This window comes from Nicotiana attenuata, chromosome 3 (assembly GCF_001879085.1).
Source record: "Nicotiana attenuata strain UT chromosome 3, NIATTr2, whole genome shotgun sequence".
NCBI classification, from domain to species: domain Eukaryota; kingdom Viridiplantae; phylum Streptophyta; class Magnoliopsida; order Solanales; family Solanaceae; genus Nicotiana; species Nicotiana attenuata.
The window spans coordinates 65,907,682-65,979,770 of record NC_031991.1 but is presented as its reverse complement, the minus strand read 5'-3'; the positions used below and the strand labels follow the sequence as shown (position 1 = coordinate 65,979,770).

The window sequence follows — 72,089 nt, the reverse complement described above, 5'->3', positions numbered from 1 at the left end:
GATGTAAAAACAGCCTTCTTAAATGGTGATCTAGAGGAAGAAATTTACATGAACCAACCTAAAGGGTTTGTGGTTCCGGGAAAAGAAAAGAAGGTGTGTCGACTTGTTAAGTCCCTTTATGGACCAAAACAAGCACCCAAGCAATGGCATGCGAAATTTGACCAAACCATGTTGTCAAATGGCTTTAAGATTAATGAATGTGATAAATGTGTTTACATTAAGAACGTTCCAAATCATATAGTCATTGTTTGCTTATATGTTGATGATATGCTAATAATGAGCAAAGACATTGCCGACATTCAAGCTACTAAGCGTATGCTTGCTAGTAAGTTTGATATGAAAGACTTAGGAGTTGCCGATGTAATTCTAGGAATTAAAATCCAGAGGACTCCTCAGGGTCTAGCTTTGTCTCAATCACATTACGTGAAAATGGTACTTGAAAAATTCAAACACTTGGAATTTAGAAGTGTAAGAACTCCAATTGACTTAAACCATCATCTTATAAAGAATAAAGGTGAAAGCACGTCTCAATTGGAGTATCTTCGTGTGTTCGGAAGCTTAATGTACATCATGAACTGTACACGACCCGATATAGCTTGTGCAATAAGTAAACTTAGTCGATTCACAAGTAATCCCAACAAACATCACTGGGTGGCAATGAAACGAGTTCTGGGATATTTGGAATATACCCAAGACTACGCTTTGCACTACAATAAATATCCTACGGTTATCGAAGGATATAGTGATGCAAATTGGATAACCGGCTCAACAGAAACAAAGTCCACAAGTGGATATGTTTTTATTGTTGGTGGAGGAGCAGTATCTTGGAAGTCTTCCAAATAGACGTGCATTGCTCGCTCTACAATGGAATCAGAGTTTATAGCTTTGGGTAAAGCTGGTGAAGAAGCTGAATGGCTTCGAAATTTCTTAGAAGACATTCCGTTCTAGCCAAAACCTTCGGCTCCTATTTGCATACATTGCGATAGTGAGGCTGCAATAGGACGGGCAGGGAGCGTTATGTATAACGGAAAGTCTCGTCATATACGACGAAGACATAACACCGTTAGACAACTATTTTCTAGTGGAATTATCACTATTGATTATGTAAGATCAAAGGATAATGTGGCGGATCCGCTTACAAAAGGCTTAACTAGAGAGGGAGTTGAGAAATCATCTAAGGGAATAGGACTATGGCCGAGGACAAGTCAACATGGCGGTAACTCTACCTAGAATTTTGGATATTCCGAGATCTAGGTTCAAGGAGCTCAAACAAAGTTGTGATTGACCGGTTCAACATTATCAAAGTAAAATCTTTGGTCCATTCTCGCGATGAAGACAATGTTCAGTAACAAGGATAGAACTTTACTCGTTCTTTAATGATTACCTAAGTTTGATGTGGTATTGATCAAATAGTGTCAATCTAAAGGATTACACATTTAGGAATCACCTATGTAAGTGTGAAGTGGAAGCCGCTTCAATGAGAATTCTGTAAGGCCAATTCTCTACGCACTTATGAAACCAGGTGGTGTTCATGGCTGAAACGAACACAACAATGAGAACCAAGAGACGGTTAAGGGTTGGTTGTGTGACATATGGTTGTCTAGGTATACACTAAAGTTCGACGGTTCAAAGATATCAAATCTACCGATTGACCGAGTATATCCGACATATGTTCACTACGGAAAGTTCAAAGTGAAACCTACTTATCCAGATGTAATTAATCCTTACTTGCAAATCACACAGCTTTCATCTATGATCATTCTTGTTACAGTCATTCCCATTCATGTGGGGGATTGTTGGACTTTAAGCATTGGGCTTTAAAGACTTTAAGCATTGGGCTTTAAAAGTCTAAGAGTGTGAATTGAAAATGGTGGGAAATAAAATGGAGGGAAATGAAAAATTTGAATGAAGTGAGCTTTTGTCTTGAACTTTGTCCCTCATTGGTGAGGGACAACTACATTTGTGTGTATATATATAGGATCACTTCTTAGAGCTCTTAAAAGGAGTTGAAGAGAATGAACCCTCGCGTCGTCGTCGTCGTCGCTCGCTCGGCTCGGCTTCGGCTTCGGCTTCGGCTTCGGCTTTGGATTTGGAAAATGATCGATCCATAAGATTATTTTTTGGACAAAATTTATTTAATTAATTATTTAATAATTAATTAAAAGCCAGTCAGTTAATTAAAGAAATTAACTGAAATCTGAAATCCAAAAACGCTGAACGTTAATTTTTTTCTTCTGAACAGACACTTTTCCTGAACAGACATCACACCTCTTCCGATAATTGCCTATAAATTCTGAGGCATGGCTGCATTTTCGACACACTGAAAAATTACAGAACTTCCTTTCTTTCTGAAAATCCTGCATTCTATTTCGCAGAATCTCTTCTAAATTCGTAAGTGTAATTTTGCTCCGTTCTTTGAGTTCGTTGGTATCCTGCAATTTGTATTGCCACTGTTGCAAGAAGATTATTCCGTTTCATCCTGGGAGGATTTAATCCATTACCTTGGCAACGTGTGAGGGGGTTAAAATTCCTTAAGGACGCACAAGCAAATTGTGGACTCGGAATATCTTTTATACTTTATTGTTTTCCCAGTTTTTTCTTCTAACAGTCTTTCTGATTTTGTGTTTTAATACAGTAGCGATTACATCCACAAACTAGGACCAAACTGCCCTTAATGAGAATAGCGGAAAAACCTGGCAACATTTTACATTGATCCGTCATAGGGTGCTACGTCCCATGCATCGCATCAGTGCATTTCCCCCATTGTCGACTCTCTGAACTTTGAAATCTTTGACAAACTTTTGTGCTAGCACGTCGCACACTGCAAAGCACAATGCGTCGCATTAGCAAGTTTTCTTGTGACGCCCAAAACTCCAAGTTTCTGAACTTCTTAAATATCCGACGAAAATATGCACTAATGCGTTGCACCGTGCTACACCTCATGCGTCACACTAATGAATTTTTCTCTGGCACTCGCTTTTTCTTCCAACTTCCGTATGCAGAGTCGGTCACGAATCCCTGACATGATCTCGGATGATTATTTAAGCATTTACTCAGACTTCAAAGTTTCGTATTTTATTTTAACTCGGATTCAAGTCCTGAACACACAAACCATGTCATAAGTATAAAACCTTTACATTTAAGCTCAAACACGATCGAAATACAGTCAATAATAGGTGAAAGAAAGACGAAAATCCATGTTTCTAACCTACCATCAATATAAGTCTTGTACACGCATTTGAAAGGGTTATGAATGAAGTGTTGCCTTTATCTTTCTTCGGATTTATCTTTCTTCTTGTTTATCTTTAATATTTGTTGCTATCTTTGTTGATTGTGTATCAACTACTGCTAGAAACCCAATTGCTCATAATAATTCCCAAACTTTGTTGCAGTCTCCGTTGTCTCCAAGCCCAACATTTATGTGCCACTAAGCTTTATGCTTACCAATAGTTTATTGTTATCGTATGTGATGTTATGAAAGAGAATTGAGGATGGCCAATTGAAGTAGACTTTTAGAAACTTTCATGAAGATCATTTTTGCAATGCCTTTATATTTTGTTGGGAATTAGGACTTGCACAAGATACATACGACACGCTTAGATATGTAATTTTGTATGATTGTTGAGTCATGATACTAATATTTTGTAACATAATTTTGGTGAACAATTTGAATATTTGGGGGGTCTCCATGCCCAAGTCTTATATTATATTGAATTTAGCATTTGAATTAAACTTGGGGATGATTGGATTTAAGTAGTTTGTATTTGAGATTGAAAGTTAAATTTTGTATTTAGTGTGACTCTTGAACGGTGTTGTATGAAAAATATTCTTTTTCTAGGTTTTTGATATCATCAATATGGTAATTATTTTAATACGTGCTGCCTAATTTTTTTTAAATTGTGTACTTGTATGTTTAAAGGATTTTATGAGAGTTTATTATGGTGAAATATCGTATTTTGAACCTTGTTCGCATGGGTCTATTTTCACCAATAAATTATAATAATTTTGTAAATTGGCATTATAAATTATTCTTAGAATAGTCGAAGTTTATTTTACAAAAAAATTACTTTGAAAAACAAAATACTCCCTCCGTTCACTTTTACTTGGCACGTTTTGACTTTTCACGCCCATTAAGAAATAATAAACGAAGAGCATAATTTACTATGATACACATATTAATTGATGCATATTTTATTGAATTTGAGAAAATGATTTGAAATGAGAAATAAATACTGTGGGTATAACAAGATTTTTTTTTTGTCTTCTCATGATATGCGTAAAGTGACAAGTAAAAATGAAAATCTATTTTTAGTATACATGCCAAATAAAAGTGAACGGAGGGAGTACTTAACTTTCTAAGTGTTAGATACATATTTTTAGGTGGCATCCTCTCTAGGGGGTTGCTACAGTTTATGTTTAAAACATTCCTCTTTTGGATCCTCTAACATGCTTATTGATACGCAGCGCCTTCCTGAGATTCCTTGGAAGGGCGACGTACGGCTAGGCAACTGATGTCAGTACAGTTGTTGTCCGCCAACTGAGGTCCCCTCCGTACGCTAGACGAGATTGTCAGTGCCGTACGGGAAAACCAATATCAAGAACAATTGAGAGAACAGAAATGAGAATTCAGAATGAAAGAAAGCTTGATTGCACTAATGAAAGCTATTACAGAAAAGCAACGCGGTGTCGAGGGGGAGAGACACCGGTACAGAGAATTGCTTGCTTGCTAGAAAGTTTTGATTGCTTGATCCCCCCTAATAGTACTTAAAAATAATAATCCAAAGTTACAGGAGTAGACCTAATTAAGCTAGAGAAACATAATGGAAGTGCATGAAATAAAATTACTCTATATTTACAATGAAAATGACTTAGTCTTCTATAAGGCAGCAGCAGGTCCGTTGTTAGCAGCAGTGTCTTTGGCATCACGGTCTGCGCGCGCGGCGCTGTTGGCTTCTGCCTGCGGCTTGGCGCTCGCGAGGGATATCGGTGGGGCGACAGAGGCACCTGCGCGCTTGTCACTTGGCGCGGCCGAGACCACGGGGCCGTCCGTGGCGCTAGGCATTGGGAGGTTCGCTAGGACGCCACGGGGCGCGCCCAAGGGGTCATGGGGCATGGCTGGAAAGCCGCCCATGACATTATTTATGAATTTATAGCATTCATGAGGGCTGAATTTCCAATGAAAGATCTTGGTTCCTTTCATTATTTTTTGCTAAGCAGGCCAAGTTCATACTGTTTTAATTCCTCAAAAGGCATCAACGTAACTCTTTTACCCTTAATTAAAACTACCAATACAGTAATTGTTCGTACCATTAACATATCATTTCCTCGAACTTAGTCCTACATAGTCCATCACGGAAGATTGAAGAGTTCCTCGAACCAGTACCACATAGCTCACCACCAAGACTAACTAGCCAACCCATCACCAATTTGACTGTCTTATCTATACATCTGTAATGTGTCACTCACGTTGTCCGATTATTTTTATGGTCATCAAAATCCACCATCAGAGTGACAAGCATCCTATTATATGCTCTCCACCTCGTCAAGTGATTCAATCAACTTGTTCCATAGCATTCGCCATCTTCACACTCATTCTGTTTGTCAACTTTCTACTCTGATACTAATTTGTTGAATGGACACTCATAGCTATCATTTTTCGCCTTGCTCTCACGTTTTTTTCCCTTCAAAAAGTTAAGGTGATGTTCGGCTAATTATTGCATATATTTAACCATTATTCCCTCATGTTCTAGTATTTTTAATCGTCTTTTGAGTATTAATTATATAATTATTTTATGCTTAATTTTATATTTTAACTGTGTAAGTATAAAGCGGTGTAAAAATGAAGAGATTTGGAGCAAAATTGAATAAAATGCGGAAGAAAAAGAAAAGAGATAAACTAATAAGAGGAAGAAGACAAAGGTGTCACGACCCAAATTCTCCCTCCGTGAATTTGTCGTGACGGCACCTAGTCTCTACGACTAGGTAAGCTTAACATTTGCGGAAATGAAATGAAAAAAAAACTTAAAAGTTAACAACTAACAGTAACATTAAATTCAAATAAGCATTTGGATGCTGCTCGGCATATACGATAATCACTCTCGAAATGTACACAACTCTCCCAAGACCCGAAACACCGTAAGTCACAAGCTTCTAAGATCTGTGTCAACTGTCCTATACATCTGTACTAGAATAAATAAAAGGGGAACAACATCAGAAGGGATAGAAGGGGACACTGATGGGCTTAAGGTCTCTTAGTCTTATGTTTTGATGATCTAACAAACTTTCTGTATAGAACCAGACAAAGGACCTGATGCATACCTGATACAATCATTCAGCAATGGACTCAAGATAATCTAGGCAGTGTGCCTTTTGATTCACAAGAACCAGTTTAAGGACCTGATCCCTTGGTGCTTCTCTGACAGATGTACAAGTCAACTCTACAGCTGGAAAGCAACTGCAAAAAGTGATTGCCTGCAACTGTGCACGCTACAGTGCAACAGTCATTTCCCATTGGGAAGAAGTGTATACCAACCAAGAATAGACATCACCCTCGGGATGTCTTTTGAAGTATAAGAACATGATGTAAGGTAACAAATATTCACTTGTGCATTTAGTGATATTCTCTCAAGCATTGAAGATCTGATCCAGCATTGAAGTCACAAGTGTGTCAAGAACAAGAAGACAACTCCACTACGGTCCAGTTCCACTAAGAGTCTATGTGTTTCCTTAGTTGAGTTGTAATCTTGTTTTTCTGTTCTTCATTGTAACTCCTATCTTGCTTTCTTAGAAGCTTTGTTTTAGGAAGCTCAAAATCATAAACTATCTGAGTTTGTGTTGTGACTAGAGTTAGTCATAGGTTGAAGTCTTTGTAACTAGACAGTAACAAAGTGGCTTGTGATAAGTGTATTACATGTTAGAGTGATTGAAGTCTTTGTAATAGATTCATTACAAAGTGGCTTGTAATAGTTTAGTTACAAGTTAGTGAAGTTGAAATCCTACCAGTGTAAGTCGTAGTTTTTGTCCCCTTGAGTTGGGATTTTTCACGTAAAAATCCTGTGTCTCATTTACATACTGTTTCAGTAGTTAGCACTGAGGGAACTAATACTGGACCAGGTCTCTATTCAGTTGGTGGACTCATACAAACTATTAGACACCGAGGTCTGCGGACGCGGCAGATGTACCTTGAAGTCTCCGAAATGGCAGCAACTGTTCAACTAAAAACGAGGCTAGTAGGAGGTACCTGGATCTGCACACAAAAAAATATATGCAGAAAAGTGCATGAGTACACCACAACGGTACCCAGTAAGTGCCAAGCCTAACCTCGATCGAGTAGTGACGAGATCAGGTCAGTGCCCTACTGGTATAGATATAATAAAAACAAGACAAAATGAAATATCACAATAAAATAAAGACTGAAATTTAACAAGAATGAAATCATAGAAAGGGAACAGCTCAGTGCACAGAGATAACAACAGGGGATCTCCGAGATACCGTCTCGTTGTCCCAAATATAAATAAACAGGGGGATCTCCCGGAATACCGTTCCGTAGTCCAAAGTAAATATGCAAGGCAGGGGGATCTCTCAGAATACCGTTCCGTAGTCCCAAAGTAAATATGCAGGGGGAGATCTCCCGGAATACCGTTCCGTAGTCCCAAAGTAAATATGCAGCTCAAACAACAGAAATAACAGTTACAGCAAGAAAACCCATAGTTTGGACTAAGTTCAAGTCAAGGGAAAAGCAGGAAATTCACTAAACATGCTGCACAGAGTTCAGATAAACAATTAAGGCAAGTAGTCATGCTATTCTAAGCTAACAAGATACTACACATGCTGATATAACTCTAACAAGAAGAAGACAGATTATTACTCAGTAGAAATCGGGTTTTCACAACGATTAGCACGTGTACGTACTCGTCACTTCACGTATACGACGCTCACATATCAAAACAGTACCAAATCCTAAGTGGAGTTCCCCCACACAAGGTTATGCAAGTCACTTACCTCGAACCAAGCTCAAATAAATCCGTAACAATGCTCTTTCCACGAATATCCAACTCCGAATGGACCAAATCTAGCCAAATCAATTTCCTATCATAAATATAATTACAAAAAACTAATTTAGCTAATGAAATCAAAGCTAAAGCAAGAAATTAGAAAATCGCCCTAAAAAGTCTCTGCCGGCCACGTCTCGGAATCGGGTAAAAGTCCCAAAATACGAACACCCATTCACTCACGAGTCTAACCATACAAGAATTACTCGAATCCGACCTCAAATCGCCTTCCAAAACTCGAAATTTTAGTTTATAAAGTTTCTACCATTTTCCCCCAAATTTCCAACTCAAATCCCTAATTAGAAGATGAAAATAGCAATAGATTCACGAAATATAGCCCAATCCGAGTTAGAATCACTTACCCCAACAATATTCTTAAAGAAACCTCAAAAAATTGCCTCACACCGAGCTCTCAAAGTCCCAAAATCGAAATGGGAATCAAACCCTCGAATTTCTCTTTTCTGCCAAGTTATTCCGCATCTGCGGACCTGCCATCGCACCAGCGTCACCGCACCTGCGGAATTCCCATCGCAGGTGCAGATTCCACTTAAAAAATTAGCGTCTACTTCTGTGATCAAAGGGTCGCACCTGCGTTTGCACACCTGCGGGCGCTGGTCCGCTTCTGCGGTCCTTCACCACTGCTGCGAACACTCTAACGCATCTGCGGGCATCGCAGATGCGGAATTCACCTTGCACCTGCGACCCCTGGCAACTCCTCCACTTTCCGCTTCTATGGTTGACTCTCTGGACGTGCGATCTTGCACCTGCGGTCTCCCCACCGCAGGTGCGAAAACACCAGAACTCAGATAGCTTCAGCAATTGCATAAGTCCAAAACTCAATCCGTTAAGCATCTGAAACACACCCGAGGCCTCCGGGAACCTTACCCAAACATACCAACAAGTCCTAAAACACAATGCAAACTTAGTCGAGCCCTCAAATCACATCAAATAATGCTAAAAACACGAATCACCCTCCGATTCAAACTTAATAAACTTGAAAATTCAAATTTCTACAACCGATGCCGAAACCTGTCAAACCACATCTAATTGACCTCAAATTTTTCTTACAGGTCATATTCAATATTACGGACCTATTATAACTTCCGGAATCGGATTCTGACTCCAATATCAAAAATTCCACTACCGGTTAAAATCTCCAAAAATTCGACTTTTGCCATTTCAAGCCTAAATTAGCTACAGACCTCCAAAATATAATCCGGACACGCCCCTAAGTCCAAAATCACCCAACGAAGCTAACGGAATCGACAGAACTCCATTCCGGGGTCGTCTTTACTACGGTTCAAATCCTAAGACTTAAGCCTCCGTTTAGGGACTAAGTGTCCCAAAACACTCCAAAAACCAAAATGAAACCTCCCGGCAAGTCACATAAGCAGAAAAAGATACGGGGGAAGCAGAAAATAGGAGATCGGGGCTATAACTCTCAAAACGACCAGCCGGATCGTTACAAAAGGGGGGATACCCTTTGGTGTCCCCCTCCCCCCCCCCCCCCCAAATGGAGACAAAAATATACAAGGTCAGTAGGAAACAAGGAAAAGGAATTGAGTTAGGAAGCCAAACTGCATGAACGCTTAAGTTGAGCATGAAAACCCACTGGATTCAGCGCCAGGGCTAGCGCCCCGCTTTACCTTGGGCGTTAGGTGACAGGAAGTCTCCTATTTTGTGCGGGACAAGGTTATTTCGGCCCTACACACCCGTAACTCGTATAAAAAGAAGTCTAAACCTATTTTGGAGGGGAGAGGACGTTTTCGAGAGGAGATTTTGACGAAGGGAGAGCACAGAGTCTCCGTGGAGGCGGGGTGTCATCTTTTCTTCCACCAAACTTAGTATTTTTTATGTTTCTTTGTATGAAATGTTGTGTGGCTACCATGTCTATGTGGAGCTAAACTTCACGTTCTAGGGTTGTGGTTCTTTCTTGACTATTGTTATTTGAATATTGATTTTGATTTCTTAATTTATAGTATTGGTTTATTTATTCAATCCGGCGCTTAATTATTTGATTGTTTGGTCACCAATTGAATACTATCTACGAATCTAGAATTGAACTCGAAACTGGAAATTCTAGATTGCACATAGGATTGAATAGAGCAAGTTCTTGAACTCGGGCATCGGGGAATGAATTTGCGGTTAGCATAGGCATATGTTAATTTCCTTGCTTCGTTATTATACGGGAATTACGAATGCATTCTTGTTGATTCTAACTCTAAAAACATATAGGCGTTAGGTTAGCATGAGTATGTGAGTAAGAACTCGATAGCTTCTTATGAGCAATATTAACCCTGTCAACCAATAAACTAGATAAATTAATTAGTCAGTTCAATTGAAGAATACAATAGGATTGTTAGATAGCCCATGACCCTAGACCGTTTTCATCACATTGATAACGTAAAAATCTTCCCTTCCCTTATTTAGAGTTCAATATTTATTTTTATATATTTTAATTAGTTAGAATCAAATATTTTTAGGTCTAATTCTTGTTTAGATAATTAGGATAGTCTAATTTTATTAATAGTTAATCACAAGTTCTCGTGGGTTTGACATCCGACTTCTAGTCACTTTATTACTTGACGACCGCGTATACTTGTGTGTGCGTTTGGCTGCAACATAAGGCAAAAAAAGCTATGGAAATGTTCGGCATATACAGAAAATGCACTTAATGTATGAGATCTCAATGATTAAGATTCAGACCTCTATTAAGTGCAAACAAATAAGGCCTAACTGTTTTATCTATAGATCTGTTATGTGTCACTCACATTGTCCGATTATTTTTATGATCATCAAAATACACCGTTAGTGTGATGTTTAACCAAAAAATAATTTTTAGCGGTAAGAGTAAATAAAAGAATAATTCAAATTTCTAATAACCAATTTTACTTTTTTTTTGGTTAAAACGGATGCATATTTAATTAACACTAAACTACCCGTTAGGGCATACAAAAATATTGTTTGTGGGTGGGTATGTGATACCCCCCTCTAGCATACTGTTACTATCACTATTACAAATCATTATTATCCTTTCAAACAAAGTTCCTGCTATGTCTGCCCAAAACACATATTTGACAAACACCGGAGGAACTAATGTTACAAAAACATCTTCAAAATTTTTTTTCTTGTTCCTTCATTTGCCAGCATGTCAGCAACTTTGTTGGTCTCCCTGTAGCTGTGCTTCACCACCACGTCGCCTAGTCTTTGGATGATTGACCTGCGTTCATGAATAATAGAGTCAAAATAGAGGTTTTCATTAGTTAGCATTCTAATTACCTCCGTTGAGTCAGTGTTTATTTCCAAGGGTGTGAACTGTCTTTCTTCTGCAATTTGTAGTCCTTTAAAAAGAGCTAGTAGTTCTGCTTGGGTGTTGGTGGTGTATTGGATTGATCCCATGAAGCCTGATATCCAGTTTCCACTTGCATTTCTAAATACTCCCCCCAAACCTCGCTTACCCGGATTCTATGTTGCAGCTCCATCAGTATTTAGTTTGAAGGAGTTGTTTCTTGGTGGCTCCCATTTTACCCAGATTTTCCCTATGTTTTTTGGCTCTTTATCCAACATCATTATGGCATATTCAGTAGCCTTTGCTATTGCACATTTTGAGTCTGCCCTATCTTTTTTGTTATTGAAGAGATTATTATTCCTTGTTAGCCAAGTTTGACAGAAACAAAAGGGTAGGAGCTCTTCCCAAGTAATGATGCTGTTGTATGCTTTTTTCTTTAGGGTTGCCCAAGTGGTTGGCCAATCTGTGGTGTTAAAAGCATGGATAAAAGTATTGATTTCCTTATTGCTTTTGGATATGATGTCTTGCCAGAAGGTGTGTGCAATGGGACATTCAAAGAAGATATGTGCTGAGGTTTCGTTTGCCTGGCTGCATTGGTGGCAACTGGGATTCGGTTGTACCCCCACATAATAGAGGTAGGCTCCAGTGGGGAGCCTTTCATGGAAAAGTAACCAGAAAAAGGATTGTATTTTTTTGGCACTTTTAGCTTCCATATCCAAGTAAAATTGTGAGTCATTGTTTCCTGACCTTGATCTAGAATTGAATAGGCTGATTTTGTGGAGTATAGACCATTTGGTGTTGCTCCCCATATCATTTTATCCTCATTGAGTTGATTGGGTGGGATGAAAGTATTGTGGATGGAATTTTGGACATTTTGGGGGATGGTAATGGAGAGAGTAGAGAGGTCCCACACTCCATGGTGATGGACATTAGCAACTGTTTTGGACATATCTTCTCTTGTCAAAGGACCTTGAATTAGTGACCTTATGGCAGGGAGTTATTTATCCAAGGGTCGTTAAAAAAGTTTACTCTGTTTCCTGAGTGAACTACCCACCTTTTTGCTTGCATGCATGTTTCCCATCCTTTCAGGATGCATTGTCATGTGTGGGACTTCGCCTTTTTGGGAGGGTTCCTCCAATTGCAGTGTTTTGCAATAAGAGTTTTTGCCCAAAGGGATGTTGGGTTTTGGTATAGTCTCCAAGCAAGGCATGAGTGCTGGGCTTTATTCTTTAATTCAGCTTTCTGAATTCCCAGTCCCCCCTTATCCTTGTGCTTTGTAACTGTGTCCCAAGATATCAGATGCATTTTATTTTTAGTAGTAGTGGTGCCCCAGATGAAGTTCCTCTGAACTTTATGAATTTCTTTGCTTGTTTTTGCTGGCAGTTTGATGTACTGCATGACATGGTTCGGAATTGAGCTTAGGGATGCTTTTGCCGGAGTGGTCCTTCCGGTCATATTTAGCATGCTTGTTTTCCACCCTGCCATTTTTGAGTGAAGATTGTCAATAATGAATTGGAGATCACTATGAGTGGGTCTTTTATGGAAAATTGGGAATCCCAGGTACTTCCCAAAGTTTGTTGATGTTTTTATGGAGAGAGAGAGTTTGAAATGAGTTCCATTTGGTGAGGTTAGCAGTTATTACTGAAACAAACTTTGGATTTATTGAGATTGATTTTTTGCCCTGATGCTAGATTGAAAGAATTTAGGGTATTCATGATTGTGTTGCAACTTGGAAGATTAGCTTTTGCAAAGAGAGTTAAGTCATCAGCAAAGAAGAGATGTGATATTTTTGGGCCATATCTGCTAATGCTGATTGGGTGCCATTCCCCTTGAGTGACATTGCTGTCAATGGCTATTGAAAGCCTTTCCATGCACATGATAAACAGATATGGGGAGAGTGGGTCACCCTGCCTAATGCCCCTAGTGGGCATGAAGGGGGTGGTTTGCTCTCCATTGACAATTACAAAGATGGTGGATGAGCTGACACATGACATGATGAGATTGATGATTGTGTTTGGGAATTTGAAGCCATGGAGGGTTTGCTTAATGAAAGACCACTCATGTCTGTCAAAAGCCTTCTCCAAGTCAATCTTTAGGATCATGTTACTGGCTTTTCCCTTCATTTTCCCAAAGTGGGAGATGTATTCTTGGACTATGATGGCATTATCAGAAGCTTTCCTATTGGATAGGAAGCTTGCCTGACTAGGCCCAATGATATGGGGGAGAAAAGGCTTGATCCTATTGACAATGATTTTTGTTACTGTCTTGTAGACAGTGTTGCATAAGCCTATGGGTCTGAAGTTCTTGATCATTGTGGCTTGAGGGCATTTTGGGATGAGGCATAGAAGGGTTTCATTCATGACTGGGTCCATAGTTGATGTGGAGAAGCATTTTTTGCAGTAGAGGTTGACGTTCTTGCCCACTATGTCCCAGTATTTTTGGTAAAAGAAGGGGTGAAGACCATCTGGTCCAGGGGCTTTGAAAGGCTTGAAGGAGAAGATGGCATTCTTGATTTCACTATCCCTTAGAGGCATTCCAATTGTTGTTTGTTGAATCTGAGAAAGACATAGCCCTTGGATTTCAGTAAAGTATAGGTCATTCTGAGAGTATGAGAGGGAGGAGGTATAGAGTTCTGTGAAGAACTTTGAAATTTCCTGTTTGATCTCCCCTTCCTCAAACATCCACTGACCGGTGTCATTTCGGAGGGAAAGGATTTTGTTCCTCCTTCTTCTATTTAAGGTGGAGGTATGGAAGAATTTGGTGTTGACATCTCCATCAGAGAGCCACTGGATTCTAGACTTCATCTTCCAAAAATCTTCTTCATTTTTTAAGATTGAGTTAAGCTCCTCAATGAGATTGTTCTCGAGGGTTTGTAAAGTGGTACTTGTGGGATAGAGGAAAGATTTTTGGATTCCTTCTATCCTTGCTAGTAGCCTCTTTTTCTTATGGAAGATGTTTCCAAAGGTATGCCTATTCCAATTGAGAGCATTAACCTTAAATAGAGAGGTGGAAGGGATTAGAGTAGAGTCAGGCTTGAAAGAGTCCCTAACTAGGTTCTGGAACATGGGGTGGCTGCACCACATTGATTCAAACCTGAAAGGTTTATTGGTGGGACTAGGCTTGGCACTGCTTAGATTGACAAGCATAGGGCAGTGATCAGACTGGGTCCTAGGGAGGTGGGTGATGTTTGCTTCAGGGTATTCTTTTAACCAGTGGTTATTAGCCAAACATGTGTCAATTCTTTCCAATATTAGATAGGTTCTGTTTTTGTACCTTTTGTTGGACCAAGTATACTTGCTACCTTTAAACCCTAGGTCTATCAGGTGACAGTTATTAATGCAATTCCAGAAGGAGTTGCTTCTGTGGGTATTTATGGGGTTGCCCCCAAATTTTTCTTCTGCTTTAAGGACTTCATTGAAGTCCCCACCCACAAACCAACTCCCTTTATGAGCTTTTGAGATGTTAACAAGACTATCCCAGAGGCCTCTTCTATCTTCAAGGTGGTTACTGGCATAAATAGCAGAAAAGAAGTAGGGTGGGTTTGAGGGTAATACCTTTACCATGGCATGGATACCCTGAGAGTTGACAGCTACCTCATCAATTTGGAGGGAATTTTCCCTCCACATGATCACTATGCCTCTAGAATGGCCAATGGCAGGGAACTGGATGTGCATATCAAATTGAAGCTCCTCAGTAAGCTTTTTGTGGTCTGCCATTTTGGTCTCCAGGAGAACCAACATCATAGGCTTGTGGAGCTTGACCATTTCAGAGCAGTGCCTCTTAAACTCCGCACTGTTTGCCCCTCTAACATTCCATATGATGAAATTCATTAGAGGGTTCAGTGTTGGAGGGCTGGTGCTCGATGATGTTTTCTCCCTGCCCTGGGGTTGCATCACATCTCTCCCCCTGTGCTGAGACTGTTGGGATCTCATCACTAGGGTTAAGGTTAGAAGGGGTTTGAGAGTACCTTGGCTAATGTGAGATGATAGGTCCATTCCGCAGCGAGCTAGATTCTTTGGGCACAGTAGGATCAGTGTTTCGCTGTGGTCCACGCTGAACTCCACCGCCCTTGCTGTTTCTAGACACAGTGAGTCCACTCTGACTATATTGTCGATTGGTATTGCTCCTTGGTCCATTGATGTGTCGTTGTTCCTCAGTATCTCCAGTGCTATTGAGATTCCTTTGGCGATGTTCCCCAGCGGCGATGGAGGTGGTTGTTATTGTGGTTGTGGATGCTTCTCCTGCTGTGAAGGTAAAGTTTTCTGGGTTGATTCCGGCTGGAATATTTTGAACTGAGATGTTGCATATGGATCCTCTACTGTGAGTTCTGGAAGAAAAGGGATACTGTTGAAGATCTGATGAATCCGATCTCGAATAGGCAAATCTCTGCTGGTGTTCAAGTTGGCTGGATGGGTCTGCTCCATGACTGACTGCCACATTTGAGCTCCAAGCATCCCCAAGCCATTGTTTAGTGCTTCTGTTGTTACCCTTGCCAGATGGGCTGGGTTCTGGATGATTAGGGAGATCTGTTGCTCGCCCAGTTGAAAATCGTAGCTGAGGGCTTATCCATGGAGTGCCAGTTCCAGCCAAGAGGCTGGTAGATGGTCCGGTGGTGGTGGGGTGGAGATTAGGAAGATTGGGGGGTTGGTGTTTGGTTCCATTTTTGGGTTTCTTGTTTTTATCCGTTTTTAGGTTGGTAATAAATGGTGGAGTGTTAGGGAATTCAATCGTTTCTGACGGTAGTGGCTTTTGATTGATAATCATTTTAATTATTTTGGGGTTTGTGTCTGATGCACTGGGGATGTGGTTAATTTGATATCCGGTTGAGTTGATTGGTTCTGTCAAATCACTGGAGATTTCTTGATTATACTGCGTTGGCTCTTGGTCTTTCATGGAGGGTTTTTCTCCAGTTGGTGTTGGTAAGGGAGAAGTAGTGTTGTAGTGGTTATCATTGTGGTCTACCATGGGTTCCATTTCCCCCGATGTGTGTGGTGGCCCAGACTGGCAATTTTGGCTTTTCTCTTGGTATTTGGGCTGTGTTGACTTTGGTTGTGGGGCAGTGTCCATTTGGTTTGGGGTAGTGGTTATGGGGTCCGTCTTTGTTGTCGTTTGAGACCTGGGCTCAGATTGACAATTTGTGTGCATGTGGGCATTCCCTGGGTCCGCCTTCCATTTAACACTTATGTTGGGCCGCTCTCTTGTGGGCTTCCCAGTTTTGTTTTGTTGTCTAGGCTGTGATCCCTTTGTGGAAGTGGGTTTGATCCGGTCCGTTTCCTGTAGTATGTTAGATTTATTGGTGTAACGGAAAGTTTGGGTTTCGAGAAACTTACCGGATGTAGCATCGAACATCTTCACTTTGATGCCCTCCGATTTTGATGATGGATTATCCTTTGTAAAAATGTCCAGTGCTTCCTTTTGCTTTGTATTGAGTTCTTTCTTTCGCCTTCTGGGAAAGGAAACCACCTTCCATTCTTCTTCTTCCTCCTTGTTTGGTGTATGGTCTAAAATACAATTTTGCTTAGTATTTGAGCATTCTGGGTTGTCTGGATTTTGTGGTTGTTGTTGTCTTTGTCTGTGTAGGCATCCTTTCAAGATGTACCCTATCCTCCCACAGTCAGTGCATAGAACGTTTTCTCCTTCATAGAGTACCAACTGTTTATGGTCCCCTATTGTGACTGAGGTAGCAACTGGTATTTCCAAGGGTACCTGAATGCATATCCTTACATATCTTCCTCTGAGGGTGGCTGAGGTGCATGTATCAATTTTTAGAAGCTTTCCTAGTTTTCTGCCCACCTTTTCGAGGATTTCCTTGTCATAGAACTCTGTTGGTAATTGTGGTAATCTTACCCAGATTGCAGTGAAAGATAAGGTTGCTTCCCGTGGGACGAATTTGGGTTCCCATCTTCTTACTGAGAGGAAATTCCCTGATATGAACCAAGGCCCTTTTTGTATAGCTTTCACTAGATTCTCCTCTTTACTAAATTTGACTATGAAAAAATCCCATCCTAGGTCAATCAAGATCAACTGTTCGGATGGGTTCCATAGGTCAACTAGTTTAGATCGGAGAAGGTAGTGAGGCATTTTCTTGCCGAATAGCTTTATGATAACTGAGTAGCGCCATGGTTCATAGAGCCTGTTTTTGTCCTCCTGTGAGAGTACTATAGGTCCTATTGCTTCCTTGCCTTTTCCTTGTATTAAAATGGATTGAGTTTCTGTAGTGAAATAATCCGCTTGTGTAGTGCTTTGTTTGTCCAGCAGCATTTCCTTGTAGGAGTGTTGTTGGTTAGCTTCTTCTTCCATGACAGTGTCGTCCGGTGGTTCCGGTGGTATGTCGGGTGATTTGGGTGGTTTTTCCATTGAATGTTTGTAGTGATGGATGAGAGTTTCTCTCACTAGTTTGGAACTGAGCAACTTTTTAGTTCAATCAATAATTGTATTATTTTATTCTTGATATGCACTAAGTTTAGAAACAAAGAAAAATATTTAAAATTAGTGATTTTACCCATTTACCTTAGAATCACATCAAGGGAGAAACATAAAAGTTTTAAATTAAATAATTTAATATATATATTATTTTTGCAAAGGCTGAAAAATGAAATAATATTACTCCATATAAAATGAAAACTATGGAGTAACAAATTAGATACAATAACGAGGGTAACTTACTTTTCATTGCGAAAACTAAGAATATGATGAAATTATTGAGGGAAAATTTCACATTAGAATAACTGGGCTCCATACTTTTCAATTTTATAGCCCATATTTCAATTTACAACCAACTAGCCCATAAATAATAGGCTAAGATTCAACATCCAACTCCAATAGGTTCTCAAAATTACTATTTAATTTTTAAAAAAGATTCCTCAAGCTTTTAAATTACTTTTCGAATCAGTAATTATGACTCAAATATTAATTTAATAAACCAACTTCATTTGGGTGGTGAAAATTAGATTTTTAACAAGCTTAAATATGTGGGTTTAAATTTCGAATTTGATTTTATGGGAAATTTGGAGTGGGTGTTATTTAGACTTGTTAGAAATAGTATAAGGAGGTTTTATATAAAATTTGAAGTCATTTAATGGAGATTTGGACTGGTTTTGAATAAGAATTGCAACTGAAAATCGTGGAAGAAGTTCGTCTACAGACGCTTGTATAAAGGTGTATAAAAGTGTATAACAATGTATAAGGTGTGTTTCTACACTCATATACAATATTATACAAGATTATACATAATTATACAAAAAACTGACTTCATCTTCTTTCTTGCGTCTTTTCTGAAATTTAATTCAAATCTTGCTCAAATCTACTCCAAATCACTTCAAATTTAAATTTTGTACTCCTTTTGATATTTTCAATCAATTGGAAAATACCCAATCCAAACAACTAACAAATTCAAAAAAACCCATTTTCAAAAGTAAAGCTTTGAATGATCTTCAATGGTGGACTTCTACTCTTCAATTTTCTTTCATTGCATGCAGGTGACACAAGAGGAGAAACAGAAAATATACGGTCCTTTGAAGCATATGTAAAAGATGTGAGAAGAAGAGAGAGAGTGAAAACAATAGTTGTGAGAACAAAGAATTAACTTCATAGCTTTTAGAAGCAATTGTTGTAAAAACATATATTTTGAATTTGCAAGTGCTTTCAAAATATGTACAATGTGAGCTAGGTAGGGTAAAACTTAAAAACATATGCCATTTTTTACTATGGTGTGAAGTCATGTGTATTTTCTTGTAATTCTTTCAATTATTTATTGACAGATATATCAATTTCACTCCGAAATTATGTGTCAAATTTAAATCCTCGAAAATATCATACCTATATTATCCAGCGCCTGTGACCCTTTTCGGACAAACTGAAAGTTGTGTGGCTGTCGCTGTGTGACCAAAACCCAAACCCAAACCTCCCGCTTCGTTCCTCACTTCCCCTAATCAACAGTTCCTTTGCCTTCCTGCAACCGCCTTTGTGTTTTTCCCCAGCATTATCTTCTTCACTCAAAGAACTAACCCTAAAATATATAAAAAGAGTATTTCAGTTCAATCTCTGGCCTGTTAACAACCAGTCGGTGTATGGAATCTGAAAATTATATTGCATTGGGTTTCTCTTCTTAATTTGTGCGACTTGGACTTAGACTGGATGAGCTCCCCATGCCTTTATTAGGTGAACGCTTTGAATTTTCGTTTTCTGTTTCTTTTCAAAGGGTCAATCTCATAACCTATCGCCTTTTAGGTATATATGTACTGAATTAACTATATATTTTTTTAATTCTTTATTGTGCAGATATTGCTACAACACAGCCTTGTTTTCAGAACAATGTCTGTTCAGTTAGTTCTAGAACCTTCTTTAGTACTAGGTTTGTATACAACAAGGAGTATAGGTTGTGGAATTCTTTCTGCATACCACAAAAAGCTCCAAATTCGAAAATTATGCTTTTTCGGGGTGGATTGATGATAAGGGCAGTAGCCACCCTCGAAAAAGGACCCACCAAAAACACACAAAGCAATGAGGAACAAAACAATTTTGGTGGTGTGAGGATGGGCAAATATTCAGGAAGCTCGAATTCTGCTGTTGCCGAGCAGCCAAGTGAGGATGATATGGAGTTGAATGACAGAGAGAAGTTGAGGAGGATGAGGATATCTAAAGCTAATAAAGGGAACACACCTTGGAATAAAGGCAGGAAACACAGTCCAGGTACTTAAAGCATGCCCCGGTGGTTCTTTTGAGTTGTTTGTTATGTGGATAAGGTTTTAATGTTTTCAAGCATGTTTGAACCATTTTGCAGAAACTTTACAACGGATTCGAGAGCGTACCAGACTTGCAATGCAGGATCCTAAGGTGATGTCATGTAAGCATAATTTTATGAATAAAGGAACAACAGATGAGGATCTGATTAAGAAGAGGGCACCCTTAAATAGCTCCAGAAACAGTAGAAGATATAGCACAATGACTTTAAAAAATTTGTGTAACATTTATCAGCATGTGAAGTTATACCGTCTTATGGTCGTTTGGTGAAGGTGTAATGCTAAATGTGGGGAGCCAAAGAAAAGATTATAGAACAGAAGTTGGAACTAAAACTAAGTTGGGTGTGAGCAGGATGTACAGATTACCATTTACGACTAGGGAAAAAGTTCGATCTTGCTTCAGCTGACAGATGTGTTTTGTGGTCATAATGTTAGGCTCAAACCCGTTTAAGAATGCACGGTGTGGGACTAGAGAATCAATACTCCTGATTACATTGTAGGCACATGCTGCCCGGGTATCTTGGAGACGTTTGAGATAATCGCATTTTCTATTTTTCATACTCTCATTATTTAGTGATTTTCTCTGTATGTTACTAATCTCAGTAAACTTCATTATGCATTTGTGGGAAAATAACTTAAGAGTCTCGGATATTGTGTCATCTGAGCATATGTGGTCATCTGGATATGTGTGGCTTAGTCCTGCCCAGCAAAGCTATATATATACCTTTAGGTGGCTTATCTGTATAGGGACATGTAAAAGTGATTTTGGAAGTCCACAATGAGGAGCAGCATAGGAGCTTCCAGCAATGTTGGACTGATACGTGCCATTCCAAATCTATGTCGGATAATCTTTGTGTTCCTTTGTGTGTTTTTGTATGAGTGTTTTGAATCTCCTTATTGTATTTTTTTCCCTTTGTGAATTTGTCAAGTTTGAATTCGGTTGTGAACTAACCATTTTATACTTGAAGAGCTCAATTCGCATAAAATGTTCCGTATCGAGGTAGAGTTCCTCTCTCCTAAATAGGAAAGATGTGGTTAGGTGATGATTCAATAAAAATCTTAAACTTGTATATTAGACAACTTTCTACTCATGCACAACAGGTAGTCTCATCTTCACTAGCTATGTTGATGATCTTGCTGCAACATTTTTGCCTAGGCAGGGTGTAACTTTTTCTTTCCCTTCATTTTGGCATCTGAAATAACCATTGTTTGATTTAGTGAACATCATAAGATATTGGTCATTTTTTTTCAGATTGTGCAAACGATGTAGTGAAATCTGAGATAACCAATTTTTAGTCAGCTACATTATCCATTTAACTTCAGACTTAAGTGTTTTTGTTTGTCAATATCACTAATAAGCTCTGATTTCACAGGTCAAAATGAAGCTAGTTAATCTGGGGCACGCTCAAAGGTGAGTTTGCAAAGTATTTTCGAAATTTTTGTTTTCCCTCTTTTGATAGAATTGTGGAGTCCAATAATCAAGCTGTGGGCGAAAAATGACAAGCCCACGACAAAATTCAGTATAAGCATATGGAATTTGTCTATTCTAATACTGAAATAACATAGCAATGATGGAAAAAAAACAATAGACAGTATTGGACAAACCAGTGCTTCCTGTTTCATGTAACTTGTGCTTCAATATATGAAGCTTAAGCTTCAGTAAAGTCACTGTGCCTAATTAGTGTGAAACAGAGACATTGTGAGGCCTTGCCTTTTGTTGACATGCATGGAATGTGCAAGTTTTAATTCTTGCTTGGGAATTCAGTTGAACCTAGTAACTTCATACTAATTCATATCCTTGTGAAAAAGAAATAAAAATCTTATCCTTAATTAATAAAATTATCACTTTATCTAGAACCTTAAAGTAAAAATGAAGATTTGGTGTTTCAGTTCAAACTACTAAAGAAGATCTTTTTTCTTAATTGCAGTGAGGAAACAAGGATCAAAATTGGTGTTGCTGTAAGGATGGGGTGGGAGAGGCGCCGTGGGAAGTTGATGCTCCAGGAAACTTGCCACTATGAGTGGCAAAATTTAATTGCAGAAGCTTCTAGGGGAGGCCTTCAGGGTGAGGAAGAGTTGCAGTGGGACTCTTATGAGATATTGAACGAACAGCTTGAGCAGGAGTGGATAAAGAGCGTTGAAGAAAGAAAAAATATGCCCAGGCAGAAGGGTAACAAGAGAGCTCCCAAATCTGCTGAACAGAGGAGGAAGATTTCAGAGGCCATTGCAGCCAAATGGGCTGATCCCGTAAGTGCTTATTTTTGTTGGACTAGACTTCTTTGTGTTTGGGAATAACTCCATCTTCTATAGATCTGCTGACATTTTTGTCATATATGCCAAGTATGAAAGTCCATGATCCTAGCTTACTTTTAAAAGTACTGCTTCAGCTTGAAATTGACGTGGTATAATCATATCTACCTTTGACTTAGGTCATAGTATAGTTTCATGGCTGTCAATTTGAACTTCCTCACATTTTTTATAATTTTCCATACCCGAATTTTAACCAAATCTACCTTCTTACAACTAGGAATACCGTACTCGGGTCCGTTCTGCTCTGAATAAATATCATGGCATAGTTGATGGGGTTGAAAGAAAACCAAGGCGAAGGCCTGTTAGTGATGGACAGACCAGAAAAAGAAGCCCTCCGAAAAAGAAAGCTGATGAAGTGGATAAATTAGTAAAGCTGGAGCCCAAGAGCCAGGTTCAACGTGTTCGATTGAGGAGAAAAAACACACCAATGTATAAGGATCCTTTGGCTAGTTCCAAGTTGGAAATGTTAAAGAATATAAGGGCACAGAGAGCAGCTATTGACCAGAAGAAGATTGAAGCCATTTTGAGAGCAAAGTAAGTTATAAAATCTTTGCTCTTAAATGACTTATTAATTTGACTCCTTTAGTCTTATTTGCTTCCTTACTCAGCCTGGTTCCATATGAGGTTTGTTCGACACTTTGTTTTCATGAACCTTAGCAAACCTGATAGAATTGCTTGCTAAATTGTGAATGATATATCCTGTCTTAATGAAGAAGTGTCTATTTTAATGCTTAAGACTAATCTGACCCCAAAAAGTCATTGACTAGAGTTATTAGTTAGTACATGATTAATAAGAGTTGGTCCATATAGTACAATGTTCCATCTAGGGGTGTTCGTCGGTACGGTACGGTACGGTATTTAGACATTTCAGTTCGGTATTTTCGGTATTCGGTTTTGTAAAAGGCTATACCAATACCGTACCTAATTAAATTCGATATGGTTCGGTTTTTCTCCTTTTGGGTTTCGGTTTATTCGGTTCGGTAACTTCGGTTTATTCGGTGTGAATACTAACTAGTGCATAGAGTCGCAGACGGTAATATTCTTAATTAAAGTACTCAAAAGTACAAAACTAAAAACGTTTGTTGACAAAAGTTTTGTCCATTACCAACAAATATCAACCTAGAGAGAGAAAACAATTAGAGAGTCAATTGATGAACTTAGAGAATAAAGGAATGTAAAATTTTAGTTTTCTTATATTTATGTTATAATTAATAAAATGTGTATTTTGTAATATAATATATATTTCGGTATGGTATCGGTATTTCGGTATTTCATTTTAAAATACCAAATACCATAGCTAATACCAATTCTTTTTTAAAACTTAAACCAAATACCATACCGAATACCAAAATATCGAATACCGATACCAAAATTTTTGGTTTCGGTACGGTAATTCGGTATTTACCAAATTATGCACAGCCCTAGTTCCATACTTCCATCTACTTTAATTAGATCTGCAAATGATACTCCTGTTTCCGTTTGGGGGATTTGAGTTTCTTGTCCTGTTTATTTCTAATGAATAATGTCATTATGCTTTGGTCTCTGTATTCATTACAGGACGCGAGGGAAGAATAATTTCCTTCGTCCCAGCTCCTCCATCTCCCCTCTGTCCCTGAAAATGAAAATAGCTTACTGAGAAAAAAGTGCAACTGTTGGATTTGATTGTAATGTATACTCATGTTGGTTAAATGAGAGATTAACGATAAAAAACTTTTGCTAGACTTGTGAGTGTTCGAATAAATATTTTGACTGGTGACCCTCACTTCTTCATAAAAAATAATGAACAAACATGTCAAATTTGTTTCTGATCAGGGAATGCTAAAATGGAAATTGCCTTCTCTTCCAACCTTTTTCACAGTCGTTAACTAAATTAACGAGGAAATGTGGTTAGTGCAACCAACTTTATAACAAAGTGAATGATTTAAATGCTGTTACATCTGCTAGATGGATAGTTAGCATACTGTAAGAGCGTCAGACATTACTGTGGAAGAAGCCATAAGCTTCAGACTGTAAAGAGTTAAATGTCAACACGTCAAAACGCAGGTCTAAATTATTAGAACAATTTCGATCTCTACTCACTGGTGTCTTTGGTATCAATCTGCTGGCTAGTACTTATAAGTTCTTGGTGTGTTGACAACGTTGCAGAGAATTGATAGCTGAGGCTGAGAAGGCTGCAGAGGCCCTGGAAATAGCTGCCCAGAAGAGCCCTGTTGCTCGTGCATCGCTCATTGAAACACGGAAGCTCATTTCTGAAGCAATCCAGTCCATTGAATCTATAGAGAACGAGGTGGCTTTTATAGATGGAAATCTTTCACCTCCTTCAACTGAGCTGGTAAGCCACGCTGCAGATGAGATTGGAGCTCTAGATGATGCTGGTGAAAGAATAAATGGTTGGCATGCTGTTATGCCTCTGGAAAGTGGTATCAATGATTTAGAAAATGGACAACATGCCTTGCAAGGTTTACTGAATGGTAAAAGCAGTGCTCTCTTGTCAAGCTCGGGTGAATATGACATACTGGGTGACAGGGACGAAGTCTATCAATTGATTTCCAGTGAGATATCTCCAGAAAAAGGAGCCAATATCACACAGCCCTCCACCTCCACTGAGAAACTTGATGGAGATGAAGCTAATGAAAGCCCAGGAGATGAAAAGAAACCACTTCCAAACGGATTGATATCTGAGTCAAAGATTGAGGAGGTGCCGAGTCAGCCCCCGATAACCACCACCAAGAAATGGGTACGTGGGAAGCTGGTTGAAGTAGGTGAAGGATCTTAGATTAGAAGAAGGAAAATGTGGAGTATCTGATTTACACACTTGGATTGCATCTCACGGGTGCAATATAGAGTAATAATTTATGGTTGCGACAAATTTTGACGAACACTTGTCTCTGCAAATCGTAGTCAAAGCTTCGCGCTGCTTGATAGTTGCAATAGGCTTTTCGTTCTCTAGTTCATGCTAGATACATATTCTCTTGTAATATTAATATATTTTCCATGACCATTTCTGTAAAGTTTCAGCATAGAACTGGCCGCAGTGTAATTTTAATTTTTATTCCAATTATGATGACATTTGATTCGTTTCTATAAATCTTAAAGCAAAACATGAGCAACTTAGATTACATGACCAACAAGAAGATACAGATAGCTGTTTTGACTATTACATCCGAATGCAGCGATCGAGTACAAAGTGATGGGCATGTCACAGAGCATCTGGATTTTGGGAGTTAAGGCTTTATGGGTTGATCGAGTTGGAGATAACATTCCAGTTCTTGAGTTGAGAGTCGATAGCATTCTCCAATTCTCGCCTCTTCCTTTCTTTCTCTTCCCTGGCTGGATTGATCTCCGCTTCAACTTGTTCCTTCTGCGACATAACATTCTAAATTACTACATGCTTCTCTAATTAAGCTTGCATTTTAGGCCTTAAAATTTCATTTGCAGCAATTGAGGTTAGAAGAGAAATGCGGGCACTTACGTCGACAACGTCAGGGATTGGAAGCTTGGTGCCGTGGACGGCGGAGCGGTTCGCTGCTTTACCGACGAGACGCAGTGTATTATGACGGAAAACGACTGCAGTAGTCCGCCATGTGTGTGGTACTTTCATCACTCCGTTCATTTCTTCTATTAACCCAACTTATTATTCTTCAGAGTAGCTCAACAACTAGCTATGTTCTTTTTAGTAAGAGAAAGTGAGAACAGGGAGAGTGTTCTGGACACTGACATTATGGCTATGCAGCCACGTGGCGTCTTCTTCTGACGTCTCGCTCTTTCTCGAGCTGTCTGTCCAGGTGTCTCTAGTTGATTCTCACACGGTGAACACATTTGAAGAAGTCACAAGTTTAGTTGTAGTACTGGTCCCAATTAGACCTTATTTATTCCGCTACTTAAATACTCCTTCCGTTTTAATTTACGTGAATTTAAATAATTTACGTGAATTTATTTAATAAACACGAAATTAAAAAAAAAAATGTAGAGTTTTGAAATTTGTGGTCCTAAACAATTTAAAAAGAGATCGATAGTATTTGTGTGGTTGGAAAAGATTCTCATTAAGGGTAGATTGTAAGTTTAAGCTAAATTATTTTCAAATTTAGAAATGGTCAATCTTTTTACAACGGATCAAAAAAGAAATAGGTTGACATAAACTGGAACAGAGGGAGTTGTACTTACTAACTACCATTTTTTTTCTTTCACGGCACAATATAAAGTTGTCGTAGGTACAAGCTAATTGTATTCGCTAGTTAAAAATATATAAACTATAATATATATTATATATACAAACGATAAATATATATTTAACTAGTGTTTGGCTATAAATTCCTAAATTTATTTTAGAAAATCTGATTTGTATGAAGTTTGGTTTGAAGATGAAAATTTGTTTGGACATAATTTTTTAAAACATATATATATATATATATATTGAAAAAAACATGAAATGTGACATATACTCGTAAGTTCTAAAACTATTAAAAAAATACCCAACAATACCAAACAAACAAACTTGATAATCTTGTATATGCAGAACCTTCATCTATGTCATTCATTATAATTATCACAAACCATAGTCTTGAACGTAGATAAATTTGGCACAAAATTATCATGTTTATGATGAACTACATAATACACTATTTCTAAAATCATAGCATCATATTTTAATATCAACTGCTAATAACACAATTACTAGCCATTTTAATTTGTCAAATTGCAATAATATTACAAGATCCATCAGTCCAAAAGAAAATGATAGTAATTAGCTGGTGGTTAGTTGGGTCATAATAGATGGTGAGTTTTTTTATAAAATACAAAAGTTTGGGGTAATTCTTGAAATTATTAAAAAAATCCAACAGTAATATTTTGTGCCCAAAAACAGGTCTAGCGCTAGTTTGGGGATTTGGAAATTTTATTTTCAAAATATGTCAAAATATGGATAAATTCTATAAACTAACAAGTTTTGCCAATTTTTTTTTCGAAAAAACCTGACAAAATCTATGATCAAACAGGGCCTAGTGACTGTGGCCTTTTTCACTAGTTGGTCCGACCATGTTATCTTCTGGGATTTTTACCTAGCTATACTGTAATAGAAACCTATTTACTACCTTTATTTAGGTTCCTTATTAATTACTTTATGTACTTATATTTACTAGTTTTATACAAAATCATAAAAAGGAGAAAATAAAAAATACCTTAAATATTGGGTATCAGTTACACTTAATCCCCTACATTTAAGATACTCTTCCTTTTTCCAAGGAAAATTATATATGTTATTGTACTTACCCAAAATCATCACCGTAAGAAACCCACTGAACCCCAAAATCATCACATCTCTTTGTACTTACCCACAGTAAGAAACCCATTGATACCCCTAATCTTTCTAACCCAAAAATCTCGCTTACTCACTCCTCGTCCACTGTTTATCCCCCCAAAATTGCAGATTCTTTCCTCTTCCAAAGCTGTTGATATACGATTTCTATCTTTATTCGTCCAAAATCTCTTTCTTATTTATACAAACAGAAGAAATTCGAAGATTTGCTCTACAATCAAGTTGTGGGTAAACTTCACTCTACATTAAAGTTGGTTTTAGGTTGAATTTCATAATGAAACTGGAGGAAGATGAAGTATCGGTATCGTATTACGATTGTATGATAAAGGTATCATAATTTTATCTGAGTTGTATTTGATACATCAATACCTAAGACAATTCTAATACAATACTAATACTATTAAAATACAACATTGTATTATAATTTAAGTTTAGAGTTGGTTCTAGGTGGATGTTTTAAATTGAAACTTGAAAAATATGAAGATAAAAGTTGTATCATAATTTTGAATTGTATCACAATTTATACCTAAAACAATAAATGATACAATACTAATACAAGTATAATACGATATTGTATCAGTTTAAGTTTAGAGTCGGTTTTAAGTTGTATCATAATTGCATCAGAATTGTGTAAGAATTCTTTCAGGATTGTATCAAATTTGTATGTGAATTATGAGCAGTTGTGAGACCGTGACGAATTTCACAGTTTGTATCACAAATACATGATAGTTACATATTAATTTAGTAGTATTGTATCAGTATTATTTTGGATATTAATGTACCATCTACAAGTTATATACAATTGTGATACAAGTATGATACAATTACATTTTACGTATTGATGTATCTAATACAATTAAATACAACTATGATACATTTATCATACAATTCCTGAATATTTTTTCATTTTCAGTGTTGTCCGGTCTCCCAACAAAAGAACGATGTAATTGATGATTTAATAATATAAAATTATCGAAAATGGTGGGAAGAGAGAAGATGGAGATTTTGGGCGAAGATTCAGGAATTTTGTTGTAAAAAAAAAAGGGAGAAAGAAGAGGAGAGGGGAAAAAAGGAAAGGATATAATTGAATCACTTAATTGAAGGCAGTAATAATGGTTGGGAGCCTTTTAAGGAGCAATCTATACAATTTGTAAGAAAAACCTAGATACATATTAAAAATTACAAAACATAGAGAATATTGGTAAATAAATTTCTAATATAGTATAGCTCGGTAAAAGTCCCTTATCTTTTGGACTGTGACCCTTCAAATAGCCCAGGCCCAACAATTGAATCTGGTTACGAAAGAGAACTGGACTTAACCACTATACCAACCATGTAACTATGCGCAGCCCAAGACTTTTGAGGGGCCAGGCAGATTGATGGCGGGTCAGTTTCTTCTACCGACAAACGACGATTTACTATGATTAATTTTCAGTAGTACTTCCTTCGGCCACACCCTTCCCTCCTAGAAATGCTTTACAAATCACAGTAGCAGTTGTTAACTTGACGGGACCACGCACCAAACAGATCTTATCAGTGTTCTTAGCTCACTGTTAACACTCCCCTCTGGCTCTGTTTACAGTGACAGCGTAGAGTATAAGAAATACTCCACTCTACTCATCAAAATTATCAAATGTGCATTCGAAATCCGTAGCAACATGATGAGAGACAGAGAATCCTCTGACGAAGAAGATGATCGAGAGAACTTGATCCAGCAAAATGACCATCCCAAATCTCCACTTCGCTCCACATTCCAAATCGACGACGTCAAGGACCGATTTGCTTTTAATCGGCGTTTTAATTTTACCTTTAGTAAGAGGTATTTCTTAGCAATTATTCTCCCAGTCTTAGTACTCATTCTTTATTTCATCACCGATATCAAAAACCTCTTCCAAACAACCGTTACAAACATCAAGTATGATGGTTCCATCAATTCTATGCGTGAGTCCGAATTGCGGGCTCTTTATTTGCTTAGACAGCAGCAATTAGGGCTTTTTAAGCTGTGGAACCACACATTAGCTAATGATACTTCTAGTACAGGATTAAGTAGCTTTGTTTCAAAGTCTTCTACTGTAGAAGATCTCAAATCTGACTTGCTTAGTCAGATTTCACTAAATAAACAAATTCAGCAAGCTCTTTTGTCTTCTCATCAATTAGGTAACTTGTTAATTACATCAGATAATTCTACGGACCCTAGTTTCGGTGGTTTAGGTAGGTGTCGGAAGGTGGATCACAACTTGTCACAGAGGAAAACTGTTGAGTGGAAACCGAGATCCGATAAATACTTGTTTGCTATTTGTGTCTCTGGTCAAATGTCAAACCATTTGATTTGTTTGGAAAAGCATATGTTCTTCGCGGCTCTGCTCAACCGCATTTTGGTTATTCCAAGCTCAAAAGTTGACTATGAGTTTAATCGAGTGTTGGATGTTGATCATATAAATAAATGCTTGGGGAGAGAAGTAGTTGTAACCTACGAGGAATTTGCAGAAAGACGAAAGAGCCACGTGCATATAGATAAGATCATTTGTTATTTCTCTCAGCCACAGCCTTGTTTTTTGGACGATGAACGTGTTAAGAAGTTAAAGTCGTTAGGAGTTTCTATGAATAAGCTTGAAGTTGCTTGGGATGAGGATGTTAAGAAGCCAAAGAAAAGGACTGTCCAAGATATAACGGCAAAATTTTCTACTGATGATGATGTTATTGCAATTGGTGATGTGTTCTTTGCTGATCTGGAGAAGGACTGGGTGATGCAGCCTGGTGGCCCCATTTCCCACAAATGCAAGACACTTATTGAGCCAAGTCGTCTTATTATGCTTACAGCCCAGCGTTTCGTCCAAACATTCTTGGGAGATAACTTTATCGCTCTACATTTCCGCAGACATGGTTTTCTGAAATTCTGGTACGTTTCTGTTCGATGCTGCATCTAGTGTTTATTATATGTTTCTTTTGCATCTGGCTTTTGTTGTATCTAATTTGTGTGATGTTCTTCTTCTTAGCAATGCCAAAAAGCCAAGTTGCTTCTATCCTGTTCCTCAAGCTGCAGATTGTATCAACCGTGTGATTGAGAGGGCCAATTCTCCAGTAATATATCTTTCCACAGATGCTGCAGAAAGTGAAACTGGTTTACTTCAGTCACTTGTTGTATTCAATGGGAAGATTGTACCCCTTGTTAAAAGGCCTGCTCGAAACTCAGCTGAAAAATGGGATGCTTTGTTGTACAGACATGGCCTTGAGGGAGATTCTCAGGTGAGTTAGAGTTTAAACCTTAGAGATGCATTTTCCCATATCCATATGCAGAATATTAAGAAATGACAATTATCTGTCACCACCAGTTGGTCACTTCAGTACTGGAACTTCTAGGCACTATCATTCTGGACCCAGCCTCTGGTCTCTAATCATGGTCTATGGAAGAGCAAATCTTGAATTCTTTGAGTCCAACCTGGATCTGTAGTGAAGTAAAATTTTAATTTCAATTCTATTTAGGGAAAGGTAGACTGGTATAGTAGATCTGGTCTAGTTTTATCTTGGATAATTTTGATCATCACATACTTGCATTGGATTCAAGTTTAACTGCTCTAAAATTGAGTTGATTCCAGCTGCAATTCAGTCTTAGCTAATAAGAATCAACTGAAAATAAGCGCAACAAAGCCATAAAGCTATGTGTATCCAAATTAATTTTATGGAATGGACCTAGCGTGATCTAGTTCTTTAGATTCCTTGACAAAGCCATTTGTTAACATGCACATGGCTCAGTAATGGAAAATGGATTGTAATACATAATATAGTTACTTAAATTCCGTGTGTTTCGTTTTAGTCTTATATTTTTATAGTGAAATTCTTGGATGGGATTTCGGCAAGGACAATGAAAACATAAGGCATAAGAAACATGTTTAGGTCGTATTTAGGTCCTCTAGACTGAGAGATCTAATATGTGATTGAAGGGTAGTAAAGCCTTGTTGGTAGCCAGAGTGATGGCTGTTAGAATGCTGTTACCGGTTGTGGCTGTTTTAGCTTATACAGAAAGGAAGAGGTGGCCTTGCTATGCGTTTAGAGGTGTTCGTAGTGTTTGTGGATTGGGAGGGTGGTGCGGTTGTTTGAGTCAGGAGGGGAAGGAGGACATGCAAAGTGGGAAGTTTGAGCCAATTTTCAGATAGATAACATGTGTTGTAAAAGTCTTTTGATGGTAAACAGTTATTTGGTTCTTGGTTGGTTATAGATGTCCTTTAATTCTGCATCGGCTTTGGTTGAATTTTCAACTTCTATTGCATTTAGAGTGAGCGTGTTTAAATGCAAGAACAAATTTAATTTCTTAGACATCAAGGTGATCACAGTATGAAAGTCAAACCGTAACTTCTCGAAGAAAGTCAATCGTCTAACATATGCATATAGCTCATGTTATTATCACCCACAGGGCACTGGCAGTGCATGAGCAGAACTCTTTCGTAAAGTCCGTGTTGCTTTCTCCTTTAGCTTTCTTGCATTCTCTTTTTGAATTTGGTGTTTTTCTTTTTTGCTTTTGGTCTTGCATACTCTTAGTTGTCTATTTCCTTCATTAAGGTGGATGCTATGCTGGACAAGACAATTTGTGCTATGTCTAGTGTGTTTATTGGATCATCAGGGTCTACTTTTACGGATGATATTTTGCGGCTTCGGAAGGACTGGGGATCTGCATCACTTTGTGACGAGTATCTATGCCAGGGTGAACTGCCAAATTTCATCGCAGATGATGAGTGAAACAGATAATGGTTGATCATATTTCTTCTAGTACTCCGCATGAGAGGCTTTTCTAAGCGAGTCACTATGCTTGAATCAATTGCTCTAACAAAGATTACTATGGAGTAAGAATGATATATGTTGTTCTAATGTTTGTTCCATACTTCTTTTCTCGATTCTTTGGCACAGATGGCCTGTTGGGCCGATTCTTTGGTCTGTATTCTATTGTATTATATTTGCTTAGCAGAGAGAGAATGTTTTGTTCTGAGTATCTGTTTTGTCTCTTGCCACTAGTTTTTAGCTTGTAGGCTTGCAAATACACATCTCAATAGTTGAGTATTTTATGACTTCACTTTCTTTTCTGGTAGAACATAAACTACCCTTTTTTCTAGTTTTTTTCTTTTTTTGCCTCTTACGATTTTCTATTTTACATACTGAGGTAATCATAAGTGCGTATATTCAGCGAAACATAAATGGACCATTCAAATATCGATAATGGTTAAAACAAGCGACTAATGTTTGCAAATTTCACTCACCAGTTTTTAATACATTATTTCATCCCTAATAGCTTCTACATCAACTCGAAGGATGGACTTCTGGTTTCAACTTCCACATGCAAAAATTTATTCTTCACTATGTCATACACCAAAGCGTTAAAATTTCTTATTTTATAATGAATAAATTTAGGCAAACATAAATAATACATGAGCGATTTCTGTATAACACATAGGCAATCTATGATTTTAAGAAATTAAGTGGGCGTATGGACATAAGAATTGTAAATTTCCAAAAAAAAGTGAAATGGTATTTGAAAATTAGAGTTGTGTTTGGACATGAATATAATTTTGGATTGTTTTTGAAGTTTTGTGAGTGATCTGAGTGAAAATTTTGAAAAACAGTTATTGAGATCATTAGGATACAAATATTGTATTATTCATAATTGTTTGGAGCAGTTGTACTTATAGCATTACGAGTAGTACCAAGCAGTTAGGTAGTTGGTTGAGTTAGTTAGACTTCCTAAAATTAATTAGTCGGTTAGTTGGGTTTAGGCTCCGTTCGTTTTTCCCTCCTCCGCTTTTGCATTGTATATATACACCTTAGTTGAGTTAATAAGATTGAGACTTTCATTTCCAAACTCATTTTTCCCTCTTCTCTCAAATGCTCTCGTTTTCTGTCTTCTCTTCCAAGTCTCCACTTACGCCATTGGAGCTCCTCTTGAGCTCAATTGTACGTTTGCTTTGTTGATTTTGATAACAGTTTTTTGGAGTTTTTTAAATTTTCGAAAAATTTCAAAATTCGTTTTCAAGTGAAAATTAAAATTTAATGGCCAAACACTGATTTAGAAAAAAAATAAAAAAAAAATTTGAAAAATAAAAAATGAAAGAATTCTTATGTCCAAACGGGCTCTAAAGATCATTGGAAATAACTCTAAAAGTATGCTCATAGTTGGCATCAAGTAACAACGGTGAAGAAGAGCGAACGAAGAAGAGCGAACAACGACAGGTGACACAGCAAAAAATCAACTTTTGGTTTTTGCTAAGTTACCCTTCTTTTGGTGTTAATTGTAATAAAAACCCATTAAGAGATGACGTGTCTTTGTCTTCATGAGTTAGTAAGGTTCACAGGGTCCTCAAACTAATTTTTTTACTTCAATGTCATAAACATCTACTATTACTCTTTGTAGGGGGGCATTTAACCAACTCTGAGTGTTAGTAAATAGTAACAGTCTAACAGACTACTACTTCAGAAAAATTGAATAAAGGTGCATCACTTGTCAAATGTTCTTATATGTACAATATATTTTCAACAGAAAACCATTCATGCTCTTATATGCTTTGACATAATAGTCTGTGTAGCAAATGGTGATTCTAATAATGAAAAATTTGAACAAATTGCCGCGAGTGATTATTTTTATTTTTAAGTAGTTGTTTTTAGGGCGAAATTCAAAAATAGTTAGATTTATAACTGGTCGTTCAAAAATAGCTCAGTTTCAAAAGTAATCGAAATTTAGCCACTTTTCATGTAAAGATAAATCTGAGCGAAAACACTGTTCAAAACCCGATACACCAGTATATTATGCTGGAGTTCCAGCATAAGTATACTTGAACTCCAGCCTATTATACTGGAGTTCCAGGATAATTATGCTGGAACTCCAGCATAATATGATGGAGTTCCAGCATAAGTACACTAGAACTCCAGCATAATATACTGGAGTTCCAGCAAGTATACCAGTCCAGCATAATATACTGGAGTTTGGAGCACCGGTGCTCCAGTCTTATACTGGAGCCAGCAAAATATACCAGTCCAGCATAATATGCTGGAGTTCATACACAGGTGCACCGAACTCCAGTATATTATGCTGGACCGGTCTCTGTTGCAGCAAAATAGTGGCTATTTTTCATTGACTTGGTAAACGCTGGCTATTTTTGAATGACCAGTCCGAAAACTGGCTATACCGTGCTATTTTGACTTGTTTTTAGTTAAAACCTTTAATTGTCGGACTGGGCTTAAAACGGGCGAGTCCAAGGACTTAACACGTCTCGGGTCTTATAGGCCGTAATGGGTCGTCAAAGTAAACCGACCCGCTTTATATATCGGACTATTCGTATTAGCAATTTGCTGGTACTACTATTATTCTCTGCTTGTTTCTCAAGAAAACAAAGAGACTTTTGCTTCTGAAGTAGAAGAAGATGGCACCCGCAGCAGAAATCGAGGATGAGATCAAGGACGAGAAGAACCCTCCGCCTCTTGATGAAGATGATATTGCTCTTCTCAAGACTTATGTACGGACTTTTCTTTCTCCTTATATAAAGCCCAATTTTTCGTATCTTGAAATGTATCTTTTTGTAGTCATAATTATTGTCACTCTGTTGTTACTTATTCGGAACGTCTAGATTACCTGGTGATATATTGATATAATAATGTCTCTGAATTTAGGATTGGGCTTGTATATGAAGCTTCTGAAGGGCTTGGGCCCCTGCACTTCTGAAAAGTTATTGAGCATCAGCAAAATATCTGTAGCTAGAAAGTGATTATTTGGTCCTTGTTTGATGTTTTCAGCATTATACCAGTTCCTTAGTTCCATCAATTGTAGCTAATGTGCCACTTATTCAGCTTGTTTCTGGGAGCTGGGACAGGAAGGAAAGTGGAAAGTGGAAAGTTTATGTATCTGTGCTCTGTTTAAAGGTCTTATGTTGAGTGCAAATAAGTTCAGTTTTGACAGGAAGCTGGGGGTGAACTGTGGCGAATCTAAGTAGAGTCAAGGGGCACCGAACCCCCTTTTTCAAGAAATTACACTGTCCAAATGGGGTAAAAATGATTTTTCTTGGTTATCTGTGAGCCTTTGCATCCCCTTGACATGAAGAAAATTTCAAGTGTAACGGTAAAGCGGGTTCAAAAGTTGCTTTAGATCAGATGTTTTAAATCCCAACTGCGACATCCTAGAACTTTTTCAAATCCCCTTGTATAAATTTTTGATTATCGCAACCGGTAGCAGTTAACTAAGTTGCCTTGGATGAAATGATGCTTTTTAGAACTAGGAGGAACATTTTGACTGTCTCCTACTTTAATTTGTGATTACAGGTCAATTATGAATGCATGTCTTTTAGGACTTCATTGATGTATTCTTGGTATAAGTAGAAAGGAGCTGGCAGTGGTGTATATGATACACATATATTCGTAAAAGTATATATTGGAGCTATCTTTGATTCTATTACTCCATTACCTGAACTAAATTATCTTACATCTTGGAGGGTTATTTACACGAGGATATGGCGTAATCAGGTGATAGGGTTATACAGTTCTTGCGATAAAATGTCATTTGTTTGGATAGACATGTGCATGAAAGCTATTCATGTAAAAAGTGTGTGATCTCATATCTATATATACTTGTGGTATGCCAGTACAAGCAGAGGAGCATACCAAGTCGTATGTATACTGAGTTCGACGAAAGAAAAGTAGACTACTTTTTGTTTCCCTTCTCAATTATAGTTTGGTGCCTTTTCTCTATAGGTTCACCTTTTGGAGAATCCCCTTTATTCATTTTCTAAAAAAAAATACACTAGCTAGTTTCTGTTCATTTTATTAAGATCGCATCTTTTATTAAATTATTAAAATGATTTTTGCAGGGTTTGGGGCCTTATTCAACAAGCATAAAGAAAGCTGAGAAGGAAATCTAGGAAATGGCAAAAAAGATAAATGATTTATGTGGTATGTATTTGTATATCTTAGTTTTGTTCTTTGTTGTTGAAATAATGGTACCTCTAATTGCATAATACTGCTCATTTGCCTCGAATTTGGTCTTCATTGTTTGAGGGCTAGCAAGAAAGAATAGGAAAAAAAGAGAACTTTTCTTATCCCTTATTTCTGTGATTTAATTTTATTCTGTTAAAAGGTGTGATGAGTTTTCCTACTTTTTCTTTTGCACAGTTCCTATAAATGTATGGTGAATTCTAATTTAGAATATCTGCAGGTATTAAGGAATCTGATACTGGGTTAGCTGCACCAAGTCAATGGGATCTAGTTTCTGATAAACAGATGATGCAGGAGGAGCAACCTCTTCAGGTTTGGTTTTCTGGAAATGAAAAGTGCATAAATCTTGTTAGTCAGATACCTTGAAGCTGTAACTAAATCTTTGGAGCAGGTGGCGAGGTGTACAAAGATAATTAACCCCAACACTGAAGATGCAAAATATGTTATAAACGTCAAGCAAATCGCAAAGGTCTTTTATCTTTTTTTTTTTTAAATATTGTATTGGCTGTATTACCTTCATTTCTAACTGTAATTCAATTTGTGTTGGTGTTTGGAGGCAGTTTGTCTAAGAAGCTCTTTGCAAACTGATCGTGAGATATAGAACTCTGCTTAAGCTGTAGTAAGCAGCATATTTTAGTTAGCAGCAAGACATAAATAAGAAGTTTGATGCTTCATGATTGGATATCTATCAGTCATCTTCCTATTCATCAAATTACATTGAATTTATTAACAGGATATTTTCCCTTGATATTGTCTTTAGCCTGAAGGCTTTGTGCTCTGTAGTTTCCTTTTTTTTTTGAGTATGTGATGTATTGCCATGAGAGAAGTGTTGCAGCACTGTTGGTTGGATCTATTTTTGCAATGGATCGTAATTACCTCATTTGAATGTGATCATTTCGTAACTGCAGTTTGTTGTTGGATTGGGTGATAAAGTTTCGCCAACTGATATAGAAGAAGGCATGCGAGTCGGGTATTTCTTCTTCTTCTTCTTCTTCTTCTTCTTCTTCTTCTTCTTCTTCTTTGCCTAGTGTAGATGTTCTTTAGCTCTTAGGTGGAACAAAGAACTTTAGGGGGGATATCTGTTTCTGTGTGTAACAATTTTAAATTAACTCGAGTCTTCTGCTCCTTTAAAAGTTAATTGACTCTTAGCTTGGCCATTTTGTTAATTTTGCAGTGTTGATCGGAATAAATATCAAATTCAGATTCCGTTGCCCCCCAAAATTGATCCAAGTGTCACAATGATGACTGTCGAGGAAAAGCCTGATGTGACATATAATGATGTTGGAGGATGCAAGGAGCAAATTGAAAAGATGCGAGAGGTGATGATGATTGTACATTATTCTGTTGTATTTCAGAGTGGTGTTCCTTTTCTTTTCCCTTTTTCCTCTTTGGTTGACGTTTGACAAATTGGTTTGTGTTCCTTCCCTTGCTTAAATTAACAACAGGTTGTTGAGCTTCCCATGCTTCACCCTGAAAAATTTGTCAAACTTGGAATTGATCCCCCTAAGGGCGTTCTCTGCTATGGTCCTCCTGGTACTGGGAAGACACTGCTTGCCAGAGCAGTTGCCAATCGTACTGATGCATGCTTCATTCGCGTCATTGGTAGTGAACTTGTTCAGAAATATGTTGGTGAGGGGGCTAGAATGGTTCGTGAATTATTCCAGGTTAGATGCACTCTCATCATATTATTTTTTCGATAACTGAGGAATTCCTTGTTGAGTTAGCTGGGCCAATCCAATTGACCCACTGTGCAAAACTCGGGAGAGTAATGGCCTGCCACTCTCCCCTGTTCCCACTTAAATACCAAAAGTCGTGTCTCTGACAGGGTTCAAACTCATCACATACGCCCAATCCACACGACTTGGGCTACATCTTCACCATTGAACCAAATCCTTGGGGAAAGATACACTCTTATTGTCAAACTCTATTAAGCAATGTTTAATGTAGCATTGATTCTTGACTAGTGCTTTGATATTATAGATGGCACGCTCCAAGAAGGCTTGCATAGTATTTTTCGATGAAGTAGATGCCATTGGAGGTGCACGATTTGATGATGGTGTGGGGGGAGACAATGAGGTTCAACGAACCATGCTTGAAATTGTGAACCAGCTTGATGGTTTTGATGCTCGAGGGAATATTAAAGTTCTCATGGCAACCAATAGGTTAGTTTGCCTATATGTTGCAAATTTATATTCTGGTACACTCATCTGCTTTTATTGTTGGTCTGTTTATGTTATTTCAAGTTTTGGTGATTAAAAATTGCAGCTATTGGTCCAATAAGTGTTGCACAGAGACATATATCGCTTTCCTCTGCATGTTTTTAAGTTGACTTCCTCTATGTTTGCTACTGAAAAGGCACATCTGGCTGGAACATCTGAAGTCCCTTGTGGGCTTGTGGCCCTCCTGATGTATTTTTTTCATTGACACTATGTTGTTCCTTCTCTTGTGCTCTTTTGGTTGTCTGAACTATTTCATCTTTTAATATGATGATCTCTATGTTTCACAGCTTGTTATCATTGTGCTCAAGCTCTAACCCCGTCCTTTTGTTTGCAGACCTGATACACTTGATCCAGCTTTATTACGTCCGGGACGATTGGATCGCAAAGTTGAATTTGGTCTGCCTGATCTGGAGAGTAGGACACAGATATTTAAGATCCATACGCGCACAATGAACTGTGAGCGGGATATTCGGTTTGAACTGTTGGCCCGTCTCTGTCCTAACTCTACAGGTAATGTCTCATACATATGAGTAGTATGTTCGACTTCTTGTTTATACAATAATACAGCTGACATTTTGATGATGGGCCTTAACTGTGTCTCTGATTGTAATGTCTGCCTCTCTTATTTTGCTAGCATAAAGACTATTCTATTATAGCGGCTGTTTGTGCTATATCATACTATTGTCATACTAGCTTCATCACCTATTCAAGTCCCAACTTCCTATTTTAGGTTGTCAGAAAATTTACAGGATTAACCATTAGAAGTTTAAAGAAATCAAATTCTCCTAATAATCTACTTAAATCAGGTTGGATATCTCTTCCCTTTTTTTCCAAGGTTGGATATTTTCTGTATAAGACCTAGTTATTAACTAGTATATTAATGTTCTTTTTTACCTCCACTATTATGATGTGTAATGAACTTCAAATTTTTTGAACTCTATAATATAAATTTGGTCCTATAACTTTTCTAATTCTCAATCCTAGTCTTCTGTCATTCTGTGACATGGTTGCCGTCTTTCTTGATAACTGATTCTTATCTCTCTATTTGTTCTATGGCAATTAACTATAATTAACAATAGTTAATTGCCATATTGGGAATTTGAAGGGCTTTAATGTTGTGGGAGAACTTAGATTAATTGCCATGTAGGCACAATGTGGGATGCATATCAGCAGCAATCACATTGCGGATAACATACATCTCCGTGTGCTACTGATGCACTACTTAAAACTGAAGTTGAGGTTGCAGCATCAAAGGGGGAATGTGTGGTAGTCAGTGATTTATTGGTTGAATATAGTGTATTTGATGCAGAAGGGTAATTTTGTCAGGCAAAAAACATCGTTACTAACTTTATGGCTCTATAATTCTAGGGTTATGACACAATGACAAATGGAGGTCTGGATATCAATTTTAATGGAATTAAAAAACAAGAGGGATTGTTGATAGCCCACTTGTGGGATTACACTGGATTTGTTGTTGTTGCAAGAGGGATTGTTGATAACTTAGAGACGAGGGGTTTACTTTAGTTATCACATTGGATAAAGTCTCTTATCAGTAAGCAGGTATACATGTATAGGCAGACGGAGATACACCCTAATATTCTATGGTTCTTTTTGTTCCAGGAGCTGACATTAGAAGCGTGTGCACGGAGGCTGGAATGTATGCTATTCGAGCGAGAAGGAAAACTGTTACGGAGAAAGACTTTTTAGATGCTGTCAATAAGGTCATTAAAGGGTATCAGAAGTTCAGTGCAACACCGAAGTACATGGTCTATAATTGAGCCTCTTTTTGGCTCTTGAAGAAGGAAACATGAGGCAATGAACAAAAAACGCGAGGGGCTTTCATTTGACCATGAAAATTATGAATTTCTGGGTGCTCGTGTTTATGCAGGATTTGCCGCGCTTATGCATTGTAATGGCTGATGATCTGTTGTCGGTACCAAAACTAGAAACTGTATTTCTCTGTTCCTGCTTGCATTCCTAGATTTGTAATGTGCTATATTCTGTTTTGGTTCCCGCTTTTACCCGTTTTAAAGAGGTCCATTCAGTTTTTGTTCTACGCATGCTTACTGGTAGATGTGTGTCACGCCCCGAACCTGGGCATGGACGTAACACGGCACCAGGTGCCTGACTACATGTGATCGAGCGAACCAACTGGCTGGCTGAATCAATATGTGATATCATAACATACTGAATGCGGAAGATGAACTAACACATGATGATATACTGAAAGTCTGGATGATATAAATCAAAGTGCGGAAATACTAATACAATTTTGAAATATATTTGTAGACCACATGGCTTAATATGAAAAGTCTGTGACTCTCTCTAGCTGTTACTCTAGTTTATGAAGCCTCTAATACAACACTGAAAATACTGACTGTCTGAAAATACTGAAGATCGTAAGGTAATGATAATGCCCCGAAAGAACTGGGGATCACCAAATAGCTGGTACGAGAATCCTAGTGTTCTGAATCGTCAACCTGTAAACCATTACCTGCATCGTGAGATGCAGGCCCCGGGCAAAAGGGACGTCAGTACATTTGAATTACACTGGTATGTAAAGCAACTGAAAGAAAGAATTATAAATGCTGAAACTGAAACTGAGCTGATAACTATCAAAACTGAACTGAAATGATAACTGATAATTGATAACTGAACTGAACAAAGGAAGTAAGGATATGAATACTCCCTCTTCTGAATGATGAACAACCTGTTTATCTGAATAAGCTACGGCCTCGGGCCCAATATATATGTGCACAAGCTAGGCCTCAGGCCCAAGTATATGTATACATAACTACGGCCTTAGGCCCAAAAATGCATAAAGCATAAACTATGGCCTCAGGCCCAAACATGCATAAAGCATAAACTACGGTCTCAGGCCCAAGTATGCATAAAGCATATAAACTACGGCCTCAGGCCCAAATACAGGTGTTCAACATTCAGGAACTGAGAATCAAACTGCAATACATGATAGTGAAATACTGAATCACACTGCGTTACATGATACTGGAATACTAGATCACACTGAGTTACATAATACTGGAATACTTAATCACACTGAGTTACACAATACTTGAATACTGAATAGGATTAGACTGAGACATGTATTCTTGAGCTGATTATGAACACTGAAACTTCAACTGTTTATGGCATACTGAGTAATCTATACTAAGACTCGGGGGCGTCAAACCCAAGTCTATAATGAATACGCACTGAGCTCACAACGTTCAGAATGAAAGTGGTGAACAAGTTATGAAGCTAGAGAATAGAAGTTCTACAACTATTCAAGGAACTAGGCTTAACTATATTTCTGAGGCAACTAGTAACGTGGTAAAAGAAACATAGTGTAGGGAGAATCATTAACATTCCCAAACATAGAGAGTTAGCCTCACATACTTTAACTTCCTGCTCTTGAGCGTAATACAACGTTTGTCAATCCTTTCAACTTTAATCTATAGCAATACAAGTCAAAAGGATTCCATAGTAGCAATAATACTCATGTTTTGGTTACTTAGGCATTTTCTCAAACACTTGGTGCCATAAAGCTTCATAGTCCTTGTTAATGGTGTCTCTACACCCAATAACTCATTCTCTTGTTCCTACATAATTCTAAAGTCTCAAATGGTTATAATCAACATTATTCTTTATCACCCATAAGGTAAACAACACCCTTAACCAATAATCAACAATCAACACACCAAACTCATAACCGTTCATGCTTTTCTATCAAACCCATCAATTCATATCTCATGAACTAGGGTCTATAATTATTAAACCAATGTTAGAATCAATTAGAGGGTGAAGACATTACCTTCTTGACGTTCAATCTTCTTGAATTCGAGTTTTAGGGTTCCTTCTCTCAACAATGATGTCCCAATCGAATATCTAATGATATGGAGGGTTACCCATATTAATAAGATGATGGAAAATTGAAATTAACTTATAATCACCATTAGAACTTACCTTGGGTGGTGGAGGGACCCTTAAGGAGTTAGATTTTTTGAGCTTTCCTTTCTAGAACAAGTTTTTATGTTTTGGGGCTGTGGGGGACGAAATAGGGCTTAAAAAATGACTTCCCAAGTTGGCCACCGCGTCCCAGTAGGCCCGACCGCGGTCCCGACCGCGGTAAATAGCTGGAGCACTGCCTCACGACCGCGGTCAAACGCAGCCGAACGCGGTGATTACGCACCGTTCTGTAAAACGGGCATAATTTTTTGCACAGAGTTCCGTTTGGGCTCCACAATATATCGTTGGAAAGATATTTCAAAGGCCTACAACTTGCATGCTTTGGGTTTTCCCAAATTCCTTACACATTTTCACAAAACCCTGCTGGAAGACAGACCTTCTGCAAACTTAGTCGATTTTGTCGAATCTTATGCACCTCACTTTCCATCTTGATTCTAAAACAACTATTTTCACCTATAATCATCCCTCTAGAACTTCATATGTCTAAAATATCAAATTAATACCCATTTAACATGTCCACACCTAGTCCGAATGTACGGGGTGTTACAATGTGAGCATAAATTAACCCGGCAGATTGATTTTTTTTGTTGAGTAGGTTTTTCTGACAACCTTGTAGTGTGACTCAGCGATAATATTGTATTTCAAACTTAAATTTTTTTATATAGAGGATTAAACCTTCCACATATAATGGATGCAAAAGTATAAACAAAACTCCTTATATTTCAAAATCCGAGTGCTTCTTATACTAATAGTGGTAATCCTTGCAAAATTTAAATGATTGATTGCAAACTTTAAAAGGGAATTATCCCTAGCTTAGCATTATTTCGATTAATTGCTTATTGAATTTTAGACGCTTGTTAGTGTGTTCCACACTAACCTGACTTTCAGAACACATTGCTTTACCCTCCAATGTGGGACTTCCCGGCGCGAATCCGGATTAGTCGGGCCCCAATATGGGTACCGGATACCGAGTGAGAAATAAAAAAAAAAGACTTTCAAAACACATCGTATTAACATCAGATAAAATATTATGACATATCATTATCAGCATCATCTTCACCAATCCTAAATCTAAATGAACCGTAGGAAGTTACTCTCCGCCTCCGCTACTATCAGCTCACTGAGGAGGTTCTAGCACTTAAACACCTGTATTTTTAAAACTAAAACACTCAACTCCTTTATACAATGAAAATACAAGTATGAGTTACTATGTATAATTCCCATTACGTAGGAGGATCAAGAATTTTATTTTAAAATACAAAGGGTGTATACACAATCGAATCATATTATATAAGTGTTTCAATGTAGTTTACTTTTTCTATATATGAACAAACTCAGTTTGTACTGGCCGCAAACCGAAATAGAAACACAAGTGGGAGATTGATCGTTCTTGGGAGCCTCAGATCTCGCTCCACCAAGACTATTATTAGCGTGTAGTAGATTGGCCCGAGTGCGTAATTGGCCAGTCGAGAAGAAACTAAATCGGACCTCCACTTAGTTTCACCCAAGCTTCATACTGGTCAGGGATAGATCATCCAGGTTCGGGTCCATAAGCGGTGACAACTGCCCTATGAAGACTCGCTTTCGCTACGGCTCGGGTGGGTTCCCTTAACCAAGCCATTGCGTATGAGTCACCGGCTCATTCTTCAACAGGCACGCGGTCAGAGCCTAAGCTAGTGATGCTTTCGGCTACTGGAGCTGTCTTGATCGGGCGTAATGCTCCCCCTTCGTCATAAGGCGTGCTTTCTCACCACCTAATGATGATCAAATCACGATCATGGGGTTGCCCGGTTATAATTCCATATGCAGAATAGAATAAATAGAGTAGGCAGAGGTCCAGGATTCGAGTCTTGCCGCCACTTATTAACAGTGGAGGTAGGAGATCCAGTTAACGAAAAGGCTAGGCTGCAACTATTCAAGCATCTCAAAGTCCATCTATAACGATTGCTATTTCATATCGGAGCTTCTGCGAAAGGAAGTGGTGATCCCTAGCTTGAGACTCAAACTCCGGAGCCAACAGACATTGTGGGAGAATACTCTTCACCATCATCAGAAAATGTCCGGACCCATATCTGGTAAAAGTGGTGGTCTGGTTATCCCCACACCCCCTTATCATGCGTGTCTGTGCGAGCAGTTTGTGCTAGCGTTCTGGCACTCGCCTTACGGTTCTCAGTCCTCTTTCGCCGAGATGCCTTTAAAAAGATTTTTTCCCGCATCGGGACAAGACTCCAGATGGGATTGCAACTACGTCATATAAAGAAGAATCCCCGAAAACAGAGGAATCCTCGGCTCTTCTCAACTCTCTCACTAAGGGCTTCTATTCCAATAAGCCTACTTATACGTTCTATCTGAGCCTAACTTCCAAAGCCAACTCATTCTCAGGGACGGGATAACAAGAAAGGATGGAAAAAAATAAAGAGTGCTTGCAGTAGGATCTAGCCAACCACTTGCTATTTTTGTAGGAGATGAAATCTCCGGTTTCCATTCCAATCATCATATTGATGATAAATCTCCTCATGCTCTGCCATAAGAACTTGGAGTCCGTATCAAGGTGAAGATAATGTAAGGCTGTGATTCTTGCTCAAAAAACAGACCGAACGCCTTTGAGTTATTGGCTCGTCCAACCCGGCAGCATTCATGAGTCGCTAATTCAATTGTCCTTTGGAGATAGGGTCGAAAAGTACCATGCATGGTTTCCCCCCGTCCTTTCTTTCTATCAGTCTCACCCAGCAAGCCTTAACCTTGATAGGAAGATGGCTTATTCAATAATTCGTGCATAAGGGTAATGAACTTTGGATGAACTAATGCGAATGGGTGTATGCCTCGCTTCTCGGAAACACCCAGTGCTGACCACACTAAGAAACACGAAAGCGCAGGTAACGCCAATAGGCGAAGTGGTTCTTTCTGCTGCGCCCTTGCTTTCCCACCGCTCCGTGGGGGCCTTTTCTTCTTATTTGAGAGATGGCATGTACTAGTACATCGAAGACTTAGAGAGTCGCTGCACTCCAAACAAGGCGTTACGAAGCGCCATCAGCCCAGGTCAGGCGACCCGAAAGGACCAGACATAACTGCCCGCTAAGAAAACGGTAAATAAGACAAGCGATGAAGCTGGCAAGTCAGGGATAATGACGCAAACTTGAGCGCCTGAAGTCAGGAGTGAAGGACGCGAGTTCCTTCAGGGAAAAGGGCATACCTAAAATTTAGGTCATGCAGAAATGCAGAAACTAAACAAAGAAAAGCTTGACGCTAATCCACTAAAGACTGAACCCATCAAGCGAACAAGTCGCTAAGGCTTCCACAGACCGAGGCTTATAGGAAAAGGAAAGATGATTCTATCCAATCATAACCTCGCCAAATCTCTAATCAAGGGTATACCAATATATATTGTACACGATAATTTCTCAACAACTCCAGATTTTGCTCCACTTCCTTTATTGATTCAAAAATCTTCTAGTATTTGGACACTAAGGTTAGCGGGCCAATTTGTTAACAACTGATCAGTCTCCATCAGGAGGAAGAGGCTCAAACCAATGTTTCCAGCTTACATTTGTTGGAGTTTATGTTGATTAGTACAATTTTATGACTTTTAATGTTGAACACTACTATAAACTTTCTCTCTCTAGCTTAGTGCTCCCGGCGCATGATACGCTATCGTGCGCCATCTGTGAATCGCCATGGCTATGAAGAGAGGACGACCTGCAAAACAACCGCTCGTGACTGTAGGTAGCTCTGTTAGCGCAAGTGTGATTGCTGAAACCATTGAAAGAGAAGCTCGCAGCAAGTGGTAACACCGATTGGCAACCTATTCCCAGCTAGGTCAATCGATTTGGGGGTGAAGAGTACTAACCTAGATGTACACAAGAAATTGATCTTAAGCCCACATGCAACACCAAATACCATCCCAAATCAACCAATTATGACTTCAAACCCTGCTGCTCGAGAAATTTCAACCGGGGAGATAAGAGACTCAAGTGTTACACCAATAACTAGGGCTGAGGGAGGAGAGAAACAAGCAAATGACAAGGCTCCAACAAAACCCACAGCGCCATGGATAACTTTTTTTGCTGGTAATCGCTTTGCGGAGAATAGTATGCACCTGACTTACATTGCACCTGAAATTGAGAATGGACTGTTTGTTGTCAATCTGGATAAAACTGAAATTGAATGTGAAACTAAGAAATGGAAGAAAGCTCTTACTGTTTATATAATTGGGGAAATGCCTGGGTACAATCTTATGAGCAAATACATCTCACAATTTTGGAACAATGTGGCTGAACTAGATCCGTTTCTTCATGAAGAGGGGTATTATATTGTGAAATTTCAGAGCCTAGACAATTTGCAGGAAGTGTTGTATGGAGGTCCTAATACCATCAATAGCATGCCAATTATTCTAAAATAATGGACTCCGGATTTTGATTTCAATGTTGAATTCTTGACAGAAATTCCGTTGTGGGTGAAGTTTCCAAAACTTCCGATGAACTGTTGGGGCACAAGTACACTAAGTAAAATGACTAGCACTATTGGTAATCCATTATTTGCAGACCAGTGCAAAGCAAAGCAAACCAGGGTGTCATATTCTAGAATCCTGATAGAAGTAAATGTCACAAAGAAGCTGCCTACTGAAGTAACAATTAAGGATCCCTCTGGTAAACAGTTTCAGCAACAAATTGAATTTGAATGGAGGCCAGCTTTCTGTACTAAGTGTTTACAAATTGGTCATGACTGTAGCAAGCAAAAAAATGAAGCTAGAATGGGCCCACTACAAAGAGCCAAACCTAAGCTGGTACAAGCATGGAAGCCAAAAGCAAACCAGCAGCCAGTGGAAAAAATGCAGAACCAACAACAACCTTTGCATCGGAGTGAAACTAATGAAAGGGGCAAACAGAAACTTGAGATTGCAATGGCTGAGAACACTCAAGCAGGGTGGACTCAGGTACGAGCAAAAGGTTACACTTCAGGTCAGAAACTGCCTGAACATCAATCAAGTAGACAACAGGGAATATCATATGGGCAAGACAGGAAAGCAAAATGCAACTTATGTAGCGATGATAGTGACCAAGAATGGTTTTCAAGCTTTGCCAGCAGAGGGACTAAGGGATGAGAACACTAGACCTCCTGATACAGGAGGTGAACTCATAGTATCTCAATGACTTGGCTATTTTGGAATGTTAGGGGAATCAATAAGAGGTACAAGCAGAAAGAACTTAAGCAGTATCTCAGAGATAATCAAAGTAGATTAGCCGGTTTAGTAGAAACTAGACTCAAAGAAAATAAAGCACAGTCTATAGCTAGCAAGGTGGCTCCTACACGGGATAGACTAACTAACTCTACAGAAGCAGTCAATGGGAGAATATGGATTTTGTGGAGTGCCAAAAGCTATGAAGTTCACCACATAGCAAAGGCAGCCCAACTGATTCATTGTCAGGTGACTAGTAAACTGAATGGTATGGTTTATATGCTCACGGTGGTATATGGGTTCAATACAGTAGATCAAAGGAAAACTTTGTGGTCTCAACTTGAACAGATGGCTCCCAAGATCAAGATGCCCTGGCTTATATGTGGAGATTTCAATGTTGCGCTAACACCTCAGGATAGGCAAGGCAATCCTGTAACTATAGCTGAATTGTGTTAGTTTGATAGTTAAATAGTAGTAAATAACCCTAATCCCATATGTATTAGGAGTAGGACATGTATTATATATATATAGGGCTCATTGTATCATTGTCAATAATTAATCAATAATATTTTCTCCAGTGCTTTCTCACATGGTATAAGAGCTTAGTGAGAAACCTATCACTGTGCATCATTCCAGCGACTTCCGAGAAGAAAGACCTCGTCGCCGTGCAATTTTCCGGCGACTTAGAAGGCCGTCCATAATCACATCATTTTCTGTTGGTGTGTGCAAAAAAACCAACACCACCACAAGACTCCTCAGGCTCCGGCGACCAAACCCCAGTCAACCCCACCGGAAAACACACGTCCACGCACCCTCACGCGCCGGAAAAGGAAGAAATTTTCCGGGGAGATCTGACCCACGTGTCTGCGCGTAAGACCTGTTCCGGCTAGATTTTGGAAAACTTCCAGTTGGACAGTCGGATCGCCTAGTAATTGCGAGTCTATCCATACCTTTTTCTTTTTGTTCCGATCACTTTGAGATTTTCCGACAACTACCCTGACTTTCCGGCGGCTACAGTGATTTTTCAGACGAAACTTCTTTTGGACAGATTACTTAGGAGATTATTCTGAGTCTTTTTTTATTCAAGTTTAAATCAAAATCCGACCATCATATTTTTTCGGCACAGCATTATAATGGCATTCGTATCAGAAGTCTTAGACTCACAATCCGTTGGATCCAATGCATTGAATCCAATCCAGATGGTTTTGTCTACCGGATTATATTGAGTTCCTTTAGTACAAAGCACGTAAACAGACATCTTCATGATTAGCCTCCGTTGTTCCAACAGATAGTAGCGTGACTTGTGTCTCCCAACCTTCAACCTCTGAGTCTTGGGTCATTGATTCAGGTGCATCTGATCATATTTCTGGTAACAAATCTCTTTTCACTAGTATTTCATATTCTCAATCTCTTCCAATAGTCACAATGGCCAATGGGTCTCAAGCCATGGCAACTGCAATAGGTTAAGCAAGTCCACTTCCTTCCTTACCTTTAGACTCAGTTCTTTATGTTCCTGGTAGTCCTTTTAATCTTATAGCCGTTAGTCGCTTAGCCAAATCTGCTGTTTTATTTCTTGATGACCTTATTTTTATATAGGAATGCAGTACAGGGCGGATCATTGGTACCGAACGTGAATCAGATGGACTTTATTACCTTATCCTTGCAGAATCACATGGACTCGCATCTTGTCTTCCTCCAATAACTTGTCCCGTTACTGATTCACCAAATTTATTACATGAATGGTTAGGACATCCCAGTTTGTCAAAACTTCAGAAAATGGTACCTGGCTTATCTCACTCATCCATTCTAGAGTGTGAGTCATGTCAGCTCGGTAAGCATACCCGCTCCCGCGGCGTCTTGATAATCGAGCAGAGTCACCTTTTACTTTAGTCCATTCAGATGATTGGGGTCCTAGTCGGGTCAGTTCTACCTTGGGATTCCACTACTTTGTCAGTTTCATTGATGATTATCCCAGGTGCACTTGGATATTTTTGATGAAAAATCGATGTGAGTTGTTTTCTATTTTCCAGACCTTCCACGCTGAAATTCAAAATCAATTTGGGGTTTCTATTCGCACATTTTGTAGTGATAATGCCCTAGAATATTTGTCTTCCCCATTTCAGCAATTTATGAACTCCCATGGGATTATTCATCAAACATCTTGTCCGTACACATCCCAACAAAATAGGGTAGCTGAAAGAAAGAATAGACATGTTATTGAAACTGCTCGTACCCTACTCATACCATCTCATGTTCCGCTACGTTTTTGGGGGATGCAGTTCTTACATCTTGTTATCTTATTAATCATATGTCATCTTTAGCTATCCAAAATCAAGTTCCATTCTCTGTCCTGTTTCCCCACTTACCTTTGTTCTCTCTTCCACCCCGTGTCTTTGGGAGTACGTGCTTTGTTCATGACCTTACTTCGGGAAAAGACTAGTTAGCTCCTCGTGCTCTTAAGTGCATATTTCTGGGTTACTCGAGAATGCAAAAGGGATATCGATGTTATTCTCATGACCTTCAGCGATTTCTTATGTCTGCCGATGTTACCTTCTTTGAAACCCAATCATACTTCACAGGTCCAGTTAATCACTTAGATATTTCTGAGGTGCTACCAGTTCCTTCTTTTGGAGATTCAGTCCCTATCTCCCATTCATCTTCCTCCATAGCTCCACCACCTACAGTTCCAGTTGCAGCTCCACCACCGAGTCCAGTGCCACTACCTAGTCCAGTTCCACCAACTATAGCTCCAATGCCACCACCTAGTCCAGTTCAACCTTCTACAGCTCCACCATTCCTGACTTATCATCGTCGTGCGCGCCCAGCACCAGGCCCAGCTGATTCACGTCCTGCACCTTACCCTGCTAATACTGCATACTTGTCTCCTCTTAATCAACCGATTGCACTACGAAAAGGTATACGGTCCACACTTAATCCTAATCCTCATTATGCCGTTTTAAGTTACCATCGTCTATCATCATCCCATTGTGCATTTGTGTCATCTTTGTCCTCTGTTTCCATCCCTAAGTCTACAGGTGAAACATTGTGTCATCCCGGATGGCGTCAGGCTATGATTGACGAGATGTCTGCTTTACATACGAGTGGTACTTGGGAGCTTGTTCCTCTTCCTCGGGTAAATCGACTGTTAGTTGTCGTTGGGTATATGCAGACAAAGTTGGTCCAGATGGCCAGGTTGATCGACTTAAGGCTCGTCTTGTTGCCAAAGGGTATACTCAGATATTTGGACTCGATTACAGGGATACTTTCTTTCCCATGGCTAAAATTGCATCAGTCCGCCTTTTTCTATCCATGGATGTTGTTCGCCATTGGCCTCTCTATCAGTTGGACATTAAGAATGCTATTCTTCACGGTGACCTTGAGGATGAGGTTTATATGGAGCAACCACCTGGTTTTATTGCTCAGGGGGAGTCTAGCGGCCTCGTATGTCGGTTGCGCTGGTCCCTCTATGGTCTAAAGCAGTCTCCTCGAGCCTGGTTTGGTAAATTCACCACAATTATTCAGGAGTTTGGCATGATTCGTAGTGAAGCTAATCACTCTGTAGTTTATCGACATTCTGCTTCAAATCTCTGTATTTATCTGGTCGTTTATGTTGACGATATTGTTATTACCAGCAATGATCCGGATGGTATTAGTAAGTTGAAGCAACATCTCTTTCAGCACTTTCAGACTAAGGATCTGGGCAGATTAAAGTATTTTCTGGGTATTGAGGTCGCTCAGTCTAGCTCAGGTATTGTGATCTCACAACGGAAGTATGCCTTAGATATTCTCGAGGAGACAGGAATGACAGGTTGTAGACCTGTTGACACTCCGATGGATCCGAATACTAAACTTCTGCCAGGACAGGGGGAGCCTCTTAGCGATCCTGCAAGATATAGGCGGTTGGTTGGTAAATTAAATTACCTCACAGTGACTAGACCTGACATTTCCTTTCCTGTGAGTATTGTGAGTCAGCTTATGGATTCTCCCTGTGATAGTCATTGGGATGAAGTTGTCCGCATTCTTCGATATATAAAATCAGCTCCAGGCAAAGGCTTATTGTTTGAGGATCGAGGCCATGAGCAGATCGTTGGATACTCAGATGTTGATTGGGCAGGATCACCTTTTGATAGACGTTCTACGTCTAGATATTGTGTCTTAGGAGGAGGAAATTTGGTGTCTTGGAAGAGCAAGAAACAGAATGTAGTTGCTCGGTCTAGTGCAGAAGCAGAATATCGAGCAATGGCTATGGCGACATGTGAGCTAATTTGGATCAAACAGTTGCTCAAGGAGTTGAAATTTGGTGAGATTAGTCAGACGGGACTTGTGTGTGATAATCAAGTTGCTCTTCATATTGCGTCAAATCCAGTGTTCCATGAGAGAACTAAACACATCGAGATTGACTGTCACTTTGTTAGAGAAAATATACTCTCGGGAGATATTGCTACAAAATTTGTGAAGTCGAATGATCAGCTTGCTGATATTTTCACCAAGTCCCTCACTGGTCCTCGTATTAGTTATATATGTAACAAGCTCAGTACATATGATTTATATGCACCAGCTTAAGGGGGAGTGTTAGTTTGATAGTTAAATAGTAGTAAATAACCCTAATCCCATATGTATTAGGAGTAGGACATGTATTATATATATAGGGCTCATTGTATCATTGTCAATAATTAATCAATAATATTTTCTCCCGTGCTTTCTCATAAATTAAAGGACTTCTCAGAATGCTAAAATAATCTACTGCTAACTGAAATACCTTGGAAGGGAAATTATTACACATGGACCAACAACCAAAGAGGGGATGACAGAGTATGGAGCAGACTTGATAGGGCGATTGCAAATGATGAGTGGATGATGCAAATGGGCACTTGAGTGTAACCTATGGAGAACCATTCATTTCAGACCATAATCCTATGCTTATACCTCTGAGAGAGCCAAGGAACAACATTAAAGTTCCCTTTAGGTCCATCAACATCTAGGCAGATCATGAACAGTTTAATCAAATTGTAGCACAGGGATGGGCCAAAACTATGGCAGTTGGAAAGATGAGGAATGTGTGGCTTAAACTGAAACAACTGAAGCCAGTCTTTAAGCAACTAAACTCAACAGAGTTTAATGGAGTTTCAGGGAAAATTACACAAGCCAGAGAAAATTTGAAAGAGCTTCAAGAAGCAATGCAGAACTATTACTCTGATACTCCAGCTGATCAGGAGTAAGAATGCCTATAGCAATTAGAGAAGTGGTCATTGATAGAGGAAAGTGCACTGCAACAAAAGTCTAGGGCCACTTGGATTAGACTGGGTGATTCAAACAACAAATATTTCACAGCCATAATGAAGGAAAAGAAAACTCAGAAGCAGATTCTTGAGATCAACTCCTTAACAGGTGGTAAACTACAAGAACCAAAAGCAATCAAAGCTGAATTTGTTGACTTTTATAAATCTTTGATGGGAACAACAACATCTAGCTTACCAGCTGTCAATAGATTGGTCATGAGGAATGGTCCTTGCTTATCACATATGCAACAGAAAGATTTGTGTGCCAATGTTACAGAGGCTGAAATCTATGAATGACTGAATGCAATTGGCGATTGTAAAGCCCCAGGGATAGATGGGTTCAATGCTTTGTTTTTCAAGAGATCATGGCCCATTATCAAGAATGGTATCTATGAAGCAGTGAAGGAATTCTTTGATACAGGGACCCTATATAAGGCCATAAATTGTACCACTCTCACCTTGCTACCAAAAGTTACCAATCCAGACAAAGTAAAGGACTATCGACCCATAGCATGTTGCACAATATTGTACAAGTTGATTGCCAAAGTCATAACTGGAAGAATGCAAAAGGTTATGAATCGTATCATCTCTGACTCACAAGCAGGCTTCATTCCCTGGAGAAGAATAGCAGGCAACATAATATTAGCTCATGAGCTGGTTAAGTCATACAACAGGAAGCATATTTCTCCTAGATGCATGATAAAGGTGGATATACAGAAAGCTTATGATTCTGTAGAATGGATATATTTAGAGGTTCTTGAGGGACTGGCTTTCCCTGAGAAGTTTATAAAATGGATAATGGCTTGTGTGACAACAGTTAATTACTCTATCTTGTTAAATGGAGAATCAACAGAGCCTTTTAATGCAGCTAAGGGCTTGAGGCAAGGAGACCCAATGTCACAATTCTTATTTGCTATTGCGATGGAGTATCTGAGTCGACTACTCAAAGGTTTGAAGCAAGATAAACAATTCAAATACCATCCTCGATGTAGCAAGCTTGGTATCACTCACTTGTGTTTTGCAGATGACCTACTACTATTTGCCAGAGGTGACCTAGAATCAGTGCAGAGGCTCCATCACTGTTTCTGGACATTCTCATCTGCCTCAGGATTACATGCTAATTTGTCAAAGAGTGCAGTCTATTGTGGGGCATGGATCCTATGCAAAACGCAGCTGTCATACAAGCTCTTGGTTACACTGAGGGACAATTACCTTTTAAGTACTAGGGGTTCCACTAGACACTAAAAAGCTATCCATTCTTTAGTGGCAACCCCTCATTACTAAATGGTAGCAAAAATAACATCTTGGACAACAAAAAATTTTCCTATGCTGGCAGAGCTCAGTTGGTCCAAACAGTGTTGTTCGGAATACAATCTTATTGGGCTCAGTTGTTTAACTTCTAGTTAAGGTTGTCAAATTAATTGAGGCTTACTGCAGAAGCTACCTGTGGTCTGGTGGAAATGCGCTTACAAAAAAATTATTGCTTGCTTGAGAAAAGGTATGTCTCCCTAAATTTGTAGGGGGACTTAACCTTACTAATATGCAGGTGTGGAATAGTGCTGCAATTGCCAAGACCTACTGGGATCTAACTCATAAGCAAGATAAGCTGTGGATCAAATGGATCCATGCTTACTATGTTAAAAAGCAAAGGATTGGTGATATGAACATCCTTCAGAGTGCAAGCTGGATGTTCGGGAAGATCTTTGAAGCTAAACAAATAATCAATCAACTCCACAGACCACTGGATGAGCAAAAGAGTATAATTAAGCACATATATTTACAACTGATACCAGTTCATCCTAAGATGGATTGCAGATGCTTAATGTTCCAGAACAATGCTAGACCTAAAGCCATATTTACTATGTGGCTACAGAACCATGGTAGATTGCTCACAAAAGATAGGCTGAAGAGATGGGGTCTCCAGATGGATGAGACATGTGTGTTGTGCCAGGCTGATAAGGAAACAAAGGATCACTTATTTGCAGAATGTTCATATGCCAACAGATTATGGAACAGGTTATCTCAATGGGCTCAAATCCACTTCATTGCTCTCAACACTTGGGTACAGTATCTCCAGCTCATCATTCATCACTCAAAGGGGAAGACAGCTTCAGCAAAGCTACTTAAAATGATGTATGCTGAATACATACATGTGCTATGGAGAGAAAGAAATACTCGAATATTTGAGGGTACAAGCAGAGAACACGAAGCACTGGCAAGGGAGGTTGTGGGCATGTGCTACTTTAGGGCAGATAAGAGAGTGAAGAGACTGATACAGAATCTATACTTTTTTTTTTAAAAAAAAAAAAAGAAGAAAAGTAGTCATAGTGTTTTGTTTTGTGCTTAGTTAGATAATACATGTATTGGGTTAGAAGGAACATATTGTTTTTTAGGTCTTGATACTCCTTGTAAAGAACAGCTAGCTGGGAATGCTATGCTATGCTTTGTAATGTTTTCCTTGGTGATTAATAATAATTTTAATTACAAAAAAAAAAAAAGGCCCCCGTGGATTGGAACCCGTCCTTATTTTTCTTCAGATCTCATAACCCCGACTACAATATAATTTAATGCAAGTCCTTAAGTGGGGCCATAATAGGCGTGATCAATTGATTTAGAAGTATCAAGTTCACATGTTGAGGAAGCTGTGGACAATTATTGTTAGATTTTGTCAAGCAGGCAAAAGAAAAAAGTCATACTTGCTTGTCCTCCGTTTCTGGAGTGATACTGCTGCAATAAGTAACTCATGTCTTGATCAGCAAATAACAACTATTTACAGCTATTAACTTTGACAGTATGTCCGTGAATAAGCTATCAGATCATAGTTTCTAAAGTGATGATGAAAGTACGAAAACGATATTATTTCTTTAATCCCGCTGTAGAACAATTAGAAGGTAGAAGAAGTTCAAATAGAGGAAAAGAACTGAAAAAAATAAATTATGCACTATGAACAGATTTTAGCATCTCGTATTGGTACAATGCACTCCGAGTCTGCAAAACAACAGTATCAGTTGTTTCTCATAAACGCAAAGAATAGAAAAAAGACACCTCCACGTGTGTTAGAATAGGCATCATGTTGAGTACTCAACGTCGCATGGAAATTATGGTTCATAGTCCTGCGCATCTGCTTCACCCCTTGGACTAGCCTGATCAACACCAAATGTCCTCTTGCTCATGTTTGCTCGTTGCACTAGCCTAACTAATGCTTCAACCACTTCCGACATAGGTGGCCTGAACTCGGGCTCAGGCTGCCACGAAAAAAAGAGGTACATTGAGATAGTGTTAAGTGATTTAACTAGATTAATGAAAACTAAAAGCAGATCTTTGAAGCTCACTCACTTCCAGTTCGAAATATTACCTGGACACAGAGAGCTATTACATCAGCAAAGCGTGATAGAGATTTAACAGGATAGAGCCCCTCGAGTGCTGGATCAACCATCTTAGCCAGGGCATCAATGTCATGCAGCTGAGGTGTTGCCCATCTAACTAGAGATTGTTCAGATCTTGTTCTACCGCTGCATTAAAAGAACAAAACACATGATGAAAAATTTGAAAAGCTCTATATTCATCTTGTTTCTTGAAGAAATTTAGATAATATCATGGGGTGCTAAATAACATTACCCATCAAAAGGTTTTCGTCCGGTAAGAAGTTCTAACATAACCACTCCGAAGCTGTACACGTCACTCTTTATGGTAAACTGCCCAGACATAGCAACCTCGGGCGCGCCATATCCAGATCCTGTATTATGGTTCAGTGCCTGCGAGAAGAGTTCGATATAAGATTTCAGGAAACTGGTTTTATGATGAAAAATCTATAACAGCTAAAAGGATAGATGCCGGAAATAAGATACCTGCTAAAGACTAGCGGATACTTCTCAGCTTATGAGTCAAATCTTATTTCTAACATGGTAAAGAGTATTCCTTCTTTTTTGATATTCGATAGTTCATTGTAAAGAGTATTCCTTCTATAGAATGTTACCGTGGAAAAATTATATTTAAGATCTGAATAGAATTTCTGTTTACTTTTCTCCAAGGACAGATGAATATCCAAAGAGGATGCAAATACAGGCATATAGGCATGTGCATGAGCTATGTTGCAGGGACTCTCCAAAATGCTGTTGTACAGGTCCCGGATCCTCCAAAAATGCACTACTTTTGGAGGATCCGATTCGCACCCGGCAATATTTTCAGAGAGTCCGAGCAACATAATGCATGAGTACCCTTATGCATGTGCATTAGTCAATCAGAATCCACATTCTTACATTAGAAGATATTGCAACATCCAACAAAAAACACTAAGCAAGGAATCCTAAAGCAAGGAGATCAAGCTACCTGATCTACATCAGCAATAAGACTTGCCAATCCACAGTCTGATAGATGAGGATTGAGTTCTGCATCAAGTAAAATATTTGCAGATTTGATATTCTTGTGAACCACAGACGGTGAACAAACTTCATGCAGATACCTGCAAAGGATGCTTATTTTAGCTAGTCAAGAAACTTGAGAAGAAGACAGAAAAATTAGCATATTCAACATGGTGGCTAAATAATGGCTGGCGAGATACATTCTATTTTTTAATGTTCAGATGATGAATCTTCTTCATGCGCGCCTACTGATGTTTAAGATTCTTTTTTCTTTTGTTGATAAATAACATGTTTAAGAAATATGAACTCTAGTGGCCTTCATAATAAGGCACAAAGTCTGATTAAAACCCAGGGATCAATGGGTGCTTTGTACTGGTTTCCACATGCAACTCCCTACAACCCCCCCCCCCCCCCCCCCAAAAGAAAATAACTACGTTTTAATTAACATTTCATAACATGGTCTTTTCTATTTTATCTCCCCCCTCCACCAAAGAAACTTCATAATTGTCGACTACACATACCAGAAGATCTATGATAGAGAAACACTTCAACCAAAGATACAAAGGAAAAATGAAACTTAGCTACAAGCTCCGTGAACATTATAAAATGGCATCAGATATTTTTTGTAGATCATGAAAACTCACTCTAATGCTCTTGCTGTGCCTAGTGCAATCTTGACTCGGCTATTCCATGTTAGTGGCTTGCTTTCCTCATCTGACAGATGCAGGAAATCATGGAGAGCACCATTTTTGTGGAATTCATAAACCAGCAGGTGCTGCCCATGCTCTGAACAATATCCAACCAGCTCAGTTACATTTGGATGATGCAGCCCGGATATCTCAGAAACTATATCGAGAAAATCTTCAGGATTCTGGAGTGCAGAAGAGTTTATTTTCTTGACAGCAAGAACCTGTGGCATTTCAAAATTAGAAAGGAACTTATGAAGATGGTTCAGTTACACAGGCATAGATTTTAGTATCTTCAAAACCAAAGTTTTGGGCAAACATAACTCTTCAACTAAATAATTTTTTTTGTTATCAAACTGCTCTTTTTTTTTCTTTCTATTCATAGGTATTTTTCTTATCAAACATTTATCTGCCATTTCAACTGTCTTGCTTCATTACCAGCACAAAATCGATTCATGATATGACAACCATATTCAATTAAAGACAAACATTTTCTTTTCATAAGGGAGAAAACATACCTTTCCATCATCAAATTGAGCCCGATAAACACGCCCAAAGGATCCCTCACCAATAAGGTTATCAACACTGAAGCTATCAGTAGCCATCTGTAGGTCCGCAATTGAATATTGTCTAGCATTTATTTTAGCTGTATTGACTTTCTTGGGTGGGACAATTGGTTTTGCTGCTATGTCATCTTCATCAAATGACTTGTGACGTTCAATAGGTGGAGGTCTTAGATTTACTACAGGAGGAGCTTCAAATGTTTTCACACTTGGTGCAGAGGAAGCTTGACTAGTTTTCATCTCTGCAGCCAAAGAAGGACAATGAACAGAAAATCCAGACAGCAAAGGAAACACGAGACTGTAAGTGTTACAAACAGGCAAATGCATGACCAGATTCAGATTAATGAGATACGGATGTGAGATGAGGCTTAAAAGGCATAATTATGAACCCACCAACTGACTGATAAAATTGAGGAACGCAAAGAACTAGAATTTGCAAAGAGATGAATTTGGTTGTTGGCACACAATGGTTTAGAATGGGAAAAATGATTTTTCCAACTATGCACATGAATTCATTTGCTGAGAGTTGCATTTGAATCATTAGTTGTTCTATGAAGGCCAACCAGATTTCTGAAGAGTGTTAGTTTCATAGGAAGTCAAACCATCAAGGGGGCTGACTTATAAATCTTGAGAACAAGCATAGGACCAGATCCACTGAAAGAGAACATAAAACTGAAGTTTCTTTGCTAGCGTTTGGCCATAGATCCCAAATTTATTTTGAAAAATCTGATTTGGGTGAAGTTTGGTTTGAAGATGAAAATGTGTTTGGACATACGTTTTCAAAACATATTTCCCAACTTTATTTTGGAAAAACATGTATATAATTCCCAAGTTTTGGGATTTTGGCCCAAAATCAACAATTGGGATGGTTTTGGAATTTGGTATTTGGGACTTTGCCAAAATGTGGGCAAAATTTATGGCCAAACATGAGTTTTGAAAATAAATCCCAAATTTATTTTGGCAAAACTCATGGCCAAACGGGTCCAAATTTTTATCCCGCTGTCAGCTTCAAAAGGTAAAATCAGAATCTAAACATCAGTTTGGATTCTACAATTAAGTTCTTGGAATTTTTCAGTAACTACAAAATTTGTTTTCTCGGAAGATAGGACCTGTCACATCTGTGCAGTTTTACATTTGATGGTAAAGTTTGTTCCTGTGTTGGTGCTTTTCTTCTATATCAACAGCAGTAGCTGGCTGAGTTTTAACAACTATTAGTAATACACCACTTAAAATCTATGAACAGTAAATAGGTAGTGATCAAGCACAAGGTTAAGGTTGATTCCCAAATTCACTACAGAAAGAGTTCTTTTTATGCAGCAGGTACACCTTCTCAAGCAGTTGAAAGAGGGGCTAATGATACTATGATTGATTGTTATGTTTCATGATTAAATAACAATCACAGAGACCATAACAGGGTCTAATAGGAGTACCTTGTACTTCCTGTGAAGCAAGAGGAGCAAATGGCTGATTATCATGCTTTTCGATGTCCGTCGATGACCGTCTCGATCTCTTCTTGATAACAAAGAATGCTACAATTGCCCCAACAACTAGAATGGATATCACTATGCCTGCAATGGCTCCACCCCCTATGCCTGATTTACCACCACCATCACCACTGCCACCACTACCAGAAGGACTATTGTTGCCTCCAGATTTGTGGTGCCGATCGGGCCTGCTTGCAGGGGGTGTGCCAGGTGGAGGAGGGGGTGCAGGTCCTGAGTTCCATGAATTACCATTTGATCTGTTACAAAAGTGATAAAGGCCTGAATAATCCAGAAACTACTTAAAAAATAAATTTAAAGAATAAAACCAATTACTCCAACATTAGATACTTACTTCACGAACCCTTTCAACTGATCAGGAATCCAGCCTGTAAAACGGTTGTTTTCGACATTCCTAAAGCATAAAGGAATAAGCATGACTTTCAACCGATGCTTTCAACTGAAACTCTATAAATAAGATAAAACATCAGAGATAATATCCAAAAGTAAGCACGGACTCAAAACTCACAGATCGTCAAGAGGAAGATTGGCTAGGACATCAATAGTTCCTGTGAACTGGTTGTTCTGCAAATACCTGCATAATTCAACATGTAAACGTCAACCATTGAAGGATTGCAACCAATTATCTACAAGGATGAAGCAGAAAAATATTATCTCACATTTTGTTCATACTAGTCAGTGACTTGAAGCTTTGAGGAAGATTATCTGTCATCGCATTGAATGAGAAATCCCTGAAGCATAAAGATTAATCAATCAAAAACAATGCGACAAAGAATGATTAGCTAGTCATATTGGGTTTCTAACACTTGGTTTAATAATACATCAAAATGTATTCAGCCACATTACTCAGCTCACTCCATACAGCCACATAACTTTACAGATCAGAACAAGGATCAGAAACTATTTTCATGATATTGACTTTCTATCCCTAGACAACAATAACTCAGATGGGGAAAAAAGAGCTTATGTGAATGAGCTAAGAATGGCATGCTTTGCCCACGACACCTCATAAAAGACCACAAAATAGTAATGTTAAAACACTCAAGAAATGGCATGAGAAGAAGATATAGGCCTTACAATGTGTTGAGAGAAGACAGAGAGTCGAATGCGACAGTCACTTGTCCTTGAATTTGATTATGACTGACATTTCTACAGCCAGATGCAAATATTGCAGAAAGTCATGGACAAGCTTAACCTCAGATAGAAAGCTTACTGCAGGAAAATAAATCACACTCAAATTCAAGCATTTTACATACAAGTATCGGAGGGAAGTCATCTGTGAAATTGAATATGGCAGGCCACCATTAAAACCATTGCCAGCAAGATTCCTGCGTTGCAAGGCACGTTTAAGAAAGATAAGTGAAAAAAAAGGTCTGGAATGACGACAATATACTAATAAGACATACAATCTTTGCACATTCGGAGGCAGCTGATAAGGTAACTGGTTTCCCAAATTGTTATTGCTTATGTCACTGCAAAATCCACAAAGAACAAACATGTGTAAGGATTTGATATAAATCGAAGAGACATCTACGAGAACATTATTGAAGGCCATTTATCTTACAAAGTAGTCACAGATGTAAGACTTGCTAGCTGGTAACCCAGTGAACCAGAGAGTTGAAGACCTGATAACTTGCTGAAGGAAAACGAAAAGTAAGTAGCCATCAGAAATCACCAAGCAAACAATTCCAAGAGGTTGTAAAAACATGATGAAGAAGATAAAGAAGGAAAACAGAAACCACTTATCCAAAAAAAAAAAGGCAATAAGGAAGACAGAAACTCACATTTCAGTAACTTTATTATTGCCTGAGCAAGTAATGCCTTTCCAGGACTCTCCACAAGGATCACCACCATTGGCTGTCCATTTTGTTAGCTGACCAGGTGAATTTAGGGCGCCATACATAACTCTCAGAGCAGAAGCTGAAAATCAAAGAGCTACCAGCAAAGTTAGACTGAAATCCATGGCATATTTGTGTGTCAACAGAATTCTTACAATGTTCAAAAGAAATTGTATATTTTGATTAACGAAAGGAAACTGTTGGACAAACTGTTAATGAATGGTGTATCTACAAGACACATCAACAAGCATAGTAGAAAGCAGTATAGGCCTTAATCAAGCCATTAAGAAGTGAAACATTTTGTATTATCATCGGAACAAAAATCTTTTTAAAGTCTCGTTAAGTTCTTGATCAACTTTAACCTCCCTGTTACGTTGCAGCCCACCCCTACTACCCTGTCCCTTCCAAGCAGCAGAAATAAAATCTTCTGGAGTAATGCTTAGCCGAAAAAAGTAAATCAGTCAATCCAGAATGAATGAAGGTAATAATGCAAATATTCAACAATATAACAAACCCACCGACAAGACCACAATGCATACAATAACGAAACACAATAAGAATCCAAGAGAGCTTCCTCTAACTGATTTATGCCTTGATTGACAAGAAACTTTTCGGTTTTACGTATCTAAGACATAAGACAATATATTCAGGTGAAAAAAGTAACGAATTCGCAACGGTTGCTGAGTTCAGTCTTAGCTATTACTTTCCAAATCAAGCAGTCTTCATTAATGATTCATCAGCTGAGTAAGAATATACACAAACAGATAGAGAATAAATAAAAATGATTAAAAGGAATGAGAGCATAGCTGACCGTCATTCGGATCTGTGTCGGCAATGGTATAGCTAGGACCATAGAACAGAATGCTGATGAGTAGCGGCAGCGCCACCACCGGCAGCAGCTGTAACCTCGTCATTACGTCGGCGTTTTCTCCTCCTCCGCCTCCTCCGTCACAGTCCTCAAAGAGTCTCTCTCCACCAGCACTACCAAGGCAACAGTCACACGAAAACCCAGGTTTCAGCTCGGGAACAGAAAGGCTTTGTCAGAACTTTCCTATTTTTATTTCGGCTAATTTCCTTTATAAAATTATTAGGAGTAGTTTATAAATAAATAATTAAAAAAAAGAGTTTCTAGGAATAGGAAAAAAAAAATAGTGAAAAAAGAGATGAGGTGGTTGGGTGGGGAGAGGTCGTAGCCATTCAAGAGAAAGCTGGCAGGCACGATCTGCTAGAAGAATCCAAAGCCACATAACTCTCTGCCTTTTCCTATTATTTTTATTTCATATTTAGAATTTAATTGGAATATATTTCTGTATACAGCTACAGAGCTACAGTCTGAGATTGACATACCCATCAGCTCTTTTGGGTTTAATCTAGCACTCGAATTAAACTATTTCAATTTAATTGCTTTTGAGACTATTAAATAATTTCAAAACACTAATCAATTTTGTATTCCAAACCAGTTTTATTTGATAGAAATGCTACTCGTATATTTCTATATTTGGCATTTATTTAAGGGTACGGCAGTAAATAAAGACATATGATTGCTTCATAAAGTGGGCAGCTATAAGTTTCCATTAAATATTGGAGTGAGTGTCTTTTTGTTTCAAGTATCGGTAAATAAATACACTACTACAGTAGTTTTTTATAGATACATACAGTTGTAGTACAAATACAAAGTGAAAAAGAAAAAAGAAAGAAAGGAAAAACAAAAGGGAGCAAGTCACGGCCAATCCGTTAAAGTGGGATTTGTTTGTATCTCTTGTGAGCTTTCGTCTTTACCAACTAGACATTCATCTACATGCTCTCGCTCGTTTCCAGTTTGTTAGAGTGGATTTTGCAGGTGGTCAATAAATCTTAAATCAGAGTATTAATATCAAATAAATAGATGTATTTGCACATATATTTTTTAATTTAGCTGTAGTTAATTAATGCATATTTTTATATGTTACTCCATATAATTTAGTGTAACCAAACACTTTAGTTTTTAGTTTTACATATTCTAGTATGCAAAAAATGGAGTATATATTTTTTGTCAAGATGAAAGTAGAATATGACAAATAAAGTAGTGGTGTGGAGTAGTATCTTTTTTGTCAAGAGAAACATTCTTTTCTATTTTGTTCAAGAAACGCGTTCATATAGTAGTAATTTATTCAACGTTGAAAAAATCACTCTAATTTGGTGAAATGGCAATTATATTGTACTGATTAGAGTACCAATAGATAACAGCTGATAGATGTGCTTGTTTTAATTTCTAACAAACAAAATCTAATGACTGACTTACTATTTGAATGTGACGTGTATTCATATCTATATAGCGATTTTTCTTGTTGGGAGATAGACTGAATTGCAAGTTTTTCTCAAGTAAGTTTCAAGTTTTAAAGCATTTGAAGTGGGGTTCTCGTTAACTTTTTTATTTTATCATTTTAACAAAGGAAAAATAAATGATCGGAACCCCATGAAAGATGGCCGCTTGGCAGTAAAAGGAGAACATTTTTCACATCAAAATTAGGTAGACGTGATTCCTTTAAGAAATGGTCTCTTTCTTTGCAACCAAAACCTTGCAATTACTCAACTATCCACTTCTTCTTTTTTTCCCTCGTTTCTTTCAAGTTTAATGTTCAATCTCTGCCCAACATGATTTAATACTCCGTCCAATACCAAATATTGGCCGTTTCGGTAAGTTCAATTTGTATAAAAACATATTTAGCAATTGGTTCTTCTTAAAAAAAACATGATATATTTTTTTTTAATTCACTCTTACTCAATTAGTGGCGTTTTAATCATGTCGGATATTTAAACGAGAAATACTCCCTCCGGTCCACAATAATTGACCTTTTGGCCTTTTTATTTTAGTTCAAAATGAGTATCTTTTTACATAATCAATAAGGAGTTAATTTAATTTCTAAATTTGTCCTTATTTACATATCCCAATGTGTCATGTTAACCATATGTAAATTTTAATTAAAATTAATTTAGTTAAAGTGTCTCTTTTTTTTTGTAGGATTTGTAGGAGTTAATAGTTTTTCTTAAGAGTGTGTCATAGGCCAAAAAGTCACTTATTATGGACAACAAAGAATAAAGGGTATCTTAAATACATACTTTTATGATTGGGGCTACTCTCTCCGTTCCCTTTATTACTTATCACTCTTTTGTTATTTGTCACTTGCATGCAACTTAAAGAAAACATTAGTTAAAAAAGATATTTATTCAGATTTATTCTCTGATCTTAATAATTTTTTACTACTTCCTGCTTTCGTATTGTATAGGGTTAAAATTGGACCTACCCGATTTTGTTATTTGATCGAGATCAGGAAATTGCATTGAAGGTCGGCCTCGTAGTGGATCAGACCAGAGCACGAAGACAAGGTATCGAGTTCGAGAATCGAGGTGCCTGTCGAGATCGAGGTCAGCAGCGATCGAGACCAAATATGGCAAACTTCGAGCAAAGCGCAATAATGGAAAATCGAGATATCTGTGACCGGTCGAAGATCACAGCGAAAATACGGAACATATCAAATCAAGGGCAATTGTTTAGGCTAATCATGGGATTTACTTCTGTAATTAGAATTGTACCATAGATAGGATTTCTCTACTATATAAAGAGGGTTCTAATCATTTTGTAGATACCTTACATCCACGCATATCAAAGCAATACAATATTCTCTCTTTAATTTACACTCTCTTGTTCATCAGCTTGCCATATCTTTTACTATTCTTGCATCAACTAGCTCGAGGGCTGAATTACGTTGTAATACTGGTTTGCATTATCTTATTGTCAATTTTCATTACTAATTTTTACATTTATCGATTGGTATTAGGTGAAATCAGGTGTCCTTAAAAATACATTATAAGTTTAATTGTTATCCAGTTTTTAGGGTAAACGATTTGGTGCCAACCGTGGGGCTAAGGATAATAGTCATTGCCTAGTATTAATTCTCGTAACACACGCTACTTTACGCTTGTTCTTGTAAGTGTGTTTGATTTCAGGAATCAACATGTCAAACTCTCAAGTAGCACTCACTCACACCGACAAAGGCCTTGGTTTTCATGGCAAGAACGAAAATATAGTCGTCCCGGAAAATGGACTACCTCCAGTCAACCCCGATGGACCACAGGCCGCAGACCCAGTCGATGCCAACTCCCATATTGCCATTAATGGGAATTTGGGCGTCGACCCTGGAAATAGTGTCCGCAGAGATGACCGAGCAGCCGATCAGAACGCACAGAGCGGTGACGAAGGCGAAATTAGCCTTCGAATGATATTCGAAATGTTGCGGACTCAACAAGCTGCGATAGCGCAACTCCAAAATCAGAATCGAGCACCAAGCAAAATTGAGCTCGAAACATCACAAGAAGTCGTTCAAAGAATCGAACCTATACCGGAGAAATCAAACGCCAATGAATCGGGGACTGACCCCGCCATTATGAAGATGCTCGAGGAGCTAACTAAACGGATCGAATCGGGTGAAAAGAAAATCCAGGTTAATGACAAAAAGGTAGAAATGTACAACTCACGAGTTGACCAAATACGGGGGCACCCCCGATTCTAAAGGGTTAGGATTCGAAGAAGTTCATGCACAAGCATTTCCCTCTAAGTGCGGCTCCGAAGCCCATTCCTAAGAAATTCCGTATGCCAGAAATTCCCAAATACAATGGGAGCACCGACCCTAATGAGCACATTACTTCTTACACATGCGCAATAAAGGGGAATGGCTTAGAAGATGATGAAATTGAATCCGTTCTATTAAAATAATTTGGAGAAACTTTATCGTAGGGTGTCATGATATGGTATCACAACTTACCACCCAACTCTATTGATTCGTTTTCTATGCTCGCAGATTCTTTTGGGAAAGCCCACGCCGGAGCCATTAAAGTTGCAACAAGGAAATCAAATCTCTTCAAGATAAGACAGAAGGATAACGAAATGCTCAGGGAATTCGTATCTTGGTTCCAAACGGAGAGAATAGATTTGCCTTCAGTCACCGACGACTGGGCTGTTCAAGCTTTTATACAAGGTCTCAACACTTGGAGCTCCATAGCTCCACAACAGTTGAAGCAAAATTTGATCGAATACCCAGCTGTCACTTGGGTCGATGTTCGCAATCGGTATCAGTCGAAGATTAGGTTCGAAGATGATCAACTGGGAACTCCAATTGGTTTGATTTATCCCAATAGGCATGTGGACAGATTTAAAGGGGACGTCGATCAGAAACCACGATCGAATAGAGATAGATACCAGCCATACAGTGAAGATCAAAGAAATAACGGGTCCAAACGCAACTCCATACGGAATGATAGAAGGAATGATCGGGGGCAGATGTTACACCCCATGTTTTCATACGTAAAAGTATGCCATAAGAAAATTTATGGAAGCTCGGGAAATGAGATGTTACACCCCGCATTTTCATACGTTAAAGTTTTGTCTTCAGTTAATTGACGTAGACTAGGGGATGAGATTTTCTTGAGATTATAAGCATTTATGCTATTTATAACAAGCAATAAGTAAGTGTCATGAAAGATAAAGGGTAAACGAATCAAAGAAAATGAGTTTCGTTGAAGGTTGTTGATTTGGGATAAAATACGGTCCAAGATATAATACCCCGTATTTATGGACTAGTGTCATACAAGGCATTATATGACTATGATAGTAAGGTGTACAATGTATGTTAAAAGTGAATAGTATTTTAAGTAAGTTGAGATAATTCTTAATTATGTGTGTAACTGGTTAATTATTGGATAATGGGATTACCTAATTAATTAAGGATATATTGGATAAGGATTTAATTTCATTAGGTGGCAGCCCCCCCCCCCTTCAAACTAAGTGACTCTTGCCTTTACTATTGAATTAAGAAGACACTTGGACAATATCCTAATCCATTCCATGCAAACACGTAAAAAGTGGACTTTGTATTAGTCACCCTACACTTTGTCTTGAATATCAAAATTCAATTTGGAGGAGATTTAGAATTTCATAGGAGACTTCATATTACAACAACAACTCATTCATAAGAGATTAGATGATTAGCAGCGTGATTTTGTTGCAAAAATTATACGAGACTACGTAATGTTATAGCAACGGGATCTTGCGATTCTAAGGGAGTACGGTGCAATCTTTCTCAAGAATATCATACGGATTTTCCCCTACTTCGATCCCCCGTCAAGTGTTTTCTTAGAAGATGTGTGTTAGAGGAATTGTCAAGAGAATTGGCTCAGGTATGTTAAGGCTATCCCTTCTTTCTGTTGGCATGATCTATACGACACAAACGAAACGAGCAAATTCATAATTTCCATAAATGACTACATAGAAATACTAGAGATGCTTATGTTCTTGATTCCCCGTGTGTCATATTATTCTATCATTTGTTCACGGGTCTCAAAAAATATGTAAGATTGATAAAGTTTACTTCATGATATTAATCAAAGGTATAATGGTCTTATGACGTTTCGAAAGATTTTATTGATGTACTTCTCATGCATTGCATTCATTTACATTGACCCATGAACAGATGGCGTTATATACGCGTATACATGTATATAGGATATGGGAAAAGGTTACAGCATTATATATGCAACACCACTTGATTAGCTGGTATACATTGATGATTTGCCCACAATGGTCTTTCAGAGGCTTGATGTTGTTATGAACGCATATACCCATGCATAATTTGATATTTATACGCATATGCATGACATTATAATATTAAATGATTCATAGAGCTATTCATACTTATATGTCGAGTCTTTTAATCCATGTTTCTCTCATGACTTTTATTTACTGATTTTCATTCTTTACATACTCGGTACATTATTTGTACTGACATCCCTTTGCCTGGGGACGCTGCATTTCATGCCCGTAGGTTCCAATAGACCGGTCGAGAGTCCTCCAAGTAGGCTATCAGCTCAGCGGAATATGTTGGTGCGCTCCATTTGCTCCGGAGTTGCTTGTTTGGTCAGTATGATTTAGACGTGTATTGTTTGGTATAGCGGGGCCCTGTCCCGACCTTTATGATAAGTATATACTCTTAGAGGCTTGTAGACAGATGCCATGTATACAGATACTTGTATGGCCTTGTCAGCCTATATTTTAAGTATATAATGGATCACATTGGCCTTATAGGCCCGTATGTCAGAGGTATGATATATCAAGTTGGGTCATTCTATGTCGGGTATTCCCTCATGTTTACTCTGGTTATCTCATGACGCCCCTTATGTCCCACTTACCTATGATGATGTAATAAGAAAGATACGTTACGGTGGTACTCGGTTGAGTAAGGTACCAGGTGCCCGTTGCGGCCCATCAGTTTGGGTCGTGACAAAAGTGGTATCAGAGCAGTTTTGTCCTAGGGAGTCTACAAGCCTTGTCGTAGAGTCTTGTTTATGGGTGTGTCGTGCACCACACTTATAAGCAGGAGGCTACAGGGGCATTTAGGACTGTCACTCTTTCTTCATACTCTAGATTGTGTGGTAGAGCTCACTTATAAGAATTGAAACTCCTAACTAGTATTCATAATACGACGATGCCTACATCCAAAAAGACGATTGGTAAGAGATATAGTTGTGGAAGAGTTGAGTCAGAGGAACTTGATTTTTGAATCATTCTTATGATGGATAAATATGAGGTATTCAGCAGATCATGTGTACACTAAGATGTGTAAGCCTCTTGATAAGGAGACTTAAGGCAAGGAATCTATCCACCCTATGGTAAAAAGCAATGAAGGAATCAGAAGGTGCAAGTTTCAACAAGCAAAAGAAGCAAGGTGAAGAAGGGTACGAGGTACCTAGTTAGTAGAGATAAACATTATCTACAATTCAAGCAGAGAAATATAAGCATTTTGAGTTACCTTCAATTCTAACAGAGGTATGTACAATTGGCCACACCCATCTCATTTATGCCCTATGGGAGCTAACAAAAGTAGTATAAGAGAAGGACGGACATCAGGATCCGGCTGGGCTTAGAGTGACCCAAAATGGTGGATGGATTGTTTGCGTCAGTTGACATTTCTGAAGGATAGTGCAAGTATGCTAATAGATCTCCTTGTGAGATACCTAGATGGTGCACTCTAATATAGTACAGCTAGATATGAGTGCTACAAAGACAAGCACTGGAATCCTGGAAAGGATAAATATTACCTTACTTTGGCTCCCGTCCCTAGTAGAGGGAGAATGTTAGGCAACCCGAAGAGCCAGTAGATGGAGCAAGGGGAGCTAAAAGCAAAAAGAGTGTCCTATTGAAATTTTCAGAATAAAGTGATAGACAGAAATGTTAGCAGGGAAATAAGAAGAGAGTTAATGAAGCATTATGAGTAAGATGTGATACATGGATGACAACGATAGAAGGAAAAAAATGACAATATTACAGAGTCTATAGTCAAGTGAAGGAAAAGACGAGAGGTGACATCCTTGAGACAACAAAAGAGTATGGGCCATAAAGTCATATACTCATTTCGAGAAACAAGTTCGTGACTCCAACGCGACTAAAAGAAGGAAAAGTTAGACCCTAGAGTAATGGAAATCAGTATGGGCTGGTGAACAAGATAAACTAAACATGAATTAGGGACTGAGTGATTTGATAATGGTCAGCATCATGAGAATTTCATATTGCGTTCCGGCGATAATAGAATGGACAAAAGAAGAAAATTCATGAGAAATTCAGAGAATGGTCATTCAGGAAGATGCCTCCCTAAAGCAAGCAATGTGAGCAAAGTTAAGCTTAAGGGACTGTATGTGCCAGTTATACTAAGTGTCACTCTCGCGAGTAAGGATCATCGATGATGTGAAAAGACGCATAAGAGGAAGAGGTAAAACATCTATACATAGATCATCATAGCACTAAATCTTAGTACTTCCTTAAAGGGGGGAATATGGAGTGATATGGCATTAAGTCAGGATTAAGTGATTCTAGTAACTGTGGAATGGTGAAGGAAGAATGCGATAAAAATGAGAAATGAATGAAATTGCACTTATTCAAATCCTACAGATATGCTATGATTCTAGAACATTATGCAAACACGACGTTAAGGAAAGGAAGTAAGGGTTCCTGCCCGGGATGTTATTGATAAATAAGGAGCTAGTGCGAAAGTAAGTTAAGACAAAGGAAATAACCCAGTAAAGATTACGTTGAGAATGGGCCAATGAGTAGTTGGTAGTTGATTTCGGAAGAGCCTAGCTATGGCTAGACAGGAGGTTACAAACGAATCAGCAGATCGTGCAAGATAAACATAGTAAAACCCAATATGGTGAATTCAGCCTCGCAGATATGACATCGTGATCCTTGAGAAATATTCAGATAGGAGTAGGGGTAGTTAAAGGTACCGTGTATTATGAAAATAAAAGAGAATGCCACTGGGAAGACAGTTAAAATATCAAGTTCAGAAACAACCCTACAAGCACAGGGGCATAGAGGTAAGTAACTACGGATAATTATAGGCGAGGAAAGACATCAAAAATTCCGTCGAGTATACGATGTAATAACTTCGCAGCTTTACAAGAGTCAGAGGGTACTCCCTAAGTACTACAATAAAAGGCTAGATGAGGAAATAAAGAAGAAGGCTTCAACCTAAGCGTAGTGACTTGAAGAAGAAGTGGTCATGCAAAAACAATCTTACAACAACATTATAAGCGCTCCAAAGAAAGTGACACATACCGTGGCTAATGAACGGGAATTAAAATCAAAAGTAATATTCGAGATCATATGAGTTGCACGAAAACTCCGGCATGCATGAGAACTAAGATAAGCTAAGTATGCACACAACAAGGAGGCAGAAAGACCAGGAAAAGTAATAGCTTACGTTCAAAGAAAGTTGAGAAGGAACGAAAGGAATTATTCGATC

General features: G+C 38.4%; 4 protein-coding genes across 4 annotated transcripts; 3 read left to right on the top strand and 1 right to left on the bottom strand.

Annotated features, from left to right (window-relative positions):
- LOC109223971 lies at positions 19,099-25,471 on the top strand. Its single transcript, XM_019388485.1, has 7 exons — positions 19,099-19,500; positions 19,621-20,031; positions 20,123-20,175; positions 21,455-21,492; positions 22,010-22,328; positions 22,609-22,925; positions 24,537-25,471. Exons 1-7 carry the CDS (start codon positions 19,488-19,490, stop codon positions 25,165-25,167), a joined length of 1,782 nt encoding a protein of 593 aa, XP_019244030.1. The 5' UTR covers positions 19,099-19,487; the 3' UTR covers positions 25,168-25,471.
- On the top strand, positions 29,093-32,770 carry LOC109223970. The gene is made up of 3 exons (XM_019388484.1): positions 29,093-30,604; positions 30,702-30,951; positions 32,263-32,770. Exons 1-3 carry the CDS (start codon positions 29,364-29,366, stop codon positions 32,437-32,439), a joined length of 1,668 nt encoding a protein of 555 aa, XP_019244029.1. The 5' UTR covers positions 29,093-29,363; the 3' UTR covers positions 32,440-32,770.
- Positions 35,031-40,942, top strand: LOC109223969 (26S protease regulatory subunit 7). Its single transcript, XM_019388482.1, has 10 exons — positions 35,031-35,201; positions 36,546-36,627; positions 36,890-36,981; positions 37,061-37,138; positions 37,578-37,639; positions 37,844-37,988; positions 38,115-38,333; positions 38,650-38,831; positions 39,223-39,398; positions 40,509-40,942. Exons 2-10 carry the CDS (start codon positions 36,600-36,602, stop codon positions 40,664-40,666), a joined length of 1,140 nt encoding a protein of 379 aa, XP_019244027.1. The 5' UTR covers positions 35,031-35,201; positions 36,546-36,599; the 3' UTR covers positions 40,667-40,942.
- On the bottom strand, positions 56,144-63,495 carry LOC109223968 (protein STRUBBELIG-RECEPTOR FAMILY 6). Its single transcript, XM_019388481.1, has 16 exons — positions 63,071-63,495; positions 62,206-62,341; positions 61,986-62,057; positions 61,828-61,893; positions 61,678-61,749; positions 61,499-61,570; positions 61,081-61,152; positions 60,930-60,995; positions 60,756-60,815; positions 60,350-60,660; positions 58,875-59,161; positions 58,315-58,580; positions 57,639-57,771; positions 56,928-57,064; positions 56,665-56,821; positions 56,144-56,554 (listed from the first exon to the last, which is right to left on the bottom strand). Exons 1-16 carry the CDS (start codon positions 63,171-63,173, stop codon positions 56,408-56,410), a joined length of 2,157 nt encoding a protein of 718 aa, XP_019244026.1. The 5' UTR covers positions 63,174-63,495; the 3' UTR covers positions 56,144-56,407.

Excerpts from the sequence above, each read along its gene's own strand:
- LOC109223971 (XM_019388485.1), top strand. Across the intron at positions 20,176-21,454 it reads TTGCAATGCAGGATCCTAAG|GTCAAAATGAAGCTAGTTAA; the intron begins GTGATGTCATGT and ends CTGATTTCACAG. Across the intron at positions 21,493-22,009 it reads AATCTGGGGCACGCTCAAAG|TGAGGAAACAAGGATCAAAA; the intron begins GTGAGTTTGCAA and ends TCTTAATTGCAG.
- LOC109223970 (XM_019388484.1), top strand. The coding sequence starts at position 29,364 with ATGATGAGAGACAGAGAATCCTCTGACGAAGAAGATGATCGAGAGAAC. Across the intron at positions 30,605-30,701 it reads CATGGTTTTCTGAAATTCTG|CAATGCCAAAAAGCCAAGTT; the intron begins GTACGTTTCTGT and ends TCTTCTTCTTAG. Across the intron at positions 30,952-32,262 it reads GCCTTGAGGGAGATTCTCAG|GTGGATGCTATGCTGGACAA; the intron begins GTGAGTTAGAGT and ends TCCTTCATTAAG.
- LOC109223969 (XM_019388482.1), top strand. The coding sequence starts at position 36,600 with ATGGCAAAAAAGATAAATGATTTATGTG. Across the intron at positions 36,628-36,889 it reads AAAGATAAATGATTTATGTG|GTATTAAGGAATCTGATACT; the intron begins GTATGTATTTGT and ends GAATATCTGCAG. Across the intron at positions 38,832-39,222 it reads GTTCTCATGGCAACCAATAG|ACCTGATACACTTGATCCAG; the intron begins GTTAGTTTGCCT and ends TTTTGTTTGCAG.
- LOC109223968 (XM_019388481.1), bottom strand. The coding sequence starts at position 63,173 with ATGACGAGGTTACAGCTGCTGCCGGTGGTGGCGCTGCCGCTACTCATC. Across the intron at positions 60,661-60,755 it reads CAGTTGAAAGGGTTCGTGAA|ATCAAATGGTAATTCATGGA; the intron begins GTAAGTATCTAA and ends CTTTTGTAACAG. Across the intron at positions 58,581-58,874 it reads CTCAATTTGATGATGGAAAG|GTTCTTGCTGTCAAGAAAAT; the intron begins GTATGTTTTCTC and ends GAAATGCCACAG.